A 71,532-nucleotide genomic window follows, 5' to 3' on the forward strand; every position below is an offset into this window, starting at 1 on the left:
GCATCACTTTACTAGCATGTGAGATGAGTGCAATTGTGCAGTAGTTTGAGCATTCTTTGGCATTGCCTTTCTTTGGGACTGAAATGAAAGCGGACCTTTTCCAGTCCTGTGGCCACTGCTGAGTTTTCCAAATTTGCTGGCATATTGAGTGCAGGACTTTCACAGCATCATCTTTCAGGATTTGAAATAGCTCAACTGGAATTCCATCACCTCCACTAGCAACAGTTAGCAACAGAAGCAACAGTTAGAATTGGACATGTAACAACAGACTGGTTCCAAATAGGAAAAGGAGTACGTCAAGGCTGTATATTGTCACCCTGCTTATTTAACATATGCAGAGTACATCATGAGAAACACTGGGCTGGAAGAAGCACAAGCTGGAATCAAGATTGCCAAGAGAAATATCAATAACCTCAGATATGCAGATGACACCACCCTTATGGCAGAAAGTGAAGAACTAAAGAGCCTCTTGATGAAAGTGAAAGAGGAGAGTGAAAAAGTTGGCTTAAAGCTCAACATTCAGAAAACTAAGATCATGGCACCTGGTCCCATCACTTCATGGGAAATAGATGGGGAAACAGTGGAAACAGTGTCAGACTTTATTTTTCTGGGCTCCAAAATCACTGCAGATGGTGATTGCAGCCATGAAATTAAAAGATGCTTACTCCTTGGAAGGAAAGTTATGACCAACCTAAACAGCATATTAAAAAGCAGAGACATTACTTTGCAACAAAGGTCCATCTAGTCAAAGCTATGGTTTTTCCAGTAGTCATATATGGATGTGAGAGTTGGACTATAAAGAAAGCTGAGCGCCAAAGAATTTATGCTTTTGAACTGTGGTACTGGAGAAGACTCTTGAGAGTACCTTGGACTGCAAGGAGATCCAACCAGTCCATCCTAAAGTAGATCAGTCCTGGGTGTTCATTGGAAGGAGTGATGTTGAAGCTCAAACTCCAATACTTTGGCTACCTGATGCGAAGAGCTGACTTATTTGAAAATACCCTGATGCTGAGAAAGATTGAGGGCAGGAGGAGAGGGGGACAACAGAGGATGAGATGGTTGGATGGCGTCACCGACTTGATGGACATGGGTTTGAGTAGACTCCGGGAGTTGGTGATGGACAGGGAGGCCTGGTGTGCTGCGATTCATGGGGTCCCAAAAAGTCGGACATGACTGAGTGACTGAACTGAACTGACTGTGTGCATTACATTTTGGGAGACATTCCTGGGCACAGAAAAGCAGGGACTACCATCTCTGACTCACCAAGAGGTTCACCATCTCTTTGGGAGAAAAGGCCGTACATGAAACATCTCTATGCTTCAAACACATTTACCTAATATATAACGAATGACTGACTCAACTGTGCAGCCAGGAGAGGTGGGGGGGGTCACTGTGTGAGGGCTTTTCTCGGGGAAGTCTTCCAAGAGGATGGAGAACTTGAGTTTCAAAAGATGGTAGCATCCCCTGACTGAGCAAGGCCAGAAAGGCAGGATGTTGTGTTAAAGTGCACATGACGTCTCAGAGTCTCCTTGGCTATAATAAAAGCCTGAATCTTGGGGTGGGGGAAGGAAGGGGATGTTATTATAGGAAAACAAGTGTCTTCTCAGGTCATGAAAAGCTGGGTTGTCCACTTGAAGTTACAGGACAAATGTTCCAGACCCTAGCTATTCAGCCATTCTCTAAGCATCTACTGAGCACTTACTGTTTACTGGGAGTTGTGCTGGGGGCTGGAGATTGACAGATGTCCAGGATTTGTGACTTGCCCTAATTCATGGTCTAGAGGGGAAGACACTTGGACATCAATGACAGATTTCCTTAAAGGAAGGTGCTAGCTTTCCCCACCCCACTCCCTGTTGTCAACAGAAGTGGCCACATCCTTTCCCTTTGCAGATCCATCATCAGGGTTGGGAGAGGAGAAACGAGGGAAGGACCCAGGGTCACAACAGCTGGAAGAGGTCTCTGCTTCCTGGCGGGCATGGCAGGGCACACTCCCTGATCAGTCCTGAGCTCTGCTTTATAGCTCGGCCCCAAACTCACCCCTCCAGGAAGCCTTCTCTTCTGTATCTGCTCCCCCTGCAACCCTCACAGGCTCTCCTGGTTGCACTGAGATGTGTGGACAGTTTGGCTCCCCTGGAAAAGCACAGGCCCTCCAGACCTTCTTCAAGTTTGCGACCCCCACACGGAGTCTGCACAGGTAGGTGTCTGTTGACTGAATCACGGGGCTTCTGAATCCGTCTCACTGTCAGTGGTGCTTCTCTTCTACCTGCCCAGGCCTGACTGTCTCCAGAGGGTCTTCCCGCCCTCTTCCCATCTCGCTTTGGCTCCTCTGCGAGGCCTCCCGGGAGGTTTCCGCACCTGTGGCCAGGTGTGATGCTCGTGCTGCTGTGGTGGTGGGCACAACGAGGGCCTGCGCCCCCGGGTGAGGCCCCACCCCCCACGCCCACAGGGAGTGACTTGTGCTGTCGCTGGCCTCCTAGACCACGTGTCACGGCCAGACCGGGCTGTGGGTGCTCACCGAAGAGAAGCGCCCACACAGGGCTGCCATCTCCTTAGGAGAGACGAAAGCCCTGAGGTAAAGAGCACAGGGTGCTGAGCCCCAGCCCCTCCTCTACTCACGGAAGCCGCGGGAGGGCAGGGAGCCAGCAGGCCTGTGGGAGTCTCTGGACTCGACCTGGCCTGCACATCTCAAGGGGGTCACTGCCCAGGCCTGTGGCCTGGAGCCCAGCCCCTGGGAGTGGGGTGGAGTGTCAGGGCTCCATCCTTCCTGCTGAGCAGAAGTTCGGCCCTGAGGGGCCCTGGTCCTGGCCGAGTTGTCACTGCCAATGGCCCCTTTTCACTCACAGCCTCCCCTAGCTTGTGGGGTTTGAAGCAAGAATAATTGTGTCATCTCACTGTCTGGGTGGAGAGGGTCCCGTCATTCATAGACACTGCTCCTCCCCCGTCTCCTCCATGCCTCAGGATAGGCATAGTTACGGGTGGGCTTTTTCCATAAACTGTAAATTCACCTCTTCATTTTCCCTCTTCCTGCTGGTTTTATAACAAAGAATTGCACTTCCCCCAACCAAAAAAAAAAGTCTTAGCCAGTACAAGTGTCTGAGAGAGAATCAAACATTCCCATACATCTTGGTCGGCAGTTTAAGTCTGATAACACCGTGCTCAGCAACTACAGAACAGGGACATATGCCCTGCTGAGCAAACAGTTGGGTTTCAAGGCAAATCCCTAATATCTATGAGCATCTTATGGAGTCAGAAACCCACTTGACCCAACATTCATGACAGAGTGGTTTTTCACAATTTAAAGGAATATTTATTTAAAGAGATTCCAAAGTTATTGAATCTGAGTGACTATGCATTTGCTTGTTCTCTTCCCCTGGGTTTTCAGATAGGTGTTTGTAGAAAGAAAGTGATTCATTCTATCCCATAGCTAATTTGTGGCTAAGCCTAGGACTTGGGCTCACTTTTTCTGAGTCCAGGACTCTTCATCTGAGCCTCCCTGGGATTTGGTCAGGGTTTGCTTCCAGGCTGAGGTTTAAACACTAAGTGGAATGGAAGGAAAACAAAATGTCTTGAAGCTCAGAGGTGTGAAGGCTTAGGACATTGACAACCAATGAAAACTCAGATAAAGTGCCTCTAAGAGGATTATATGCTGCAAAGCAGTCAATGGGGAAACAGTACTTGAGTTCCTCAAAGGGGATTTATACATAAAGATCTAGGGACTCGTCTAACAGCATATTTGGGAGGAGAGAACAGGAGATGTCAGGGTGGAAAGTCAGAGTCCTGATAAGATTCTTTTTGGCTCTGGGACCTCGTACAAATTATTTCACCTTCTTCAGCCTCTGCTGCTCATCTCAAATGAAGGAATGATGCTAATATCAGAGTTATTCCCAGTCAATTGAGGTCATCCCATCAGTCCCTACATCTGCTCCATGTTATCCTAAATGTCTTTTGAACCCCCCACTTCTCTCTGCCCTTGTGGTTCCTTCTTTAGTTCATCTTTCTACCTGGTCTGCCCCAGGCTGCATCCTTTACATTCTGCTCTACACACTGCAGCCAAAGAGATCTATCTTTCTAAAACTCAAAGCCAGTTACATGGTGAATCTGCTTAAAACCCTTCAATAGCTTCTTATTACTCTCAGGATAAGACCCAAATCCTGGCCCTGGTCTACAAGGCCCTTCATTTTTTGGCACCTGTCTCTCCAGGCTTATCTCACACTGCTCCTCTCTCTTAAGTTCCAGGCTCAAGCCACAATAAACTAGTAGCTGTTCCCCAATGAGGCAGCCTCTCTCACCTCCAGCTTTTGCATAGCTTTTGCTTCTAGCTAGAACACTCAGCCCGCTCCAGCACCCTGTCCTCCCCCTAACCCTGTAGTCCTGTGGAATCCAGTATCCATTCCACCCACCTGGGAAGTCCTCTCCCAGTCTGACCTGCTCCTCCTCTGTGCTCCCCAGCATCCCATGCTTCTGACTCCTTGGCACTCATGGCCCTGATTGAAATGACCTTTTGCCTTGCTTTCTCCGACTCAGCTCTGCAGGATTGTGACTTATCATCATTATGTTTCCAGCAAAGACAAGTTGAATGAACAATGTATGTTGAAATGATTCATAAACTGCAACTTGCTACACCAGTGTTAATAAGTATTATGTAATATTACAGTGGTCAGGTTTGTTATTTAATATTATTGGCCTACTCACCCATTTTATAATAACTAATATCAGATTTCAATTACATCATCCTGGTCCCTTACTATGCCCAATACTAATAAAGGTTACCATTTATTGAGCAGCTAATCTAGGCTAGATTCTGTGGTGAGATTTTAGATGTGATCACATTTATTCCTCATTATAGTAGGTTGGCCAGAAAGTTCATCCAGGTTTTTACAGAAAAACTCAAATGAACTTTCTGGCTAATCCAATAGCAAGCTAGGTGCTATTATAAACATTATTCCCATTTTTCAGATGAAAAAAGTAAGGCAAGCTCAAAGAGGTTAATTAGCTTTCCCAATATCAAATAGCCAGATTTTGAATCCAGAAACTTTGAGTTCATGATCCAAATCCTGGTTCTAATCATCGCTCAGTTCTGCCAAAGTTTCAGATAAGGACACTATCAACAGAGTGAGAAGCAGCCCATGGAATGGGAGAAAATATTTACAAATCACATATTTGAGAGGGGGTTAATATCCAGAATACACAGAAAACACTTAAAACTCAACAACAAAACAACAAACAACCCAGTTTTTTCCATTCTTTTTTTAAATTGAGATATAGTTGATATACATTATATGTTACAGATGTACAATACAGTGATTCACAATTTTTACAAATTATTCTTCATTTATAGTTATTATAAAATATTGGCTATATTCCCTATGTTGTATTATATATGTCCTTGTAGCTTATTTTATACCTAATAGTTTGTGCCCCTTAATCCCCTACTCCTATGTTGCCCTTCCTCCTTTCCCTTTCCCCACTGGTATCCACTGGTTTATATCTGTGAATCTGCTTTTTTTGGTTATATTCACTAGTTGGTATTTTTTAGATTCCACATATAAGTGAGATCATACAGTACTCATTTTTCTCTGTCTGACTTATTTCACTTATCACAATACCCTCTAATTCCATCCACATTGTTGCAAATGGCAAAATTTCATTCAGCCACATACAATCTTATTTTAAAATAGGAAAAAACTTAATAGACATGTCTTCTAAGAAGATATACAAATGGCCAATAAGCACATGGAAAGATGCTCAAATCACTAATCACTGCTACTGCTGCTGCTGCTAAGTCACTTCAGTCATGTCTGACTCTGTGCGACCCCTTAGACAGCTGCCCACCAGGCTTCCCCATCCCTGTGATTCTCCAGGCAAGAATACTGGAGTGGGTTGCTGTTTCCTTCTCTATGAAGTCGCTCAGTCGTGTCCGACTCTTAGCGGCCCCATGGACTGCAGCCTACCAGGCTCCTCCACCATGGGATTTTCCAGGCAAGAGTACTGGAGTGGGTTGCCATTGCCTTCTCCCACTAATCACTAGGTAAACGCAAATCAAAATTGCAATGCTATGCCACCTCACACCCCCTAGGGTGGCTATTATAAAAAAGAAAACAACAGAAAATAACAAATGTTGGCAAGGTATGGAGCAATTGGAACCCTTATGCATTGCTGGTAGGAGCCACTGTGGAAAATAGTATAGTGGATCCTCAAAAACATTAAAAATAGAATTACTGTACATACAGCAATTCCACTTCTAGGTATATATCCAAAGGAAGTAAAAGCAGGGTCTGGAAGAGATATTTGATACTTGTGTTCATAGCAGTATTATTTACAACAGTCAAAATGTGGAAATAATCCAAGTGTCCACTGATGGATAAATGAATATACATACAACAGATTATTTTTTGGCCTTTAAAAGAAAGAAAATTTTGACACATGCTACAACATGAATAAACAATGAGGTCATTATACTAAGTGAAATAAGCCAGTCCCAAAAGGACAAATACCACAGGATTCCGCTTATTTGAGATACTGAGAGTTGTCAAATTCACAGAAACAGAAAGTCAAATGGTGGTTGCCAGGGCTGGAGGGAGTGGGGAATGGGGTGGTTATTTAATGGGGACAGAGTTCTGGCTTTGCAAAATGAAAAAAATGTTCTGGAGATGGGTGGTGGCAATGGTTGCATAAGGATATGAATGAACTTAATACTGAACTGTATGCCTAAAAATAACTAAAATGGTCAATTTTGCATTTTGTATATTTTACCACAATGTATAAAAGAAGATCCAAGCCTTAATTTTAACCATTTCCCAGTCCTGCCCAAGGCTTCTGATATTTTCCTTCTGATGAATGCTTGCTGCTTTCCCTCCAGATAACCTCCCTTTTCTTTCTTTTTCCTCCTGACACTAGACTGCTCTCTACCAAGATCTCCAGAGCCTCACATTGGTCAGTGCCCCCAAAGAGGCAGAGTCCGGCTTCAGGCCTCTAGCCTTCTCTCTTTGGGGGAAGAAAATACCTCTACTCTGAAGGCAGCCAGCACATATTTTACTCACAACAGTCAGCAGATGGCTGTGGATCCCAGGAATCACATCAGGACAAAGCTCGCTGTGCATTTTCCATCACTGGTAGCTATCCCAACAGTGACGTGGGGCATCGTTATTAATAGGTGAAGGACAAAGAGAGAGGGGAAGTGGCTTGGGTTGAGTCACACAGCAAAGTTAGAACTCCCAACTCCCAGCAACTGGCCTCACCCTGGGCTCTATCCCGCACACCTGGCAGCTCCAGAGACTTTCTCCTTTTTGTACTCTGGGCCATGAACTCTCTGGTTAACTAAGAGGGTCCAACTTGTCTTGCAGAGAAATGAAGCAAAATCTTCCTTGGGACGGTATATTGTGGTCTTCCTGTTTCTATTGATTGTCAGGAAACTGAGTGCCCCCTACTTACTGAATGACCTTGAACACGTCATTGAAAGTCCCTGGACCCTCAGGTTTCCCTTCAGTAAAGTGTAGACAAGAGTTATTGGTGCCTACCCCAGAGAAGCTGTGGATGAGCTAGGGAGAGGATCGGTGTACCCTTATCCAATTTATTCTGCATTATCCTTTACACGGGTGAACTTCCCGGCTGAGCATAATCACATGGGTGGGCTTTAAAAATACAAATTCCTGGGCCTTGACCAACCTGGCTTACTTGGATTTCTTCTCTGTTCTCCTGGCCAAGTGGCCCCCAGTATGAAGGGAACCCCCCTGAGTTGAGCAGTGGGGTGGTCTTTAACCTTTCTGTTTAAATCCTCTCAACTCAGCTTAAATGAACCTTTGCTATGACATGGGAGACATTGCGTTCTGTTTCAAGCTCCCCCTTGGACTCCCTGTTCTCCCAATTTTGGCACTTCTCACATACTGCTTGTTATTTTTACTTAACTGTTTCAAATCTTTGCCTCTTATTTCCTCAGTTAGCTATCAGAGGATAAAAACAGTGTCCTGCCCTTCTCTTCTTGACCCCCCAAAATGCCAGCTCCGTTAGCACCTAGTACCTCTTCAATAAATATTTGTTGGATGGCAGATCTTGTAATTCGGAAATCTGAAATCATTTCTTATTTATTTGGGAGGTGTTCTGTGTCCTTTGGAAGCTTTCTGGTCACATGGAAAGAACTTTAAACAAAGAGGCAAGAGCCCTAGCTTCCAATCTTGGCACTGTCACAAACTCCCATTGTGACCTGCAACAAGTCGCCTGCCTTCTCTAGCCCTCAGTCCCTCACTTGAGAAACCAGGACTGATATATAAGTTTCTTTCAGCTCTGGATTTTTTTCACTACTGTGGTTAGCCAGGGGCAGCCTTTTTCGTGTCAATGTCTTTAATGTCCACCATGCCTTATTTTTTTTTTTCCTGTAAGAACTATGTCATTGATGGATCACTCCCAGTTTATAAAATGAGAAACTCAACTAAAGAACAAGTAAATGCTTTGGCCAAGCTTCCACCCCTAGTGTGTGTGTGGGGGGGGAGGGGGTGCAGGGCGGGGGTTGCTCATTCCTCACTGCAGCTCCCTGGCTAGGACTGGATTCTTCCCTTCCAGAGCTGTTACCAGTCCTTCCCAAGTGTAGGACTGTTAACCCCAAGTGTAGGACTGCCCACCCTCTCTGTGAACAATCCAGGGCAAAGGTGTGACATAGACCAGCTGGGTTTCCTCTTGTCCCTCTGCTCACTGCTATCTAGGACCAGAATGTCCACTGCAATGTTCAGTACAATCTGTTTCCATGTTGTTCCCTGAGGAGGAGATGAAGGACATGAGGCCAGTCCTTGCCCCCTAGCCAGCCTGGGGAAAGCTGTGCTACCATATGTAAGGGAAGACCTGGGAGCCAAGTGCCTGGTTCAGAGAAGATGCTCAACAAATTTGTTAAAAGAGGTGAAAATTGTCAACGTTTTAACTTTTTAATTTTAAGGAAGGGAAAGCCTTTCTTCAATGAAATCATCCCCGAAGCTCACTAGGTGAAACTGGTGAATGCCCAGTTGCCCCAGTTGAGGGGAGCTGGAGTCAAGCCCTGCCTGCTCTCTCCTCTAGGCCCCAGAGAGGATCCTCAGAGCTCAGGTGGGAAACTTGCTGTGAGTCAGCTGAAAAGAAGGGACAGATCAATTCGTGGGCTTTTTCCTAGTTAACCTTAGCTAGGAGGGGATCCTGGCAAAAAAAAAAAAAAAAAAATTGGAAGTTTGAAGGACCCAGCCCTCTAAAGAGAATATTTGCCTCTGAAAAAGAGTCATCCATTTCTCCTCTCTCCTTAGCTTCATCAAGTTCTAGGAACTTCAATTATTAAGGGCAGAGAAGAAGTTTTGAGTAGATTTGTTTAAGTTGGTTCACCAATGAATATCAATGGAATTGTTTAAACAAAGAAGGAAAGAGAAGCATTGTGGTAACGTTTTCCAGTGTTTAATAGAAACCCATTTGGTGTCATCCTGCAGGCAGTCTTGATTTGAAAATACAATGTAAAACTCTCATGGAGTCTGGTGAGTGGATGGTTCTGCCTTTTGCACCATTGCTCCCTGTAGTTTGAACAATCCTAACTTTATGGTTAGCCATGGGCACCCACAGCTGCCCAGAGGGGCTACCTAATGAGAGCATCTCTATTCCAAGTCTGCAGGCCTGCCTGACTTGGCCTTCTCCTTGTCTCTCCACCCATGACAGGTAAGGGAGGGAAGCCAACTCAGGGGATGCTGACTTGTCAAGGTGGTCCAGGGAACAAAGCACATCCCAAATCTGCATCTGGAAGACAATTTTGGATAACCAATATCTAGTTTTAAAACTTGTCAAAGGGATATAATTCTTGAATTAAGAGGTTTTCATTATTATCCATCTCATGGCCCTTTCATATGAATCTCTACCTGCCCCACCTCAGACTATCCCACCTCACAGGTGCCAGAAGAGGCAGGCAGATAATTAATACTGGGAATCCTGCTACAGACTGTGTCCTCCACCTGAATTCATATGTTGAAACATAATCCCCCATGTGATGGTATTTAGAGATGCAGCCTTTGAGAGGTGATTAGGTCATGAGGGTAGAGCCCTCATGAATGTGATTCGTGCACTTAGAAAAGACCTCACAGAGATCCTTGCCCTTTCCACCATGTGAAGTTAGCAAAAAGACAACTGGCTTGAGTCAGGACGATGATTCTTACCAGACAGTGGATCTGCCAGCACTTTGATCTTGGACTTCCCAGCCTCCAGAAATGAATTTCTCTATAAGAAATATCTTCTTTTGTTTGTAAACCACCCAGTCTATGACATTGTGTAATAGCAGCCTGAACAGACTAAGATGGACCCCATTGAATAACAGGGGAAACTGAAAGATAAAAGGAGCTCCCCTTAGACAGCAAGTCAAGAGGAGCCCCAGATTCTCCCCAATTGCCTGGCACAGCCCTCTCCTCTGCCTTCTGGCCAGTCCCCTGACTTCCCTAGCTTCAAAATCTGGCTCAAGCCTGACCTTGAAAAAGAGGACAGCCATCTAATCACCTGCCCTTCCACCAGTACTGCTGACTTCACCCCCTTGTCCAAGCCACCACCTCCTATAGCATCTGGACTAGTCTTTTGTACTTAATTAGTTGAGTTGGGTATCATGACATCTAGTCTTAGGATAGAAGGCACTCAAGGTTCAAGGGGAACTTGGTCATTAGGACCAAGATCTTGTCAAGGTAAGACCTTGTGGGAGGACTGGCCCAAAGTCTCACATCAAGTTATGACAAAGCCAGGGCTGCTAGCCAAGTTTTCCTATGTGTGCCTTCTTGGCTATATCCTGAGTTCCTCAGTTTCTTTTCTTGGTCCCCTCCTGCTATGTGCCCGTGTCCCTTCTCCCCTTTGACCCTCTCCCCCTGAACTGTCTCAGAGAGAGACTCTAAGGATTGCTGCACAGTACCTGTTCTCTGGGACCTTGGGGTTGACTCAAGGGGGATTAAAGAGTGGAAACAGACATAGCCTGGATGGATCCTGTGGTTCTCAGCTCCGCAACATAACCTGTCATTCTTGACATTGGTTCAGAAGCCAAAACGTTGCCTCTCAGAGTCTTAGATCACTTACCCAAGGTCATTCAGCTCAGAAACGGCCATAGCAGAAGCCCATTGTATGTCCTCAGGCCTATGGGACAGCACTCTTCCCCAGGCACCGCTCCAGGCAATATCCAGGGCACGATGACTCCCGAGGCCCATTGAGCCAGAGGCGAGCCCAGACCCCCACCTCCCTGCTCGGTGTAGCGGGACCCCAGGGGAAGTGCGTTATTGCTTTAAGTCTCTGAGCCTGTCTGCTTATTTGTGCTTTTGGCTCCCTTCCGAAGTGTGGGGGCGGGAGGGAGACACAGTGTGGGCGGTTCACTCTGGCCTTCTGCAAGTAAGCGGGGCACCCTCGACACAGTAAGCCAAGCACTTAGGCTGTGCGCAGCCCCCTGTCCCCCCACCCCCACCCCACCCCACTGTGACGTGCCAGTGTCAGAACTCTCCGTTCTGGAGCAGCGGACCTGGAGGCAGCTGAGCCGGCCGCTGGAGCGCGCCGGGACTCGCAGACTTTCTCCTGAGCCGCGCTCTGGGTTCCTGTCTTCCCCTCGCGGTTCTCCCACGCCCCCAGAATACCCACTGACCCAGCAGGCCTTGTGCTCGCTGCCGCGCCCATCCGGCCGGTGGCCCCCAGGGCCTGGGCGCCGGCCGCCGACCCAGGCTCAGGTTCCATCGCTGGAGGGGAGAGAGGTGAAGAAGCAGGGCGCGCGGGGGGCCTCCTCCCGGTCTGGGCCGGCTAGCGCATCTTCTCCGCTTGTTCTTTCCGCTCTGCGAGCGCAGCCAAAGTGCTGAGCCCGCAGGGCCCGCTGCTCGGAGTCACTCGCAGCACAGGAGACCAAGCGCCCTCGGATAACCACACTTACTACCTTTGGGGGATTCCCTGGGGAAGGTGGCCAGGGACCCCGCATGAGAGGAGCTGGGGCAGGGACCCAGGTGAAGGGCTGCCCCGAACACTCCCAAGGTGCTTCCCTTCGCAGACAGCCGCTGTCGCCCCTGGGAGCGCAAACCTCTTAAGAACCTAAAGACCTGGAGGACTGTGCTTCTCGAGGTACCGGCCTCTGGAGCGGGGAGGGGGCAGTTAGTGAGCGGCTGGCAGAGACCTGTTTGCTGACGGGTTTGGAGGTGGGATGGAGTAGGGTTTGGAGACGGAGAAGCCCAAGAGTAGACACTGGTGCTTTTTTTTGTTTGTTTCTTCTTCTTCTTCTTCTTCTTCTTCACTTTTCCAAAAAGGAACCACATCGCGAGGGGAGAAATAATACAGAGTGTAAACACAAACAACCGCAAAAAGCAGCCAAGAAAAGCGAAGCCAAAAGAAGCAAGCGCAACACTGTTACAAAACTGTCTGGTTTTGTAACAATCGCCCCGCCGCCGGCCAATGAGCGGCGAGGCGGCGCATCACGTGGTGCCGTTTTATATAACACTTTGCTGAGACAAGACAGTTATTAGGCGGCGCGGGGCGGCCGGCATGGAGCTCGCGGAGGCGCGGCAGGGACCGGCGCGCGGCAGAGCGGCGGCGGTGGCAGCCCCGATTCCCTCCAGCCGCCGCTCCCAGCTCTGCGTCCCCGGCCCCTAGACGCCTCTTCTCCACGCGTGTCCCTCTCCCTATGGATTCATTTCAGACTGGACAGATGCTGAGCTTGCCCGCCGAGCTCGGCAGCAACAACTTAGAGCTGGAGGAACCGGCGGCATCAGCGGCCCGCAGAGACATGGGCCCCCACCCGGAGGCGGCTGCAGAAGGCCCCGCACCTCTACCGACTCGGCCGCCAGAGCAGGAGCAGCCTCCGAGGGCCTCGACGCCGGAGTGCAAAGTCCTGCTCACGCAGGCCGACGCCCTGGCGTCTGGGGGGCGCCTCCGGGAAGCCCTCGAGGTGTACCGACAGCTCTCCGAGCGGCAGCAGTTGGTGGCCGAGCAGCTGGAGCAGCTGGTGCGCTGCCTGGCCGAGAACGTCCCGCAAGCCGAGGAGCCGGCGCCGGAGCCCCCAGACGAGAGCCGCGCTAGGAGCTGTGCTCTGGCGGCGGAAGAAGCAGGGGCGGTGACAGCCGCCGAGGCCACCGAGGTGTGGGACGGCTTCAAGTGCCGGAAGTGCCATGGATTTCTCTCAGACCCCGTGTCCTTGTCCTGCGGCCACACCTTTTGTAAACTGTGCCTGGAACGCGGGCGGGCAGCCGATCGGCGCTGTGCGCTCTGCGGCGTCAAACTCTCCGCGTTGATGGTGACCACCGGGCGGGCGCGCGGGACCCGGCGGGCTGGGCAGCAGGCGCCGCCGCCGCTGCGGGTCAACGTGGTGCTCAGTGGCCTCCTTGGCAAGTTGTTCCCGGGCCCAGCTCGGGCGTCGCAACTCCGGCACGAGGGCAACCGGCTGTACCGCGAGCGCCAGGTGGAGGCGGCCCTGCTGAAGTACAACGAGGCAGTTAGGCTGGGTGAGCCCACCGTACCGCCGGGGCCGGGGCGGGCGGGGGCTGGATCCGGGAGGGGAGCTGAGGGTGACTCCGGCGGAGGAGGGCGCGCAGACCGTGGGATGGACCGCGACTGGAGTGGGGGCAGGGAACTCTGGAGTTCCCTCTCCGACTTTTTCTCTGTGTCTGCCCTTTTTCTGGGTCTCTGTATGTCTCCCTGCTCTTTGTCTTATGTCTCCTGTTAGCTCGTGTGTTCCTGCGTGTCTCAGTCCCTGCTTCTCTTTGTGTCACTCTATTTCCTCTGTCTTTTCCTTTCTCTCCGCATCTTTGTCACTCTGGCTCTTGGTTGGTGTCACCGTCTCTGTTTCTCGGGCTCGCCTTCTCCTTCTCCCTCTGCGTGCCCCAGCCCCTCTTACACCTGCCCACACCTTGCAAACCGGGAGGTGAACTTCACACCCTTCCCACTGGCGCGCCGGGGCCCCTGCGCTCCAGACTGCCGGGGATGTTCTGTCGGCGCCTGTGTCTGCCGCTCCCTCCCGGTCCGGGGCCGCCCTGCCGGCCGGGAGTTGTCCCTTCCGGGGCCGCGGCTCCCGGTGGGGTGGGTCCGGCGTGGAATTAGGTCAGGAGAGCACTGGTTGCATAAGGGCCGCGAGCGGCCCGGGCCGGGCGGCCCCTCCTCCGCGCGGGCGGGCGGGATTGTGTAACGGCTGAGGTAACCGAAGTGGGCCACGCTCGCCTCGGAAACCATCCCGGGAGCGTGTGCGGGCGGCGGGGGGCGGGGGGGGGGGGGGCGGGCAGGAGCTCTCGCGCCCCGCTGCCCTGTGACTCATTGTCACCGCTTCCTATCACACGATCCTCGGCTGAAATAGATGCCCTCCCCGTCCCCCCTCCAGCGCCGCCTGCCCTCAGCCTGAGCCCTCGCTTCGAACCCTAGCCCTCCAACCCAGAGGGCGACGGGCCGGGCGACGGCTCAGGGATCCCTGAGGACACTGGACTGGCTGCCAAGGGGACCGCCTCTGCCCAGCTTTTTCGTGCCGCCTGAGGATGGGTGGGTGGGCTCTGCGGCCTCAAGGGCAAAGTGGGCAGCCCCACGCCGCTGGCCGCACTAGGGCGCCTGAGTTCCCTTAGGGAACGACTACCCCAACCCCCCACGTCTGGACCCAGGAAGTGGCCGCCCAGCGACGAGCGACGGGTATTGCCCAGCTCGGGCCGGCTGCCAGGAGCTCAGCGGTGGGGCGCGGTGTCTGGCGAGGCGTGCCAGGGAGAAGGCGACAGGGTTGGGCAGACAGGGTTCTGGGATCCGAGGGTGCCCTGAGCCCTGCTTGGACGGTGGAGGAGGGGTGGGCTGCAGTCTCCACGTGTTGAATCTTCACCCGAGCTTGCAACAGGTAATGGGGGAGGGGGAAGAATGAAGGTGGACTGGGGAACACTGACACCCCCCAACCCCCGACCCATGTGCCCAAGCAGAGCACCTTGTCAGCTGCCACCAGGCTGGCTTGTGCTGCAGGAAATGAACAGAGGAGGCTGTAAACTCTTAACTGATGTCTTAAGAGCAAGTAATGGGCACCCACGCAAACCCTCTGCACACTCCTGGGGGAAAACAACAACAAAGCCTGTTCCCACAGCAGAAGCTGGAGCCCAGTTTCTAGGGAAGAGCAGGGCAGTATGAAGGAGACAGGTAGAGCCTGCTGAAGCCCAGATCTCAAAGGAAGGTTCCATTCCTGATCGAACCCAGGTCTCCCGCATTGCTGGCCGATTCTTTACCAGCTGAGCCACAAGGAAAGCCCCAGCTGCCCCTTAAAAGCCAGGAAAGCCCTTCCTTTCCCTCTTCCTCCTCTGTCTTGGTTACTGTCATCACTTTTCCCTGGGGGTTCATCCTTGGACCCCCAGAGAATCCGGGGTGAAAATGTGAAGACCTCTTCACCCTTCAAAGAGGAAAGGGGCCTCCCCAACAAAGAGTATCATTGTGCTAGAAAGTGGCCAGTCTCTCTTTCTATTATTCTAAGTGCTATACTGTACTTCAGGAAAAAAGGAACCTGTCTCTTACCCCAGATTCAAAGTCTGTCAAGGTAGCAATGACTCTGACCAGCTAGCTAGGCTTTGAGCAGATGCCTTCACCTCTCAAACTTGATTTTCCTTGAAGATTGGGTTGCTTGAACCAGATGATCTCTAAATGCCTTTCCAGCCCTGGGTCTACCAATTTAGAGTATTGATGAGAGCCAACCTCACTTTATTCCCAGAAGCCTTGTTCCAGCCCATTCATATCTGCCCATCTGTAATGATATGATGGAGCCTTGCAAATGCATTTCTGTTTTCTTAAGAGAAACTTCATATGTGTTGGGGTTTGTAGACAAAGATGTTGCTGATAAGACTAACTTGGACTTGTCTTCCTGGTGGCAAGAATGGGGATCACATCCAGCCACCACCTTCTCCCTCTTCCCTGGCCTGTTTCCTTGTGGGCAATACCTCACTCAGAAGCTAGGCTGCCAGTTCCTAGCCACAGCCATGAAGCAGGGCGCCAGAACTTGCTCTGTGTCAGAACTGCTAATCACTACTGACCCCACAGGCCCTCTAAGGAACTGCTGAGAGAGGGGGGATAATGACTTCTTTACAGTTGGGAAAGCTCAGACCCAGAGTGACTGGGAGTATGGTAGGCAGGGCAATACTAGGGCTGGAGATTAAGTTTACACTTTTGGATCTTTACTAGAGAAGTCCTAGATAACTTGCCATTTTGCTCAAGGTTTTTTTTCCTCTCATTTTGGCAGCTCCAAATGACCATTTGCTTTACAGCAACCGGTCTCAAATTTATTTCACCTTGGAGTCTCATGAGGACGCATTGCATGATGCCGAAATAGCATGTAAGCTCCGCCCCATGGGGTTTAAGGTGAGTGTGGGATGAGAAGGATGGAAAGGAATTGTAGTGAGGACAGGAATTGGCAGGGAGGACTGCCACTGGGGGTGGGGGGGAAGCGGTGGGTAGGGGCACTAGAGCACACTCAGAGCAGGGGAAAGGCTCTTCATAGGAGCTGGTGGGGGGAGTCCCTTGACAAAGGGTGACTTAGGGGTCTGCAAGAGAGCTGAGTTCTGTCCCAATTTGATCTTAGACTGATGACTTGCAAAGCAGCCTGGAATTTGTGATTCTTTAGAACTAGAACTTGGGAGCCAGACTGCCCGAGTTTCTGTCCTAGCCCTGCTACTTTTACTAGCTGTGTGGCCTTGGCCAAATTAGCTTAACCTCCTTGTGCCTCATCTCCTCACCTATAAAATGAGGATATTCAAAGCATCTACTTAACATGGGGAGACTACCTGTTGTGAGGACTACATGAGCTAATGCAGGCAGATACTTAGAACAATGCCTGGCATATAGCATTGTATGTATTTGCCAACATCAGCATCATCACCATTATTTTCCCATGACACTAGAGAGAGGAGGGGAAGAGAAACATTGCAGTTTGGTTCTGCCATCTTAAGTCCTTAATGTAGTCAGTCAGCCTGCTGCTTTCCCTAAACATGTAGGTCACATGAGGATGAGGGGTGGGAGTGGGGAGGGGAGAAAGACAGGTTCAACCTCTCTCAAGATGCCAGGATGCACAATGTCACTTCCTGCATCTCTGTCCGGCCTCCCTCAGGACTAGCCTTCAGCCACATGTCTATAGTTGGTTTAGAAGATTAGATTTGAGCCTGGACTCTATACCTGCAAGCTGAGTGACCATGGGGAAGTCACTTCACTCTCAGAACCCTAGGTGTCCTTGTTTGCAAAACATAGATCTTGCTCTCTGCCCTAATCACCTTGCAGGGGGGCAGTGCTGGTTCCAGGTCAGCTTGACCAAGAGTCTGTTCTGTGAACCGCAACATTGGGTCTTAGTGTAGTGCTCTCTCTACGCAGCCCCAGGATGATGTCCCAGGATGATGTCCTCTGAAACCCACTTCATCCAAGGCCAAGTCCATAATCCCTTATCTGAATCCCATAGGGCTGGATATGTTCAGAATCCAGAATGTTTCCAATTTCACTAAGACCAGGTATCAGCTCTGGACAGTGCCCCATAGTCAAACACAATAATATTTCTGCAGCATATTACATGAAAATTCACACTAAGTGGGAAGAAGACTGTAACACATATCGTTTTAGATCAAGATTTGCCACCTAATGACATTTGATGTCAAGCTTATGAAAATGATGGATTATCAGCCTTTTTTTTGGATTTGGGGAACTTCACATAAAACACTGGGGAGCTGCATACTGGGGTCATTAATGTCAGAGTGAATCTCATACTCTTTCATGAGAAAGTTTTCATGAGTGATGATAGATTAGTATATCCTCTTTCCCAAGGAACACATTTACGGTTTATTCAAACTCACCAATGTCTTAACCCAGAGGAACTTCACTGGGAGTATTTCAGGCCTTGTAGCAGTGCAGGCCAGTGAGCTACCTGGGGGTAAGAGGACATCTCTTGTAACTGTTTTTGCTCCCATTCTAAACCATATCGGGGCAGGGACCTCAATAGTGCAGTGGGAAACAGGGCTAAGTAAGCAGTGGACCATTTAGGATGAAATGGGAAAAGTGACTTCCCCAGTGAAGAAAGAGTTGGTGAAAATATTAAACAGAAGTTCATTTTCCCTAAGTGCTGGGTTAAGCAGAGAGGCAGTGATGATAGAACTTTATGGACTTGGGAATTGAAGGAAGACTGGAACTGATGCTTCTGATTCAAAGCCACCTCACACCCCAGTTTATGGATTTCCCACCATTTCTGTATGCAACGCTCCTGTGAGAGGTGTTCACTTCATTCATCCCTATTCCAGCCACCCAGCCAGGGCTGGAACTCTCCTGCAAGTGCGACAACTGAGCGGCTGCCCTGAGCAGGTGGAGTATATGGGTTGCTACTTGGTGTGATTGGTCAGATCCCCAAAACTGCCAGTCTCCCAGCACTTAACACCCTCTAGCCACCTTGAAATGTCAGGCAGGCCTTTCTCCAGAGGGCCCTGGCAAGCACTGCTGGGAGCATCCAGCTCCAGAAGGAGGGGGAGGGCACAATTCGGGGAGAGGCCCCCAAGAGGCTGGGAGCAGGGACCACTGCTCAAGAAGGCAGATTCTGGCTGGCTCCTGTAAGCCAGGCCCAAACCAGGAGGCACCAGGGCCCACAGAGGCATGTCCGAAGGGGAGGTCCATGTATTAGAGTGCCCAGCAGCCACAACCTGGATTGTTGCCTTCCCTAAGGTAGACTCAGGGTCAGCGTGTAGGCAAAGGCCTGGGGAGCAGGCCACTGAGGGGCAGCCTCTAAGCCAAGCTGCCAGGCATGGAGAGAAGACAACCCTCTTCTCACTTCTCTTCTTTCTCCCCCATCTTCCCCAGGATGCTCCTCTCCTACCCTTTAAGGGTTCTCCCCCAGGGCAGTTTGACTTGGACTCCGAGAAACACTAAAATTTCTTATACGATTTCAAGATGTGGTGAGGGAGCAGACATGAGCTGAGTCCACTGGAGCAAAAGCATTTGTGCAGCCCCTGGTTAGCGTTCGGAAGGGCTTGGTGGGGAAGCTCCCAGTGCTAGTTCCAGCTTTGCCATGAGCTGCCTTCAAGGTCTTAGAGAGGTCACATGCCTTGGCTCACTTGGGCCTCTTCTAATAAGTGATCACTGAGTGTGGGTGGTCACTCAGCCAGTAACATGGACTAGGTCTCTGCTTGACAGACTGGTTAACAGGAAGGCCCATCCAGGCAGGTCCTGAAAGCTGGTTAGTGTGACCTCAGATAGGAGTTCTTGCTACATCTGATGCCTCCTCCAATACAATGGTGGGGCAAGGGGTCAGGGGTGGTGGTAGTATGGCACAGTGGTTGTGAATCTGGTCTTCTATATCAGTCATTCCCAAGCTGTCAATCTGATTCCACAATTTTCCAGCCAGGTTACTTCAGGCAAGTCACTTTTCTGGGTCTTAGTTTTATTTTCTTGAAAATGGGCTTCAGAACAATTGCCTACACCAGCAGTCCCCAACCTATTTGGCACCAGGGACTGGTTTCATGGAAGACAAATTTTCCACAGATGTTGGGGGGTGTGGGGGGAGATGGTTTGGGAATGGTTCAAGTGCACTACATTTATTATGCTGTCACTGATCTGACAGGAGAAGGAGCTCAGGCAGAAATGCAAGTGATGGGGAGCATCTGTAAATATGGATGAAGCTTTGCTTGCTCGCCTGCCACTTACCTCCTAATGTGTGGCCCAGTTCCTAACAGGCCACAGACTGGTACCAGTACAGTGGCCTAGGGGTTGGAGAGCCCTGGCTTACACAATAAGGCTGTGGATAACATAGTCCTTTTAAAGCCCTCACATGACAGTGAACACCCAGGAAGTAATTTAGCTGATGTTATGAATGATAGCAATGTCAAGAGGTGGAGAAGAATGGGACTGAATGTTCATGTTTTCTTCCAGGCACACTTCAGAAAAGCACAAGCCTTAGCCACCCTTGGCAAGGTGGAGGAAGCACTAAGAGAGTTTCTATATTGTGTATCCCTCGATGGAAGGAACAAAAGAGCAAGAGCTGAAGCCCAAAGGGTGAGTTGAGATGATGTCAGGTCCAGCTGCCCAATGGGCTTCCAGCCCTCTGTCCTCTCCAGGGAAGGGAGTGAGGGAACTGTCCTCCCTAGGGTTGGGGGTCCAGAGTGGATGGTTTCCTGGGTTAAGGGGACAGGAGCAAGACACAGGTGCCAGTTGATGACCCAGAAACACCATCCTTTTGGCATGTACAATCAGATTGAGCAGTTCCTACATTTCTGTAGGAGCCTATGAGGAATGTGCTTGCTTCTTTGACTCAGGGTCTGGGTGGTCAGTAAGAATACAAACAAAAAAAATAAAACCAAATAAGTTAACATGGAGATGGAGGCCCATGGAGGAGACTCCGGCTGTTGGCCAGAGATCCCGGGTGTGAGGCAGTTTTAGAACTTTCCTTGGGCTGAGTCACAGCTTCACCAGCCACACAGGGTGGCCAGCTCCTCACAAGGGGTGTTGGGTCCCATCTGCCTTGCCATATGCAGAACTCCAACCTTCAGCTTCTTTGCTAGAAATGAAACACATATGTGATATAAGTTGGGGACCATTACACTATAATCCAGTCATCCCAACTCTTGAGTCACTGGAGGATGTGGTTGTTATTTTTTTTTTAACTGCATGAGATACTAGGCACATTAGTGAATGCTCAAGCATCCTCAATTCGTAGACTTTGTTGCTTATTGTTCTGCAGTGTGCTTTCTCAGTGTCTGGCTCGTTGGCCTGGCAATGGGATGTTGATAGTGGGGACTTCTGCTATGCTTGTGCCCCACCCCCTGTTCACCACTGTGCCCTAGGTGCCTCTGTCCCAGGGTGCTTTGGCAGAGCAGTGGATGAAGAAAGGGAGCAAGAGACAGGACTGGTTTCTGAAGGCTCCAGAAAGGAATCTTCAGCAAAATCATTGAACTAGGGGCAGCTGAGCACTGGAGGTTCTGGGAAGTTACTTTGGGCTGGTTAGTGGGAGCTAAGCAGCTGTTGGCTGGTGGCAGAGAATTGCTCCAAGCTGTGGACCCTTCCCCAAATCTTAACTGTAGTCCACAGTGTGAGTAATAATAGTAATAATGGCTAGCATTTATTGAGCATTTCTTGTGCACCCGGCACTGTTCTGTGGACTTTATAGGGAAGCTATAATTAAATCCCCACAACGCCCCTATGAGAGTAGGTACTATCATTTATCCCCATGTTACAGATGAAACAGATGAGGAAGCTGAGGCTTGGTGCCTTTCCTGAGGTCATGAACCTAATGATCGGTGGAAGAGCAACCAAACCCGACTCCTCCTGCTTCCAGAGTCTGCCTTGTGAGCTGCTCCACTATCCTACTGGCCCGGGAGGCTGAGTCAGGAGTCTCAGCACCCACTGCTGAGACTGGGAGAGAGGAGCAGTGGGGTTATCCAGCTCTGGGACGTATGCACAAAGGTGGTTAGAAGAACAGAGTGTGCAAAGGCCAACAGAGGCAGGTGTGGAGCTGGGAGAGAGTGATTTCTTTACTCTCATTTGTCCATTTCCCAGTTGGCCTGAGAGGCTCTTGGTGTCATCGTTCGGGTTGATCCTCTTTCCCACCCACTTTATAGACCACCTAGTATCATTTGCCAGGTGGCTGAGTGGTAAAGAATCTGCCTGCCAATGCAGGAGATGCAGGTTCGATCCCTGGGTTGGGAAGATTCCCTGGAGGAGAAAATGGCAACCCACTCCAGTATTCTTGCCTGGGGAATCCTATGGACAGAGGAGCCTGACAGGCTACAGCCCATGGGATCAAGAAGAGTTGGACACGACTGAAACAACTTAGCATGTAAGCATGCATGCAGTGTCATTTCCACAGCTGCCTTAATGGGATGGGGCAAGAACTGTGCTAAGCTCTGGAGACCCAAAGAGGCATAAGCCACAGTCTCAGGCCTCTAGGACCTTACACTCTTGCACTGGTTCTATAATGTAATATAAATGCCAGATAATACAATCGAACATCTGCCTGTGATGAGTGTTCCAGAGTTCTGAAGCTAAGGTGAGAATTTAGAGGCGAATTTCGACGGAGTGAGGTGAGGACATGGCACTTAGTTAAGAACGCTGAGGACCTCTGTGCTTGTTTGCTGGATTGTCCCCCTTTCCAGGGATAAAGATGTGACAGAGACAGTCCAGGTTTACTTGGCATGAATTAGCTGCCCTTGTCACTTACAGGCCTGGGTTTCTTTTTAATGTTTGTCTTTACCTCAGATTCTTTTTGGACTTCTTGACCCACTTGGGCCTTTTCAAGGCTGACGCTGAAGTGAAGTTGACTTCCATTAGTATGTGGAATGCTCATTTTCACTGAGAGTTGACCCCAACTTTTGTTTTCCAAAGCCACTGGGAAGGCCTTCCATGAGGTCTTAGGTGGCGGAGGAGGAAGCTCAGTGCTGCTGTTCCTTTGCCTAGTTTCCTTCGAGCTTCCTTCTCTGCGTCTCTTCCCCTCCCACCACACTCTGCCCTTGTATCCTTGTACCTGGGGGTTTCCCTATGGCTTGCTAGTGCTCTCTGGGGGAGAATTCCAGGGGGAGTGCTTCAGAGGTGGTTCCTGGTGGGTCACTCAGAGGCCCCTGAGAGCCAAGATTGGCTCCAGTAAAGGAGGAGTCTCTGAAAGCTGGCATTTACAGCCCTGGTCAGTGTGAGAACCTCCCGTCTCATTCCTACACCAACTTAGAATTGGAAGGAAACAGAGACATCTGTCATCTGGGGACTTTGGGCCTGAACCCTAGGCATCTCTCTGGGCCCCAGGATGGCTAGTGTCTTAACTCAGTTCCATCTAGTGTGATGAGTATTTACTGGACATTAGTCGTGTGCCCTCCAGAAACAGAGCATCTGTAGAGAGCAAGACTTACATTTGTGATGCAATTTGAGGCTAATACCAGACTGGGGAGGGTAAGGCACTATCTTCTGGTGCAGTTGAGAACACGGAAGGATGGGAGAGATCAGGGAGACTGGAGGAAGAGAAGAAGGGAGACCTGGAGCTGAGGCTTGAAGGATGAGCAGGGCTTAGCCACGTGGAAAGTGCTGGCATCAGAAGAAACATCATGAGGAACTGCTGGGGCCCAGTAAGGAAAGAAATCAAACTGGAGAGACTTTGATCCTAGTTTCGGTCAGATTCCCTGTTACCTAGAGGAAGGGGTGGGGCACCCTTTAGTTGGTCTCAGCAGAAAACATGTGAATATATTTTAGAAGCAAGTGACCTGCCTTCCTGGGTTATGTGTTACATACAAAAATACCTATGTATACAGATAATTGGCACTTTCACAGGAGAGAACTGAAGCAAGGATGCGGGCAGTTGATGGGGCAGCCTCCACCAGATCACGCATCTTTGACTCCCACTCCCTTCTGGATCTTGTATCTTCCCCACCCCCATCCCCAGCTTATCCAGTTGCAAAGGAAGCCAACCATAGACTAGACCAGCCTGCCGCCCCCCACCTCCACCCCAGTCATTGAAGTGACTTGACATTCTCTGGAAAGTGAAGGCTAGAAAGTAGGAAGAGAGGCTGGGAGAAGAGGGAAGAAGACTTGGCTCTGCTTTTACTAACACATCACTGCTGAAGGGATTCAAGATCCAGGGCTGATGGTCGGGGAGGAGAGGCAGGACAGGCAGACAGGGAGGGAAGAAATACAGAGGAACCTTGGTGACATTTGTTGCCTTCTACCCAGGGGGGCATCTCGGACATGACGACTCCAGGTCCCCCAGCTGATGTTGGGCTCCTGCCTTCTCCCCGGCCTCTTTCCTCCTAGACAGGTTTTGAAATCCCCCTGCAGATCTTTCTGTGGAAGGGTAGCAGCGGAGTGGTGGTAACTGGCTAGGGAGACAAAGGCAGATCTGTAATGCCTTTTCAAAATTCAGATTCCTGGCCACACTTCAGACCCAGGGGAGCCAGGCATGGGGACTTCGAACCTGGAATTCTCATAAACTTCCCAGGTGATTCTGATGAGCCGAAGGAGGATCCCTGCCCCGCTGTGTTGGGGTCTTTGGTCCAAGGCTTCCTCCCTGGGGTTTGGCCCCACAAGCTGTACCCTTTGTCCCTTCCTGCCCTCCCACCCCTGCCCTTCACCCAAGCACCTGTAGAAACTTAAGTAGTGAAGTCTTCTGTTTTATGTCCCAGCTTCTCCTTAGTTTCTTTACACCATCATTCCCGGGGGCCTCTCAGCAACATTCTCCCGATATACTGAAGCTGTTGGCACCTCACCCTAGATTAAAGGAACACGTAGAGTCATTGGCTACTGAAGGCACCATCCATAATCTACCAAAGTTGTCACAGGTAAAACTCCACTCACCCAGCTCGCTCCTGACGCTTCGTTTGGCTGTTTTGTGGGCAAACATGGAGAGTGAGCCCTCACCCTCCTACTTTGTTTGGTTCCTGAGAAAGAAGAAATAGAGTTGCTAGTGGCTGTCTTCTTTGCTGAAAGGCTATTTAAAGATAAAACTGGATTTCAGGCAGGGGCCCAGGTTGATGATTTATTATGTTCAATTTTCAATTCTTTATCAGGTCCAGTTGAGAGAGGTGACAGAACTAGAAAGGCCCACTTCCCCAGGAGCCATTCAGTTGGGGTGAGCTTAGGGGCAGAGCCTGGGAAGAGGGCCTGACAGCCCCTCCTTTCCTGCTTTTTGTTTGTTCAAGCTGCTGGTCTTTGAGTACCAGCTGAGTTCCTTGTGCAAAGACATCTCCATTTGATCCCCAAGTGGAGGTCATTTCATATTCCTGCATTGTGTCTTACACATAAGTAGACTTCTAGCACATATGTGGAGCCGGGGAGAGGGAAGCAACTTAGGAAGTGTTAACTTTCTGGGATTTGAGTCTTTGAAAACCATGGTCTCCAGGCCCCAACTTTCTAAGCAGAGGGCAAGTGGGCAGAAGCTGGGGCTCAGAAGCACAGATGTGTAGACAGAGGTGGGCTCTGAAGATCTAGGCAGCTCGAAGCATCTGCCTGCCTGCTATCCATGCCCTGCGTTCCTCCCCTGTGTGAGCCCTAGGGTCTCCATGGCTTCTTGGTTCTCTGACAGGTGAAAATCTTATATTTCCCTGACCTCTTTCCCTGCTCTGGAGAATGAACAAAATGCAGGTGTGCCTGACTCAAAAAGGCTGGGTGGTGGCAGGGGGCGGGTGATGGGCAGAACTTAGAGTATATCCTGAAATCAAAGCAGTACTCCATGCTAAGTCACTTCAGTCGTGTCCAACTCTTTGCGACCCCATGGACTGTAGCCAGCCAGTCTCCTCTGTCCATGGGATCCCTCCTGGGGATCTTCCCCACCCAGGGATCAAACCTGCGTCTCTTATGTCTCCTGCATTGGCAGGCAGGTTCTTTACCACTAGCACCACCTGCATTTCAATACTTCTTTGAGATCATTTTTACTGGATTGAGAACCATAATACTGAACCCAAGTGCCTGGAGTGACTTCTAATTGCAGCCCAATCAGAAATGAAGAAAAAAAGCACCCCTGGCTTTCTTGTATGAGGAAGCTGAGGAGTAGGGACTGGGTTTCTACCCAAACTTTGCCTTGCAAAGCGCTGTTCTGTGTAGACTCTGCCAAGGGCTCATGGAAATCTGAGGATGCGGCAGTGCCATAGTGCTGATAAAACCCTGAACTCCCCAGGTTAGAGACTCAGAAAAGCCTTTTCCTCCTCACCTCATCATTTTCTCCCAGCTGTGCGCTCCCCATTTTTCATCTATCTACCAGGTTTTGTTTTTTTTTTTTTTTTTTTTTTTTTTTTTGGTTGGAGTTGGAGGGAACACAACAATCTGAGCATTTTGACCCATACACTTTGAATGTAGAGAGAGGGGTTCTCCAGGAAAACCTGCATAAACACTTTGTCATTGGATTTTTTTTTCTAGATCCTTCTCCTGGACAAAAATTCTTGAAAAGGCTAGAGATGTTATTGATCATTTTGCCAGATGATCTTGTCTCTTTTTCAGACTTTTTGCCCAAAATCTAGTGAGAGGATTCATTTGTTCCTAGTTCCTTTGACCAGTATAACATAGCTCTGGAGCATGAGGGCACTCGGTAGGCCTGTGAACACACCTGCACCAGAACCTTCCCGAAAGTTCTTTGGAAGCTGGATGTGGGACTGGAGGATGGCTGGGAATGGCAGTGAGGGTGAGAGGAAGGGCCGAGTGGCAGGATCTACCCTCACTGCACTGCATGCCTTGGTGTCCCTCAGGTGGTGACTGGGGACTGACTGGAGAGGAGCGGAGACCGGCACTGCACTTGGCATCTTGCCTTCACTGCTGCCCAAGGACTGTCTCCCTGCATGCCTTACTCTGCCCCATCTGGGCCTTCTGTGCCCTATGACTGCCGCCCAGTTAAGCTACCTGTCCTCTAGATGGTCAGGACTGGGCAGTGTTTTCTCCTCGTCCCTTCTGGAGACAATTATCAGAGGACAATGTTGGGCCCCAGTAGATTCTGATGTTTGGCTCTTTCTTCCTCCAGGAAACGCCCGAGCGCCCACATTGTTCCAGTCAGGAGGGGGCAGCAGCCAGGGGCCAGGGGGGCAGCCTGATGAACCTGGTCACAGTGACAGGGGATGGGCCGCAGGACCACACGGAAGACTCGGTTGGAGCAGAGGAGGAGAAGGGGGTCGCTGCCTCTTCCCAAGCTGCCTCCATTAAGACTGGCAAATGCCAGGAGAAGAAAAGGAAGCACTGCCAAATTGAACCCCAAGACCCAGAGAGGCCTAATAAAGCGTCTAAGCCAGGTGCAGACTCTACCCAGGGAGTTGGGGGCTTGGAGGGGAGCCTGGGCTCAGCAGTGTGTGGAGTCTTCTACCCTCCACATGATGGCTCCTCTGCTCTGCCACTTATAGGGTGGCTGTGGGGTTTCTGTGAGAGCAAGCAGTTCCTAGCATCCTGCCGGTGCCCCATATGAATTATAAGGGAAAGCCAGGGCTTATGGGCAAGCATAGTGTCAAGTAATGACATCTCACGCCCTTGATGGTGTCACTTCCTTCCAGGCCAGCCTCTCTGCACCCCCTTCCCCACTCTGGGGAAGTCGGACCCGGGCAGCTCCATCACACCTCGTCCTGCTCGTTCCCAGTAGTGTCCCCGTAGGTAGGCATCTGAGAAGCAGCAGCTGCAGCTTGGTATCTTTCCAAGAGTGGCTGCCAGTGCCAAGATTCAGTGTCAGCTATGAAGGCCTGGCTCAGCCCGTGGAGTCGTTGCAGCTGTTTGTCAAGAGTGAGGTGCCTGTTCCATTTAAATGAAGCCCCCCCAGGGCTCCCAGACAATCCCTGACCTACACATTTCTTTCTTTGGGGCTGCTGGAAGCCTCCACGTGCCTGTATCAGGGTACCCCATTCTCAGTGGCTCACTTGGCCACTAAATCAATTCTCGGGGAGGTGATGAGAGTGGCTGACTGAAAAAAATATTTGGGTTCTTTGGCCTTAGAAGTGCTGTCTTGTGACACCAAGGTTGGTTCCCCTCTGACTTCTGCTCTCTACATCACAGATCCCTCCACTGACCCCAGGGCCAGGCCTGCGCTCAGTGTCCCGCTGGCATCTTTTGACGCCTCTGACCTTGAATGCTCCCTCTGTATGAGGTATGTGAGGTGCCCTGTCGCTTACTGCCCGAGAGGTCTTCCCCTCTGGTGTCTGCACCTCTCTGCTAGTGACCTATGGCTTGGTTGGTTAGCACAGAAAAGCATGCTTCTAACAAAATGGAAGTCACGTTGACTGTCACACGGGCGAGCTTGTGTCCCTTGTTTACGGATCACATGCCCCGCACTCCTGCCTTGGAAATACCTAGAGAGCAGGAAGGAAACTGTCTACTCAGAGGTCAAACTGACAGTCCACAGGCTGGATGGCTTTTGTTCAGCCCTCATGGGATTTGGGAGGTTGTTGTTAAGGTGAATGTTTAGAGACAGGACACTCACTCCAGTTGGTCACGGCCCCCCTCCCTCGACCACTGCCTTCCTCTCACATTTGCATCACTTTCCTGGCCTCTATTTAAGTTTGGGACCCTGGAACTAATTTCTACCGGCTACTAGATCAAGATCTCAAAGCATGAGTGCCAGTGTCAGCCTCACAGGCCTATTCTCTGGAAGCCAAGGAGAGGGCTGGACTCATTTTTGGTCTATACCTGCCTGCGCAGTGGTCAGTAGTGGGCATGTACGACTTGGCTAAGAGTCTCCCCTCCACCTACTGCCACATTGTCTCTACTTTCTCAGATCTCTAGAGATACATGCCTCCCCCCCACCCCCACCCCGCAACATATACAAATAGGAAACTGCTGCAGGCGTGGTCTGCAAAAACAAATGACTTGCACTTGTTTCATTTCACAACCGTGGCTTTGTGGCTAAGAGGAGGTCTCCAAAAACAGATGGCCTGGGTTTCCACCCAGGCTGTGCCACTTACTGGCTGTTTGACCTGGAGCAAGTGACTTTCTCCACCACTGTTTTCTCATCAGTAAAATAGAGAACAGTGGTACCTGTTCTATGGTGTTGTTATGATTAATTGCGAAAATCTATTTGAGACACTTAGAAGAGTGCCTGACATATAGTCAGTACTCAGTAAATGTTAACTGTTTTTTCTAGACCAGAGGTTCTTTAGCTTTAGGTCCATTGACCCCTGAGGAGGTTCTGTGCATGGATTCTAGTAGATCTAGGAATTCCCTGATGTTATATGTAAAAGTATGTGTGTGTGTGAGAGAGAGAGAGAGTTTTCCAGGGCAAGGTCCACAGCTTTCAGTAGATTCTCAAATGTGCCTTCCCCTTGGCAAAAGAGCTTTAAAAGGAGGCTGAGATATTTGCACAAAAGTTGTTAAGATGACTGAACCAAGACAAGAGATGTCAAGAAAAATCTTTTGGTCCATCACACGGATGGATGCAGCCAACGGAGGCCCCTCAGATGTCTTCTTGCCCTTTACAAGTACATATGCCTTCCATGTCAATCCCAGGCATTTGTCACTACTCAAAGTGACTTTTCTTGTCCTCTGAATAAAAATGAGTAAGGCAGCTGTTACCTGAACACGTACTTTTTCTTTTTCTCTCTCTCTCTCTCTCAAAAAAAAAAAAAGAATTGTCAGATTTTCTTGTAAGCTCAGACAGACTTGATAAGGAATGTAGCAGCACTTGAAGCAAGCCCTGCATATATTGTCAGAGCTCTAGGTGGAGTGGGTTATACCAGCTGTATAACCTGGACCCTTGGGCCCCCTCCCCATCACAGTGATGTAGCAGGTGGGTCAAGCCAGAGCCAAGGTGTGAGACAGACACACTCTGCTTTCCAAGCTGAGGTGTGGGCCCCCACAGGTAATGCCATTATGGTGCTCAGCTAGCGATGAGAGCCAGGGTCTTTCAGATGTCAGACTTTGATAGACTTGATTCAGCTTATCCTCCTGGACACGCCTCCCAACATCCCGGGGATGCAAAATCAAACATGCAGACTCATCCTGTTTGTGTTTTCCCTGAGGGCTAAGAATTCTGAGGTTGAAGTTCTTTTGTTCCCTTTCGTCTGCTTTCTCCCTTTCATCTTGTTTGTCCCTGATCTCAACAGGGGGCTTTAGAGAAGGGTTAGAAATTTGGTCCAAGAAATAAACACCAAGAGGATAAGACCCCCTTCGAGTTTGCTCGCTCTGAGTTGAAAAGCCATTATTTCCCTTATCCTGCCCCTCTGTTCTAAATGAGACTTCAAAGCAAAAACCCATCTTTGCCTGGAGCAGCTATTGTATGGGCTGCTGAGTTACACGGGGGACACTCGGGAGCTGCTTGATGGTGAAAAGAAACCTGCCAAGTCTAGAGAGCATTTCTGATCTCAAGGCTCTTAAAACTGGAGCCCTAGTTCAGAAACATGTGGTTCCCCTTCCAGCAGGGCTTGTCTCCAAGTCAGAAATCACATGTTGACAGAGGCCATTTCAGATACATGCTTTCCTTTGAATTATTGCAGTCTTGAAAAAGTTCCTGTTTCCTGTAGTGTTTTTATTTTTCTAATCATGATTAGAATTATTCTTAGGTTCTGTCATGACTGTCCTGTGTCTTTGGTGGAGAGAGTTTATGGTGAGAGATATTTTCAAGCAATCTGCCGGGTCATGAAACTACACATGTGTACCTCCTGTGCAGGTTTCAAGAATAAAATCCAGTGCCGTGGTGCTGTCTTGGTTGAAGACGAGTTAGAGTAGGAATTGATCTGTTCTGAGTCTAGAGAGAAAATCAGGAGTTGCTTATATATTCCTCAGGGGAAAATGGTGGAAAGAGTGAATGGAACAACCATTGGAGGGTGAGCTAAAGAGAAACTTCCCAGTCTCCGAGTCCCCCTTGCTGGACGGAACAAGATCTGCTGGGGGAAGTTGCTCTCTGATTCCATCACCTCAGAACTCTCCTCCTCCGTCTTTAATGGCTGCCAATCCTCTCTTGAGATTTACCTGCTCCGGATACCCTTGCCCTGGGGTCATCTCTGGGCCCGCTGTGGAGCAGGAATGTTGGATATTTGAACCAGTTACCCAATGGCCCAGTGGCCCCTTTGTCCATTGAAATGAAAAGCTTTATATCTAACCTAGTTTGAGCTGCTCAAGTAGCTGGTGTTACGGAGTCAGTTCACTGCTCTCTCTCTCTCTCCCTCCACCCCCTCCCTCCTCCTTGTTCCCCCTTTGCTCTCATTTGATAGCCACACAAGAGCACAATACAAGGATGTAACTGGTGGGAAAAGATAGCTATTTCCAGACAAGCCAAACATTTTATCCAGGCTGACATCTAACTGAAAGCATTTATTATTACTATTGTTTACTCCATCACCCTGACAATGTAAAATGCTTTCTTGTGAGAAAATCTGGCCCTACACTGATTTATAAATCCCTCCCTGAAGTGTTTTCTGAAATCATTCTAAAGTGATAAATAAAAGGGAGAGGAATTTGAGTAGATATTTCTAACTCTATCTCTCTATATATAGAGTTTCTCTCTCGCTCTCTCTGGTGGTGGGGAAGGGAAGGGAGAGAGACAGAGAGAAAAGGATAAAAGGGTGTGTTTGTGTGTGAGTGTGTGTATCTACATGTACATGGATGGTGTTTGTTCCAAGATCTAGATTCACACACAGTCGTCTCTGTGTCATCTAGTGGAGAAGGAAGATGGGCTTGAGAATCCCATGTGACTTCACATCCCAAGTGCTGCTATTTACTAGCTAGCTGTGTGGCCTTGGGCAAGTTATTTAACTTGCCTGAGCCAATTTCCTCCATAGTAAAATAGAGCTAATCCAATTAACTACTGCCTATGACTATATAAAGCTAATTTATATGAAAAACAGCAATGCACACATTCCTGATAGCAAGAGAAATACATTCTATCTGTTCCCAGTCTCTTTACTCAGTCAGCCTGAATAGAAGTGGGTTGAGTATTGAAAGATGATACATTCTAAGCATCTGAACCTTGAATTATTTCAGAGCAATAATTATGCAGCATCTGTGGCAGCATTCTTGTTTGCGACCACTCGGATCAGGGGCATTTTAATCATAGCTCTTGCTAAGAGTTGCTGTATCCTTTTGTGTCTGCTACATTCATCTGCTCATTAAATGTCAGTAGTTATTGCAATTAATTGGCCAGCTATATCATTATTATTTGTATGTGGATTACATTCTTCAGTGAACAAAAGGCCCAATTTTGAAATTCTCAGGAAAAAATAGTTTTACAGATACAGGTTCATCAATCAGTCTTCATCATTAATGTCATCGAATAATGTATAAAAGGCATTCAGATTCACAGGTTTCAAATTACTGAGGAAATGAGATCATCTGTCTTGGCTGCTTCTAGTAGTTAGATCACAGCAGTGGTCCACAAAGTCAGCCTGCAAGTCACAATCTTGAGAAATACTTTAAATTGTGAAATAGATACACTGGGAAAGTACATAAAAATAGGAATGGATTCTCATAAAATACTGTAAAGAGGCTACTCATGCAATCCCTTTCAGCCCAAGAAAGAAAACATTAATTACCAGGACTCCAGAAGCTGCCCATATGTCACTTCTAAATCACCACCCCCTCCGCCACTGCCCCTAAAATCACTATCTTGAATTTTATCTCTTCTTTTTTTTAAAAAAAAAAAGTCTTACCACTCTTGTGTGTATCTCTAAACAGTGCAATTTCATTTTTTCCTGTTTAAAAATACTTCATGTAAGTTGAATTATCCAGAATGGATTCTTTTGTTGTAACTTCTTTTCCTCAGGATGAAGATTTATCCATGTTATTGCATGTTGGTGAAATTTGTTCATTTTCACTAGTGTATAGTGTGCCATTGTATGAATCTAACAAAATCAGTTATATTCTAGATGGATATTTGGGTTGTTTGTAGTTTAGGGCTATTATGGACAATGTTACTATGAACAATTTTTATGTCTACTAGTGTATATATGTGTGTGTTAGTTGCTCAGTCATGTCTGACTCTTTGTGAACCCATGGACTGCAGCCTGCTGGGCTCCTCTGTCCATGGCATTCTCCAGGCAAGAATATACTGGAGTGGGTAGGAGATTCCCTTCTCCAGGGAATCTTCCCAACCAGGGATCGAACCCGGATCTCCTGCATTGCAGCCATTGCCGCATTCTTTACTGTCTGAGCCACCAAGGAAGTGTATATATAACTCTCCCCATTTTCAGTGGGTTATCTCTCTTTTTCTTACTGACTTGTAGGAGCTCTATGTATGTTCTAAATGCAAATCCTTCATTAGTCACCTTGTTGCAAATATCTTCTCCCACTCTGTGACTTGCCTTTTTGCTCTCTTAATGGCACCTTTTTTTTTTTCCTGTTAATGGCCTTTAATTTTTAATTTGGTTTTTAAATTTTTATCAAAGTTGTACATGCATATAGTTTAAGGAAGAAAGCCATTCTATGAGGCTTATTAAATAAAGACATTTTTCAACATGAAAGGTCTCTTAATGGCATCTTTCAATACACTAACAAGTTCTTAAATTTCATATGGTAACAATGATCAATCTTTTCATTTATAGTTAGCATTTGTGTGTGTGTGTGTGTTGTTTAGGAAATCCTTTTTTCCCCTTGAGGTCATACAGATATTCTATCTTGTATTCTAAGAGCTTTACTCTTTGTCTTTCCCATTCACTTTTACAGCCCACATGGTGTTGCTTTTTGTGTATGGTATGAGAATCAGTCCAACTTCTTTGCCCCCTATTGATAGCCAACTATCCCAAATAGCACTTATTGAGGATTCTATTTATGTGTGGAAAATCTTCTCTCTGTTTTGAAGTGCCACATTTTTAAAAATCAAGAATCTGGGTCTGAATCTATTTCTGGGTTTTGTATTCTATTCTACAGATCTGTTTGTTCCTGTGCTAGTCTTACTGCTTTTCAATCAGTACTGTTTTATAATAAATTCTCATGTCTGGTAGAGCAAGTTCTCCCACGTTGCTGCTCTTCAAAAGTGTCTTGGCTCTTCTTGGCACTTTGCCTTGCCTTATGAAGTTTAGAAATCAACTTGCCAAGTTCCACAAAAACAAACAAGTGAAATAACCCATTGGGGTCTTTCATTGGGACTTAGTTAGGTCTTCTTTTACTTTCAATGAAATGTTTGCAGTTTCTTACAATAGAGATCTCATAAACTTTTGTTAGATTTATTCCTGGGCACTTGATTTTCTTTTTCGTTTTTTTGTTGTCTTTTTAAAAAGATTTTTATTGGAGCATAGTTGATTTACAACATTATGTTAATTTCAACAGCAAAGTGGATCAGTTATACATATACATATATCCACTCTTTTAAAAATTCTTTTCCCATATAGGCCATTCTAGAGTATTAAGTAGAGTTCCCTCTGCTATACAGTAGGTCCTTGAACGCTGTGTACTGAGTCACTTCAGTCGTGGTCCGACTCTTTGTGACCCTGTGGACTGTAGCCTGCCAGGCTCCTCTGTCCGTGGGATTCTCCAGGCAAAAATACTGGAGTGGGTTGCCACTCCTCCAGGGAATCTTGTGACCCAGGGATAGAACTCATGTCTCCTGCATCTTCTGCATTGGCAAGTGGGTTCTTTACCACTAGTGCCACCTGGGAAGCCCCCAGTAGGTCCTTGCTGCTGCTGCTGCTGCTAAGTCGCTTCAGTCATGTCCGACTCTGTGTGACCCCATAGACAGCAGCCCACCAGGCTCCCCCGTCCCCGGGATTCTCCAGGCAAGAACACTGGAGTGGGTTGCCATTTCCTTCTCCAAGGCATGAAAGTGAAAAGGGAAAGTGAGGTCACTCAGTCGTGTCCGACTCTTAGCGACCCCATGGACTGCAGCCTACCAGGCTCCTCCGTCCATGGGATTTTCCAGGCAAGAGTACTGGAGTGGGCTGCCATTGCCTTCTCTGCAGTCGGTCCTTATTAGTTATCAATTTTGTATATAGTAGTATGTATATGTCAATCTGAATCTCCCTCCCCACCTTACCCCCTGGTAACCATAATTTTGTTTTCTGTGTCTGTGATTATATTTCTATTTTTTGAATAAGTTCATTTCCACTTTTTTTTTTTAGATTCCACATTTAAGCGATACCATATTATATTTGTCTTTGTCTGACTTCACTCATGGGCACTTGATTTTCAAAAGCACTTGTAAGTGTCATCTTTAAAAAAATCTATTCTCTCATGCTTCGTGTTGGTATGTAGAACTACAGTTGTGTGTGTGTGTATTTGTCTAGCATTCTTGCTAATTATCTCAATTCCTATTAATTCTAATAATCATTCTAAGATTCTTTTAGATTTTCTAAGTTCATCATCATACCATTTATGAATAACAACAGCTTTTTTTCCTTTTCAGTCTTCAGACTTTTTTTATCCCTTGCCTTAGTACACTGGTTAGGACCTCCATTAAAGATCTTTTTTTGAAAATTAATTTTACTTTTTGGCCAATTTAGTAACTAAAATTTATTAGCTCAGTTAGATACATTAACTACTTTTTAAACACATTGATACTATTTAAAAAGTAGAAAACAGTAAATATATGAAAAACTTCTTCCCAGGTCCAGACCTTTCTTGGCTTGTTAAAAATAACAAATCTCTTGAATTGCAAACTTTATCAAGTGAGACTTTGCCATGTCTGTGTTTTTAAAGTTCCACAGGGGACTCTGATAATTAGGTTTAGAGACCAATGGAGATTTGTCCATGCAGAGGTTAGTAGGATTGTGTAATTCAGTGACTCCCAACTCTGGCTGCACATTAAAACCACCCAGGGAGCTTTAAAAATCCTGATGCCTGGCTCTTAACCTGGACCAACTGATCTGAATCTCTGTAGGTGAGGTCCAGCCTCTATAGTTTTTAAAAGTTCCCCAGGTGATGGGGGAGGGTGGTCTAGGGAGGAGCAAGAGGGAGGGTTTGCCCAGGGACACAAGGAGACATTTGGGAGTGACAAGCATGTTGATTATCTTGATCTTGGAGATGGTTTCATAGGTGTGTACATGTGTCAACACTTATCAAATTGTACACTTTAAGTATGTGCAATTTATTGCATGTCAATAATATATCTAAAAAGCTACTTAAAGAAAAAACAATCCACATGATTCTCGAACACAGCAACGGTTGAGAATTATTGTTCTAATAGAAAGGGCATACGCCTGGAAAGGGAAGTTGGAAAGACTTTCATCTGCCAACAGTTGGCTGTGTACTCTTAGATAAGTGACTTCATTCACTCTGGATCTGTTTCATTCTGGCTGGTGGGCTCGATGTTTTCTTAAGTACTTTCAGCTCTGATGTTTTGATTCTTTTGCTCGCCTGGCTGTGTGGCCAGGCTGCTGGTGCACCTCCTGGCCACACGAGGGGGCTGTGCAGCTTGCAGCCTCTTCCTCTCAACTGAACACTCTAGTGAGGTCAAAATAAGCTGTTCTGGCGTCTTTCCCTTCTTTCTGTCCTCTTGGAGAGTGCGAGCTCCACTTCTGAAGCATCATCTTCAGCTGCCTCCATCCAGTGGTCCTGCTGCAGGTGAGATTTTCATTAAGCAAAATAAATCCATGAATCTCTGAATGTACAGAACAGCTTTTTAAAAGAGGCTCAGATTGCTTTGAAAAAAATAGCCAGTTCCTGCAAAGCAATTAAAATAGGATCTAATTAGAGAATGTGTATGTATACACATGTATCTATGTATGTGTCTGTCTGTCTATTAATAAGCACAGTAATAATCTTACTCTACTGCCCCTGGGTAAACGATCCATCCATGTAAAAGGCAGTATGTTTGTTACAGGTGCAATTTAGAGATCCTTCAGACTGTAAACATTGTTTAGATGAAAAATGGAATCAAGGTTAGCAAATAAACCTAGTCTTTTCCCATTTAATATTATATAAAGTGCTTAAATATGAGAGTGTGTGTATTTATCTCTGTGTCTCTTTATCTATGTGTTTATGTATATCCAGGTGAACAGGTTGGCTAAGTATTTTAGAATGGAATCTAATCAGATACTCTGGGCATTCATCTTCATTTTTCTGGGACCTGACAGGGAAAAAATCTGGATGCTCTGCAAGAGACTTACTAGAACTAATGCTATAAAATGATCTAGCTGTGTCCTAAATTTTAATAAATGCATTATTTGATGCATTTAAATCCAGCTCAGAAATAAAAAGCAAATGGTTTTCTAAAGTGTAAGGGATTGTTTTTTAAAAAGGAAAAAGAACCCCCCTCTTACTCCCACGCATAGACTTTCTCAAATAATACTGTAAAAACCTTAACATTCAATAGCTCTGTCTTTTATGTTTGGTTTGATTGCAATTTTCTTCCATTTTGATTCCTAAATTTCAGATTATTCTACGAACCAGTCACAACACCCTGTGGGCACACCTTTTGCTTAAAATGCCTTGAAAGATGTCTAGATCACAATGCGAAGTGTCCACTGTGCAAAGACGGTCTTTCCCAGGTAAAACGTTGTTTCTTTCTTGATCGGGTTAGTTTATTTGGAATTGGGTATGAAGACAGTATCCTATTGGATCCCAAGCCACTGCACTGTGCTAGAGCAAAACACCCCTTCAGACCATCAATTTCTCCTGTCTTAGAGCCACCCCTCCTCTCTCCACAAAGTCCTCCAGAGAAATGAGGCAACAGCTAGCTTTTTATGAACTGCTAGCAGTGAGATCAATCTGTGTTGGAAACAAAAATATCAAAATGATAATAAACATGAATCAAAGTGGTGATAAACACGGATCAAATTGATGATAAACATGGATCTTGGTTCTAATCCCATCATGGCCCCTGATTCACTGGCCTTGGCTCATTCATCTATGAGCTCCAGTGTTCCTTTATCATCAGTGTTTATTCCATAGTTTGAAGAGATCACCCCCAGGTCCCCAGGAAAACCTCACAGCCCTTCATTGTGGTCCTTGTCCCTCTCCTCAGCTGTCTCCTTTATTATTAGCAGGTATTTGTCTGCTTGAAAATCTCTGGGGCTTCCAGGTCCTCTAAAATGAATCACACAAACAGGCACCTTTGCTTTTCAAGTGGATTTGCTGTAATTTTCTATAGCACAAGAAGATCTGGGAATCCATCTTGTCATCCCTCTCCCCCTGCCAGGGACTTGTTTGCCACATTTTACAATTAGTATTCATGTTCCTTGACCCCTGTCGTCCCTGAGGAGAGGCTGGAGATGATGCAAGACTCTCTCTTGGTGAATGTAGATCCAGAGAAGTCACATGTTGAGCTTTCCCAGCACCCGACCATTTAAACTAAGGGAAGGAAGTGAGATAATCACCCAGGATAGCCCTGAGGGTGTGTGTTGGGCTGGGGGGAGGGTCAGTGTCATGTCTGGCCTGGGTAAAGAGGGGGGATTGCTGTCCTGATTGTAGGTGAGAAGCCCATGGCTGTTATACTTAAATAATGCATTCGTATTGTGGGAACATTACCAACATTCAGAACAGCAGAAAGAAGGAAAATATACTGTTGACATTTTAATATGTGCCTTTCCTGGGTTTTTGTTTTAGCATCAGCAGAGGCTACCTTCTGAGCCATTGCTTTCTCCCAAAGACTGGGCAAGCCTTTGATTTTCCTTCAGCCAGGCAATGCCAGTGGCTAAGAAGGCATCCTGGAAGCAGAGGCTGTGGGATCCTGGACTTAGGGGCTAGAAGTTGTTTCCACCTGTCTCTGGGTATTCACCTGGGGTCATACTTGCACCATTTTCCAGAGAGAGAAATATCTTATTCTGATCATGTTCACTGCGGAATAGACAGACGTTGGCAAAGGGAAAAATGTCTGAAGCCTGCAGTGTTATACTCAGGAGCTCCCCCTGCTGGGTCTGTGTGGGTAGTTTCCATAACCAGCAATTCTCTGCAGATGTTGTCATCCCCATTGTCTGGTTCATGCTGTTAACACCCACTCCTTACAGCTCCTTGGATATGCATAGACTAGGGGTGTTTGGGATAAGAGTAATAGTGACAGTTGAGCCTGAGTTAGGTTCTGAAACCAGGGTTTATAATGTGAATTTAATGATACCTAGATGTTATAATAAAAAAATAAATGGGCAAATGAAATCACCAGTATTTAGTTTATTTTAAAAATACTTAAGTTAGAGGAGAAAAATAGTTATAATATATAGACTCAAAATATCCAGAAGCCAAGCACTGAGAGTGTGGCAGGGCAGGAAAGGATGAATGATTTTAAAATTGCTTTTTAGTTCCCTGAACCATTTGACCACGGACTTGCAGCATGTCTCAGGTGGAGAACATTCTGGGAGCTTATAAACACAATAATCAGAAAAAGGAAAGGAAAGGATTGTCTCCCTTAATTGACAAGAAACATGATCATAATCAATTTCAGTGTTTTAGGAAGGCTATGGCATTTTTAAAACTTCAAGGCAGGTGTTTTTCCTTGTTAAAATATTTTTTCTAATTATAAAAGTAATTCATTGCATGTGTGTTCTTTTTTTAAGGTAAACTCTAACCTCCAGAGATTATATACATTATGATCATATGAGCTGCCAATGTGTCTATCCACGTTACTCCAGTATGTTGGTCACTGAAATGTTCTACTGATTACATCAGCAGTGCTTTGTATTTCTCTGATGACTGCACAATATCTAACTGCCTTGTTCCCCATGTAGTGCTTGGCATCAAGAAAGTACAGCAAAAACGTCATAATGGAAGAGCTAATAGCTAAATTCCTTCCAGAAGAACTCAAGGAACGAAGGAGGCTTTATGAAGAGGAAATGGAAGAACTTTCTAAGTATGCACACTGCTGTTTTCAGTTTCATTCACGCCAGCTCATAGAACTGAAAGTGCACATATCTTCCCCATTTAATGATACCATGCTGATAGCTTGAAATTGGCCACAGTGAGAGTGTTGACACCGTGAAAATTGGCAAATGCAGTAACAAGGACTTCCCCTCCCCACCCCTAGAAAGCTGATTGTTGATTTACTAGCTCACCACTGAAGAAACTTAAGTCAAACCACTGACCAGGTTATTGGCACTAGTAGCTGGGTGTCATGGGCAGGATTAGATTGGAATAAGTTATCAGGGGAACTGAATGAAGTATAGTTGACCCTTAAACAACGTGGATTCGAATCATGCAGTTCTACTTATGTGTGGATTTTTTTCAGTAGTAAATACTGCAGTACTGCATGATCCAATGTGTGGTTGGTCAGATCCATGGATGCTGAACCGTGGATAAAGGTCAATGAAAGTGAAAGCCACTCAGTTGTGTCCAACTCTTTCTGACCCCATGGACTATACAGTCCGTGGAATTCTCCAGGCGCGAATACTGGAGTGGGTAGATGTTCCCTTCTCCAGGGGATCTTCCCAACCCAAGGATTGAACCCAGGTCTCCTGCATTGTGGGCAGATTCTTTACCAGCTGAGCCACCAGGGAAGCATGGATAAAGAGGACTGGCTCTAAGTTACATGCTGATTTTCAACTGTGCAGAGGGTCAGTCCCTGTAACCCCCGAGTTGTTCAAGGGTCAGCTATATTCTGAAGACAGTCTTCAGATACATAAGGAGGTTCTATGAGGTTAAGAACTTTGATGTCAGTCAGACCTGGGCTTGTGACACAGTTTTGCCACAAAGTGAGTAGACTTCATGACCTTAGACAAGTCACTTAATGTCTTTGGGCCTCAGTTTCCTCATCTGTAACTTGGGGATAATAGTAGTTCCTACCTCAAGGGCTCATTATGAAGATCAAATGAGCTGGTGCAGAATAAGCACTTAATAAAAGTAATGGTAAGAATGCTTCTGGTTATTATGATTCCTCTTCCATCACAGGTGTTGTGAGAGGTAGCGAGTAGGGTGAGATGGAAGTAGGGCTCCAAACTCTCTGCCTCAGATAGCAGAAAAAGCAGTGGGAAGTCACTAATTTCTGCCTCTCGTACTGCTGCCCACTCATCTCCCCATTCCCAGCGGAATTCTTACAGTGTTCTGAGGATGAAGTTCCCGAGGAGGCTGTTCTGGCTTTATGCCCACCCCATAGAAAACATGTTAAACTGAAACCAGTTTGTTTGCACCTCTCCCTTTGACTAACATGTTTTCCTGGGAAGCCAGAAGTGCAGTCCTTCTTTTCTCATTGACATATTAGATCTACTGCAGGAGTCTTTATCTTTCTTTCTGATATTAAGTTCACCTTGAATCTTTCTGAACCCTCTTCTCACGTATCATTTAATGTCTTATTAATAAAAACTGCAATTTACTGGGGATATTCCTTTAGGGGAATCAAATTTAATCCTTTTGAGATTTGGGCAGACAATCTTATATTTGTTGGCAGGTTTAGGTTCAGATGTCCCTGTGTTGGATTTACTGGACAAACAGAACTGTGATCGGGAGGAGCTGGCCTGGTTGGTGGTTCTCCATCAGGCTGTGTGTCTGAATCTTCATGGGCACAGATTGAGAGGCAGACTCGTAGGTCTTGATTTCAGAGCCACTGCACCAGTGTCTCTGGGAGGGCGAGGTGCAGTGGCCAGGTTGTCTGTGTTTAAGGGCCTCCAGTGACTCCAATGCACAGGAGCATTTGAGCATCACTGGGCTATATTACTCTTGCCTCTCTACTGCTCCCTCCTCCCAGCTGGACCTGCCATGCACATCCTCTGGGAGCTTTGCAAATGGGAGATGCTCACAGGGATCTTGCAGAGATTTTCCCACCATCCCTCTGGAGAGCTGGGTTCACTTTTACCACCAGTGCCCTTCCCCATACTGCCAGCAAGACACCTGGAGAGATTGTTTGGAGTGGAGAGTATGAAAGAAAGAAAAATATGAGGTATAACTATCATCGACAATGTTAAGGTACTAGACAACTTCATTACCCAAATTAGAATGTATAGAATATCCATTTTAATCACAGCCCTTAGGCTAACCTGTGCATCAGCTAATGGGACTCAGCCTACAGCATCAGATGCATTTTACTATTTTTTATCAGCTGTCCACACTTTATGCCTCCTTGTCTTCCTGTGGGGGATCCACATGGTGAAATTCGACCAGCCTTTCTCTGTTCTGTTCCCATGCTGTGAGATCCATGTCATTTGCTCTTCCTGACAGCTTAAATAAGAACGTGCCTATTTTCGTGTGCACCATGGCCTACCCCACGGTTCCTTGTCCCCTGCACATCTTTGAGCCTTGCTACCGTCTGATGATCCGTAGATGCATTGAGACAGGCACACGACAGTTTGGCATGTGCCTTGGAGATCCTGTCAAAGGGTAAGCGAGGAGTTAGGTGCATCAAGGGAGGTTGGGTGGAAAGGATTTGTGGTCTTACTTCGGGGCCCTTCCAGGTGCGTTTGTAAGGATCAGGGTCCCTTTGGCCCCTAGTTTTATCATGTGAGAGGCTGCCTGTTTAAAGGCACCCCAGGATCAACCTTTTGTTAAATGGCTGATACATATTCTAAAACTTGTTTTATAAGAGTATGGGCCCTGGAATTAAACTGCCTGGGTTCATATTCTGGCTCCAGCCTTGGAGGAAGTTTGACTTCAAGCAAATAACTCAACCTTTCTGTGACTCAGTTTCCTTATCTGTAGGATGGGTACAATAATAGTGCCTACTTCTCTGGTTTGTTGGAAGGATTGGGGGGTTAATAATGCACATAAAGTACTGCTGCTGCTGCTAAGTCGCTTCAGTTGTGTCCGACTCTGTGCGACCCCGTAGACGGCAGCCCACCAGGCTCCCCCGTCCCTGGAATTCTCCAGGCAAGAACACTGGAGTGGGTTGCCATTTCCTTCTCCAGTGCATGAAAGTGAAAGTGAAGTCGTGTCCAACTCTTAGTGACCCCATAGACTGTAGCCTACCAGGCTCCTCCGTCCATGGGATGTCCCAGGCAGCAGTACTGAAGTGGGTTGCCAGTGCCTTCTCCGATAAAGTACTGAGTACAGTACAATAAACGGTGACAGTTACACATTAAGATCAGTTTTCACACAAGCATTTCCTGTGGTGTTATTGCAGCCATAGACCCTGGGACAGACAAGAAGGCAGAAGTCCCTCAAGACACAACATGGGGTATAGAGATGGAGTGGGGATAGCGGGCAAGGGAAACAGCTTATCAAGAATTTACTTTCTTAACTCCATTCCCTCTAAACAGGTTTGCAGAATATGGCTGCATCCTAGAGATCAGAAATGTTCAGTTCTTTGCTGATGGCCGCTCAGTGGTCGACAGCATAGGCAAGAGGCGCTTCAAGGTCCTCCATCAGGGCCAGCGGGATGGTTACAACACAGCTGACATCGAATATATTGAAGACCAAAAGGTGAGGGTGGCCGGTGCCAAGAATTCTGAAGCCAGGCTCGCCATGTAGCTTGGCAGATCAAGATGATTGCAGGAGGATTTCTCGGCACTGATGGGAGCCTGGGGATTTCTTCCCCATGTGCTGCAGCCACACTGAATGCTGCCGGGCTGCAGGTGGATTGTGGAACAGCAGTGCGCAGCTGTGTCCAGCCTTCCCCTGTTTAGTTGCTGAGTCGTATCTGTGCATGAAAGCTTCCGAGCCAGATCAACCCTGCAGCCCACTCGCACTGGAACTGGGTCTCTGCCAGGGATACCAAGATCTGGAGCTGGATCTACATATATCTATCTATTTATTTATTTATTTATCTTTTACAACTTTTTCTTTTGAGACAATTGTAGATTCACGTGCACATTTCTATTTTTAAACGTGCAACGTGGCCAAGAGCCCTTCCCGATAATCCATCATTCCATAAGGGAGAAAGAGGACATGTCCAGTTAATCCTGGGTTTTCTGAATTAATGGGTAAATTATCCCATAATCATTGATATTTACATTCACTACATAGTACAAGAGTAATAAACATTTGCTCAGTGAATAAATGTATTTGCCTTGGAAGATAGAGTTACATGCTGAGACACAGACACAGTCATGTCCCTCTTCCTAGGGAACAATGGGAAAGCAGATGTCAAAAATGAAAAGGAGAGAGGTGTGAACCAGCACAACCTAGTTGAACAGCACGCATCCACTCAGGCCAGTTTGCATCGCTAGTTTTCTATATGCCTGGCTGTTTCAGCTCATTTACCCAGCTGAACCTTTCTCCAATCCACCACCCTCAGCAGTATTTCCACACAGTCCATCATCCAGTTGAAGAGCCTTTCACACATCACACAGCAGACAACCAGAAGGGTGAGCCTTCCCAGACGGTGGCAGGAGGGATGCTCAAAGAGCCACGTGTCAAAACGGGTTCTAGGTGTGATGGAGAAGGTACAGAACACTTCATTCTACTTTGGTACTTTCAGGTTCAAGGAGAGGATTGTGCTGAGCTCATGGGATTACATAGCTGTGTTTATGAGCAAGCGTCATCATGGTTCCATTCCCTCAAATCATCTCTGAAGAACCGGATACTCAATCATTTTGGTCCAATGCCAGAGAAAGATGCTGATCCCCAGGTATATGAAAATGTCTTTTTGTAATCAGTCATTCCCACCAGATAAGAGAGCCTGGGTTTTGTGATTAGATGGGTGTGTGGTTTCCATCCAGCAAATTTAGTGTAGAGGGGAAGATGGATCCAAATTGGTCTCATTTGGCTAGGCAATGGGCATCATGGTTAAGAACAAAAGGACCCCAAGTCAGACTTGGGATAACTAAAGTAAAGCAGTAGGAATTTGGATCCAAGACAGGTTTTGAGAGATTAGTTAGGTGAGAGGATGGGAACACAGGCACCATCAACAGAAGAGTCTTTCATGGGAGTCCAGATGCCCACTGTGGTGATGTGTTAGGATGACAGGATTCACAGAAGGCCAGGCCTAAGAGAAGGGGATCTAGGGGAACTGAGACCAAAGGCTGCCATGTCTCAGGGGCTTCAGAACTCTCTTCCTGGTTGCTCTCTTCCCCATTGCTCAGGGCCAGCCACCTTACAGGGCTCCAGCTGCAGGACCACAGAAACTTTTCATACCCAGCTCCCTCGAAGCTTAGCCCTGGAGGTCTAGACCCTTATCATTGTCCTCGTTATGGATGAGCAAGTTTCCTAATAAAACTGACCCAATCCTTAAATCTACCCTTTTCTCTACTAGAAAAGAGCTCACTAGATTCTAACAGATCAGTCTATTTCCTGGAGGGATAGGTCCGTGTGAGAGATCCAGCTACAGATCAGAAAGAGCTCCCCAGGAAAGTGACGGTAGCTAATTTTCCTTAAGCTTTCCGTGCCTAGTATAAATCAGGGAATACTGTCTCTCTAGGACAAGATTGGAGGTGTTGTAGTCAAATATTAATATTTTCACACCATCACCTTTCCACATTCTGAGCTAGCTTCTGCAATATCATCCCCATAACTTCCTTGACTCTTGACTTATACTCATTGTTGACTCTGTCACAATAGTAAAATAGAGTATGTAGGTTCTGACATACATGCTAAAAGATTGATCCTCCTTACCTCTAGCTATGTGACCTTGGGCAAGTCCTTTCCCTTTTGTCAACTTTCCCCCCATTTCTGAAATGAGGGAGGTAGACGACGAGGTCTCTAAAGTTCCTTCTTCCTCTTGCCTTCTGAGGCTGTAAAACACCAATCTCTTCCCTAATGGGCTGAAGTGTCTTGTTTTCTCCAGACCACGAATGTGGCTCCTTCCCCGTATTCAGAGGCATCATGAATGTTGGAGGGAGAAGGGCAGTTAATGCTTCCCAGTGATCAGGCTCCTGGCTCTGGGCCAGTGTGACTCATGATTATGACAGAGCTCTGAGAAAGCTCACGATCAAGTTGAATATTCCCCTTCATCTTCTGGAAAGCATTCTCCCCCAGTCAGGCAGAAGATAGAGATCAGTAATGGTGACAGCATCTTCCATAAAAGAAAACACAGATGCCACAGAGTGATTCATAAGGGCTCAGTGACACAGAAAGCTGAAATCTTGGGTTCTGTTTCATTTCTTATGAGGACTGTTATCATGTTGCTTTGGCAGCAGCAGCAGCAAAAAAAAAAAAAAAAATCACATCTAGTTCGAGCAATTCCATTCTATAAGCCCCAGTGGTGCCATTAATAAGAATGTTCTAAGGCTCCAGAGGGGGTTTCTTAGAAACTGCCACATGTATTAACATCAGCTTAAATATCTTTCTTAATGATCTTGGGAAATACAGTTCAGGATATGTCGATCTAACATTCAGAACTTATCAGAGGAGGGAGGAAATGTTACAGACTGCAGCGAGGGACAAAAAGAATCCAAATGAATCTAGAGGCATAGAGAAGCAAAGAGGAAGCAAGGGTTGGGAGAAAATGAGGTGACCAATTTGGAGGCAAATAATCCCATATGTAGATGGTTTGACCAGAATGTGGTTCTCTGCAATCCTAAAGCCAACCTTCCGAAGGATGTGGGCAGGAAGCTCATTTGGGGCTTAGTAGGAAATAAGTTGGGTTTCCCTGGTGGCTCAGTGGTAAAGAATCCACCTGCAATGCAGGAGACATGAGTTTGATCCCTGTGTGGGGAAGAATCACTGGTGAAGGAAATGGCAACCCACTCCAGTATTCTTGCCTGGAAAATTCTATGGACACTGGAGCCTGGAGGGCTCAGTCCACGGGGTTGCAAAAGAGTCGGACATGACTGAGCAACTAAACAACAACAAACGAGAAAATAAGTCATCAATGCCTACAATGTGTGCCTGGGCCACTGCTGACAGAATTTTGGTGCAGGATTTCTGTGGGGTAGGAAAGCTCTTTATTCGAGGAAACCTGGGGTGGAATATATTTCCATGTGACTGTGTTTTGCAATTGGAATTTTTGCAAAGTTTTCCTTTGGGACTGTGAACCATTGGCTGTGGTTTTGGGGGAGAAGCTAAGTGTGGCCCATATAGTGATCTGGCATATGTAGACTCTTGCCTTCAGCCAGAAACAGGGAAAGGAAGGGAGGTAAGAGACACACAAAGCCTAAGAGGCCATAAGAACTGAAGGCTCACATGCTTTGCACACCAGGCCAAAGGGTCTAAACAGAATCTAAGAGGTGGAAGAGGCTGAATAGTCATCTCACAGTCTCCACAGGGGATTGGTTCCAGGAGGCCCCTTCTATAACGTGATGCAGAGCAATGAGTACAACCAGCCCTCTGCATCTACAGGTTTCACGTCTGCAGATCCAGCCAACCAATTTCAATCCATAGTTGGTTGAGTCTGTGGATATGGAGGGCTGACTGCAGTAGCTAGTTCAGCTCATGAAATCACACTGGCTAGAAGGTATGGGGTATTTGTTAAGATATCAATGTGTCTGCTTTAACCACTACCAAAAATAACTGTAGTGTAAACTAGATAGAGAGCAAAAGTCATAGAGATGGGGAGCTAGGGCAGCCGTATTCTGTGAGATCTTCAGACACCCAGGCTCATTCCTGACAAAGCTCTACCCTCCTGTAACTACTGCCCTCATCCTCCTGAGTGAAGAAAGTGATCATCACTATGTCCACATTCTGGCCAGGGGAAAGGGAGAAAAAGATGAAGGCGAGGGCACATGCCCCTTTCCCAGAGAATGACCCAGAAGTTATATGCATCAATGCCTCTTACATCTCATTAGCCAGGACTTTGTCTTATGGCTGCAAGGGAGACTGAGCAGTGTAGCTTCCCCCCCTCAGCCCCAGTGGCTGTATGCCCAGCTAAGATAAAGGGAAATAGATATTGGGGATGGGATGTAATTAGCAGTCTCTGCCACACACAGAAGCAGTTCCACCTGGATTGTTTCCTGGCAGCTTTGGAAGCCTGCAGACTGGGATTGCTTCTGTGGGAATAGGATGAACCCATACCATTTCTCTGTTGCAGATCAACCCGAATGGCCCGGCCTGGTGCTGGTGGACGTTAGCGGTACTTCCACTGGAAAGCCGAGCTCAGCTCCCGTTCCTAGCAATGAGGTCCCTGAAGGATCGGCTGAATGGTATTCGGCGAGTCCTGGCCTTTATATCCCGAAACCAGAACTAGTGAGTGGATTGCTGAAAAGGAGCCCCCACGCTCCCCCACCACTGCGGGGGAGTCATCTTGTAAATATATCTAATTGCAATAACATCTTAGAAGGAAGTATCAAACAGAATCACTCTCCTGCTATTGATCAGAGAGAAATTAAGTGAAAAGACCAGAAAAATGTGATCTGTTTGCAACTTTCTTTCTGAAGATGCTTCTTGACATGCTGCACAACTACATGCACAGCAGAGGTTGTTTAAGAGCCCAGAAGAAAAAAAAATTTTTTGATTTTGACATAAAATTTTCTCAAAGTTTAAAGTGGTTTTGCTTTAATTTTCTGTCTTTCATAGAGGAATGACTGTGTGGTTGAAATGTGATACCCAGTTCCTAATCATGTTGTTACATTATCTTACTGACTTTTGAGATCTCATTCCAAATGTTTTAAGATTTTATATAGCATTGTGTAAAATAATGTTCATAGTTATTTCTGTTTTAATAATTTATTTTTTGCACTACAATATCTTTTTTTCCCCTACATGTGTGTTTGCAACTATTTAAGTGTGCATTACTGAAAAATACTACTTTATTTATTGCTGTGGTTTACCATGTACCTAGGGGGAAGTAACAATACTAGAAATGTGTGATTTTTGCTTTAACGGTTTGTGCTACATGTGACCCCAGTTCTTGAACCATTTCAGTATCTATCCAATTGGATGCTTAAAGGAAGTTCAGCATCATGCTAAGATCATCTATCTTTACAGATTCTATTTTGCTTTCAATTTGAATGCAACAGTAGAAAACACTTATGGGATTCGGCATAGGTTATGGAATAAGCCAGGGTGCAATAAAAATAATCCATTTGCTATGGAGGTAGGATGAAGGAATTATTTTTCTGGACTCAAGAGATGAATTAGAGGAGTATATTTTATTACAATCTCCCATAGGCATTTATTTCAGCAATCTAATTATATCTTAATTTCTCTCCAATTCAGTTAGAATGGGAAGGCAGGAGAATATGTAACTCTTCAGAGGTGATGGTTTTCAGTCTGGCATGTCACAGCCATGCCCAGTTAGCCTCCATACCCTGCCTCTTGTCAGTCAGGGTTGTGAGGATCATGGCCTGGCTAGCATGTGTGGAAACACTTGATGAGGATGGTTAATTATTAAAAGTGTAAAGAAACCAGGAAAAAAAAGATGTAGAACCCTTTTAAAAAAACACTCTCAAACTACCTTTTTGGTTTTTAAGTCTTTTCAAAGGAAGCAGGCAGTTAATCCATTATTTTATATAAACATGATCTTCCCTCCTTGTTGTGATGGGCTAAAGATTTCAACACAGGGGAGGAACAGTGATAAGAGGGTAAGAGTGAGGTCTTGTTTAGCTTGCTTAGTGCAGTTTGGTTTCTTTAGTGCCAGGACAACCTGAAAACAGGAGTGTTATAACAACCAAGTGAAAAGATTAGGGCAGGGAAGAAATGAATTGTGTTATTCCTACCTTCACGTAAATAATCCCCCGTGTGACTCTGGACAGCTGTGATGCGTGACTCATGTGAAGCCCATCCACTCTGTTCCCATGAGAGGTTATTGCCGCAAGTAATCAGCCTGACTTCTTCCATCACCACCTGTGGCCAGAAACAGAAAAGGGAGAATGAGTTGATCCAGGCAACAGAAAAGAGATTCATGTAAGCAGAAACCAAATAACCTCTTCTGCACTTTCTTAACGAACACCGTGTTGTCAGAACATTGTGGTCCCAGGTTGGGTGTTTGGAGCCCAACTGGGCCAGTAAAAAATGGAAGTATAGGAGTGATTACTGCCCAAGCAAACTCTCCCAGGCTCAGGGAGGAGGAAATGAAAGGCTCCCGTTCCCACCTGGTGCCCAACCAGATGGTCAGAATACAGTCCTAGGACAATAGTTTCCTATTATCTAGCATAAATGCAGCAAAGAGGGTCATAAGTGTCTCTGATGCTAGATGTGTTACTTTTGTGATTTCAGTTTTTCTGAGAACCAGTTTGTCATCTAGCAAATGGTGATGATAAATACTGCATGTAGGGTTGTTATTAATACAACATTAAGTGAGATAATATACATACATCACTTAGCATAGTGCCTAGCACATAGGAGTCATTCAACAAGTGACTGCTATGATTAGATTATTCATAGTTGCAGAATATCATCAGGGGCTACATTTCCATAAAACCCTGCCTTTACATACAATACCCATTTCCAACCCCTTTACAATTGGTTGAGGGAATTCACACCTCTGATTTTCAGGCCATAACTTGATGATTTCCATGTAATTCTTTTGGGGGTCAAGTCTGTTTGGGAAAGTGAAAAGACTGGAAAACAAGTGAGAGTTAGAAATAAGGGGGAAATCCCATGCCAGCAAATTTTCCCTCTTTCAAGAGGACTAAAAAGTAGTGTTGTTTGGAGGTCTAGAATTTCTGGTATAATGGAATCCTTAAATTCTAACTCCATAGAATAACCAACTCATCACTTCTTGCCCTCCAAAATGTATAAAATTCCACATCATAGGATATTTCACATTGATGAGTGAGGACCTAACTGTAGCAATAGATCTTGGCTAGGCAGACATGCAACTTGCTTCCCAGTACCCTTGATACACATTTGGATTGTTTTATAGCAAGCTTTTATTTCAGTAGTGGTGGGAGGCAAGGTGCAAAGCTAAGCCTTGACTTTCTTTGATATGTATTTGAATGGGGTAATCAATTGGACATGACTATTTTGCTGCTTGTGAATTGATTTTGCTGCAAAGCTTAAGAATAAAGAGTATACACAGTAAAAACATAAAATTAAATCTAGGCCAGAAGGACAAGACTTCCCCCTTGGTAGTCAGTGCCATTTATTCAGCTAGTTTATTGTGATTGACCTAGTCTTTTCCTAGTAGGTTATTTTCCCTGTGTGTGTGTGTGTGTGTGTGTGTATAAAGATGTATATAGGTGTATATAGATGTGCATATATATATATATGTGTGTGTGTATTTGTGTGTGTGTGTACTTGTGTATATATATATTAGGTACCAAGCAGACATTATGCCTTTCTGCTTTGTACTGTACTATTATTGCTGCTAGCTAATAACCAGCAAAATGTAGAAAATGAAAAATGATAAAAACTAATTTTCTGTAGATAACTTGGAGAAAAGAGTGCTTGCCCCTTATGTAGTGGGGTAGAGAACTGACTATGTCAACAATTTGCCTTTTCTGAAGGACGACTGCACCTAGTCCACTGCTGCCATAGCACTCTGGGGCCAGCCAAATCACTGCGCATGTGGCGCTTCCAGTTCTGCTTGTGGAGCTGGACTGGGTTCACATAGTCCCCTGTGACTGGGTGTTGGAGCGGTGGAGCTCTGAGGCTGGTTCACAGCACCCAGAGGTCTCTCACTGCCAATAGATCACATGCTGTTGATGGACTGGAACCCGTTGGGGACTATGTTTCCCTTCACCAACTCCTTTTCCAAGATGGGAGTGTTATTCAGGGACTCATTCCTTGAGTTCCCAACATGTTGACTTTGCATCCATTTCTGTTTCCCAAGGCAGAATCATAGCAGAGATGTGCAATCGAGATGCAAATAGAAGGCATCCCAAATAAGAGAAAAGGACAGATTTTCAGCCCATTCTTGGGCATGAGGAATGAGGTTTTGATTTGATCGAAGACAGTTCTGAGAAGCAGCCAGCTGCATGGCCTGCGATTTGTGGCCTTTTCTGAGTGCAAGAAAGAAGGAAAAGGAGCCAAGTCAAATGTATGCATTTGGTTCCTCTTAGAATGATAGCTCCCACTGTTCAACTATTTAATAATCTGGATTATGCACAACCAGAGGTGAAATGAAGACATTTCCCCTTACAAATGGGTGTTTTCAAATGCGCTAAGTTAACCTTGAGAGAGAAGTGCCTGTAATCTGTGTTCCTGGTGTCATTTTAAAGCTTTTGCTTCGTGATTGTGTAGCCGTTTAAAACCTTGTCGCAGCAAACGTGATTAACAAGTTTACAAAGCAACACTGTAGCTTATGCTTCATTTTAAAAGTTGCTTGACATTTATCTATAGTCAAAGCAATGATAATAAACAACAACAAAATCAAAGGAGAGCAAATAGTTCAGTGTGGCTTCATAGGCTTTACCTTAGATAAACTAGTTCCATCATTTTATGCAGTTCTTGGTAATGCCAGGATTAAAATATCAAGCAAGCCATTTAAACAGTGGCAAATGTGTCTTTGTGTTTGTAATTCCCATTGTTTGTTAAGCAGCCATTTTACTCTTGCATTGTAATGACCCAAACGGGGAATAGATATAATGCTTCTTTTTTTTCTTCCCCTATTGCTATTCAACTACCTCTATATGCTTGTTGTCTCTTTAGGGTCTTCTTTCCTCTAAATCTATACAAATGAAGTTTCAGCTCATCTATGTTGTAATAACAATGTGATAGAGACAGTCTCTGTGAAAGCTTGTTGTTCATTTAAAAATGTTTCCTATTGTCTCACTTTGTACCTAACACAACTCTACCCATACTGTAGGGCAAGAATTGCCCCAATGACTTCAGTATTTTTTTGTCAGAAGCTGAATTGAAAGCGATAAGAACATCGATTTTGTTCTTGTTCCTATTGGTTGTAATACATTTGACTGGAAGATGTTTCAAGGAAATAGACCTTATGTATGTGACAGCGAGGCAGGTGTGAACTGATTAAACTAATTGTTTTAAAATGCACCAGAAAAGCTTGTTGTTACTAATTATGTTGAAACTTTTTGCTAATAACCTGCCACTACTTTGTCAATCCGTTCATATATTGGGTTTGTTTAAAGCAGAGCACAATACCTAGTATATTTTCTTTGGCATGATAAAATGTTCATGAAAGCAAATTACATGTTTTTATTTCGATTCAATGGTGTCTCAACAATAGGCTGAAGCTAAGGCCCACAGCATGAGCCGTTTGACAGGAAAACTGGTAAAATTGGCTAGGACAGTGAGTGATGTTGACTGAGCTGACACTCACAAGAGCTTCGGTAACATCTCACCTCCTTTAGCATATGGGTGTTAGTCTCATGCCATTGAGGACTTTACACAGGTTCCATTTTACTGCTGAAGAAAAAAAAAACATAGGAGTAGAACAATTAAAAAAATGATAGAAAACTCCACTTGGGCCTGACCTTGTTCTTTGTAACAGAATCGCTCTGGTAATTGAGAAAAATCTGAACTCCTACCAGCCAGGTCCCAGAGGGAATGCTTGGTTCTGTTGGACATGGCCCTTCTATGCCTCATTTGCTGCTGTCTGGTTCTCATGAGATAGAGCACACACAGGCCAAAGGCACAGTCTTCCCTTCAAGGCAGGGCTTCTGCCCAGAATGCCACCTAATTCTCTCTGGAGAACTGGATTGAATCATCTAAAAAGAAGGTCTTGTTTGATCAAAGCCAAAGCCAACACTTTCTGCTTTCTGTCTTCTGGGATCCACCCTTTGAGTTCTCCACGGCCAAAGATGCCTCCCTAGAAGGAACTCCCGGTCTCAAAACAAAACAGGAGCCAGAGAAGGGATGGACAAATGCCCTCAACCCACAGGCTCCCAGATGTTTAAACTTTCCTGTCCCCTCTTATGTTCTATGATTTCTTCACTCCTAGGAGGGACTGGGGTGGGAAGGGAAGGAGCTGATGTCAATACTCTCCATATTGCCTTCCAGGCAATGCAGAAACTTCCCAGCAAGACTTGTCCATGGTCAGCCCACTGCAGAGCCATGCCCTGGTCAAGGCAGAGGAGGGGGAGGCCCCAAGGAGCCCTGCTCTAGATCTCAGAGTTCACCTCTCCCACCCTTTCCAGTTTTCTGCAACTGATCTCCCCGTTTCAATTGATCCTCACATTGACTGGTCAGCCATGTTTACTGTCCAGACATGTATGACCCAATGTCATCGTTGCATTACAAAGTCCTAAAAAACCCTTTCCTCCACTTAGTGAAGTGCTTCCCACTAGCCCCCCTGCAGACCACCTGCCTCTCAATAAGTCAATATCAACAATTTATGGATACCACAAGTGCAACAAAATTAAGTCCCCAAATAGCTTACCTAACAGAAGTCAAGTTTTGCTATAAAATCTTGCTTCTCTTGGCTTTTAGAGGTGCTTTATGGGACCATCCAACACAGTCACAGGAAAAGGGGAGATCACTGACCCTTTGGACCATGTGCTTCTCCTACAAGCCCCAGTGAGCACTTTCATAAGAGGACCAGGGCTGAGGGTTGGGAGAGCAGGAAGTCTACAAATGGAGTTAAGCACTTTGGTTTCAGCAGTCTACAAGGATGAGTTCCAACTGGAGGGAGGGAAAGAGGAAGTGGTTAATCATGACAACTCACGTAACTTCCTTTTACTGCCTTCTGAGAAGAACTTCATGCATTCTCTTCTCATGGTGACTGGATTTGATCTTCCATCCTGGTTGGGGATGCCACTTATGCCCAAACCAAGACTGAAGTCATGTCTTCAGGAAGCACAAGTCATGTTCTTACACCCTTAGATGTTCAAAGGCCCAACTAACATACACTGAGTGTTCCCAGCATGCCAGGCTCTTTTCTAGGTTTTCAAATATTTAGCTTCTCATGAGATCTTCACTCTAATCTGTGAAGTAGATCTCTAGCCCCATGTTATAGGTAGTAAACTGTAGCACAGCCTGGTTACAGTACTTGCCTAGGGTCATACAGATGAAAACCTGGGCAATCTGATTCCAGAGCCTTCGACCTTCACCGCTTTTGTGAGCTCCCCCCACAGGGTGCCACAGACTCACCTGGTGGACACTTGGTTGGGGAAGCTGCAGAAAGGGTGATAGCAACATTTTCTGTGCGAGCAGCGCCCCTTGACCGATAATGAATGACATGCGGGGTGTTGTGCTCCACATTATCATGTTTAGTCCTGAGGTGGGTCCTGTTATCATCCCTGTTCTACAGAGGAGGAGGATGCGCTTCAGAAAAAGAATGCAACTTGTTGAAGGCCATGCAGCTGACCTTGGGATCCAGGCTGTCTGACTCCACAGTCCTTAAACTGCTTTTCATGAACTCCACCACTCTCATTTCTCAGGCCTCACATTTCCTATATTCTGACAGCTGCCCCCCACCCCCCACCAAAAGACATCTATCTAATAGGAAGACGAGAAGCAAGAGATTTCAGGTTGGTTCTTAGGTCCAATAATCCCATCAAGTGCCTGGTCTGTTTCCATCTTTCCCGAATGTTTTTGTTTTGTTTTGTTTTGTTTTGTTTGTCTTTTGTGTTGGTTTTTGGCTGCACTGGGTGTTCATTGCTGTGCATGGGCTACTCTCGTTGCAGTGCCTGGGCTACTCATTGCATTTGCTTCTTGTTGCAGAGCACTGGCTCCAGAGCACGGGTCAGTAGTTATGGCTGGCTAATAGGCTTAATTGCTCCATGGCATGTGGAATCTTTCTGGACAAGGGATCGAACCCATGTCCCCTGCATTGGCAAGTGGATTCTTAACCACTGGACCACCAGGGAAGTCCATCCTGAATGTTTTTAAAGCCTCATCATTAATGAAACAACTTCACAAAGAAGGCTGTCTACCTCATCCTTCCCACTGGGAGCCAGGTGCCAAAAGGGGTGGGGTTTTGTCGGCCATCCATAATACAGGACTATAAATCCACAGATGAAAGGATTTTTTTAAGTTGAAAAAGGTGTTTTGCATTCTCCTTAGAATAGCCTGTGACATCTTACCAGTTCCCTCATTAATTGTAAGTTAAACACAATCTTTGTGTTTGAAAAATAGATAAGTGAAAAGGGAATGGATCTTCTGATGCTCACATCTCCTTCAAAGTTCAGATGGAAGGGTATTCACCAGAGGCCTTTCCACCTATAGGAACTGGCAGCAAAACAGAGGCTCAGCTACAGTGGTAATTCTTAGTCCAGGTCCTGCAAGGGCAGGACAAGTATTTACAGGACACATTATATGCCAGGCACTGGGCTACAGAGAAGAACATAGCATATCTGTGCCCTTGAGAGGCTCACAGCCTAGAGAAGAAAATGCAGGGTATTACATAGATACACAGAGCATTACTTTCTTCAAAGGAAAAGCACCTAATTTTGCTTGGGGAGGTATTCAGGGAAGGCTTCTTGGAGGAGGTGATATAGAAGCTGAATCCTAAAGAATGAGAAGTTTTCCAGATGAAAGTATGGAAAGGGATTGAAGAACATTCCAGGCAGAAGAAACACATGAAAAAAATCTATTAAGTTCATAAAGAGAGCATCAGCCAATGGTGTGTAATATTGTGAGCAGTTCAGTCCAACAGAGCACAGGATCCAAGGCCTGGCAATTCCTGATAGGGAAGCAGGCCCCAGTGTCTCACACTTTTGTTTTATCCTGATTGAAAGCACCAGCCACTGTCTGGGGAGACCTGTGCAGTGAACTTCTGGGATAAGGAGGTGGGCTAGCATGGGAGAGCCCAGCCTACCGGCCAAGTCAGGGTTCATGGGGTAACTGCCATGGGAGCCGCTTCAGCACAGCCTGACTCCCGCTGTTGAGCCCAGGAGCCCTGTTATGATCCAGACGAGAGAAAGAGAAGCTGGGATGGTCGTGGGAGGGACATGCTTTGGGGAGTGATTGAAACCTTCAGAAGTGGGGAGGCCATGGTAGAGTAGGGAAAGAAAAGAGTTGGCTGGGCTGGAGTGAAGGGTTGTGCTTTATAAGATCCGGAGGCTTTAGCACAATGGACCCAGATGAATCTTCTCACCTTGATCAACCAGACATAAACGGGGCCCCTATAGTGGGGCACTAGAGCTGGCTTATTGACCTCATGAAAGACAACTGTTAAGATTTCAGAAATTTTACAAGCTGGTTGTTAAACATGGCCATTATTTTTAAATGAGTTGTATAAACTTACAATTAAATAAATTATGTTAAAAACAAAGTAATGGATACTCCAAGTTTATCACTTCCTAATTGTTGTACTACTTTTCACTCTCATTCATGCTGTTGAAGTTATTGAGCCCTCCCGCACCTGTAGGTGGAAATGCTATATCACAGTACGCCACTCACTGAGCACCTCTCGTTCAGTGACATCAGGTTGGTCGCTGAAATCAGCCATGGTGGGAGATGTACAGCACACTAGAAATTAGGGCTTCTCTTCCACAGAACAGGTTGCTACACTTTTACCAGCACAGCACCAACTCTGGGTCATTTTCCTTTGTCCATCTCTCAACTTACCCCCAATGCCAATAGCTATTTTCCGGAAACAGTAATCCTGAAAATTAGTGTGTGTGGACATGCAAAGTGTTAGGAGTCCAGATTTCTGGTGGACTCAGATAATTTATTCGTGTTTTAAGAGCGGTCTTGGGGGGACGCCAAGATGGTGTGATTGACAAGACATTTTCAGACCAACCTTTTCAACCACTGTTGAGATGGACATAATAGACAACAATCCCTTCTATGCTTTTCTTTAAGATCATCCCTCAACATCCACCCCCTTCAAACCACAAGGCTGAAACTATTCTCCTGGCCTAGGATTTCAGTGGAATTAAACAGTTGATTCTTCATCATTCATCTCACTAAGATGGATTGACAAGTCCTTAGCCCAGGTGTTCCCAGCTGGAGAGGTTCATAATAATAACAATACCAGTAGCAGGTAATATATATTGAGTGCTTACTATGTACCAGGCAGTGCTCTTTAGTGCTCACAACAATCCTGGAAGGCAAATACCATTACCATACTCATGTTATAGAAGAGGAAACTGAGGCTCAGAGAGGTTAAGGAACCTGTTTAGAGGCACAGAGCACTCAAGCCATGGAGGGAGCTAGGGATCCAAGCAGTCGGCTTCCAGATTGCTCCTCTCTCATCATGGAGGGGAGCTTGGTCCCATCAAAGCTGTCTTCATGGTTCTTCCCTTGGCTTGGCCGGGACTCATCCACTCCTCTCTCTGACCAGACTGTACTCTCTCCCTGTTCATTGAGGGATGGCACACCTAGGGGCTTATATGTGTGGCTGAATTTGACCATTAAGTGAGAAAATCACAGAAGCTGAGAAAGTCCCAGACTGTTTGCATTTTATGATTCTTCCAGTGTATTACAACAAACAAAAATATGAGGAAATACCAAAGATAAGGTTACAAAATTTGTAGTAACACATTCACGTATTTAATACAGAGAAACGTAATGCAATATAATTTTGTGAGTCATAAGACAAGTGGGGCATTTGTCCAATGAGGATAGTTTAAAGATTAAAAAGTTCTAAGAATCTGTTGCACAGCAATATGAACATAGTTAACACAACTGAACTTTACACTTAAAGTTGATTAAGATGGTATATTTTATGTTAAGTGCTTTTTACTGCAATTAAAAAAATTATAGCAAGTATATGAAAAAAATGAGTAAAAGTCAAAGATAAGGTTATAAAATTTGTGTTAACACATTCATATATTTAATTACAGAGCAGTTTAATACAGTATGACTTTGCTATTCACAGGCTAAATCCAGTATTTATATAGAAATTTATTTGTATTGCACTGTATGTAGTGTCGAGTGAATTCACTTTCCCTTTTCACTTTCATGCATTGGAGAAGGAAATAGCAACCCACTCCAGTGTTCTTGTGTGGAGAATCCCAGGGACAGGGGAGCCTGATGGGTTGCGGTCTACGGGGTCGCACAGAGTCGGACATGAGTGAAGTGACTTAGCAGTATGTAGTGTCATCTGAAAATGGGACACAAGCTTTAAGCTATATGGCGAATATTGTGCTTATCCAGACCTATCAATGAAACTCTGTGAATGTATGAAAAATAGCATAGTTGTGAGATAACCCCAAACACTGAGGTTGGTCGTGAATGTAAGACCTTGATCAAATGGCTTTCCTAGTTGCCCCGGCCATGTTTTGCCCTGATCTGACATAAGGCTTCTGGCAGCAGAGGACCTCTCACAAGTGCTGTCAATTTCACACTCAGTTTCATAGCTCTGACCTATACTGTAGCTTCCAGAGGGACCCCACAAGCTTGAAAGTCCTTCCAGGCCAAGACAACCTCTTCTTAACTTTTTTGATCTTCAAACACAAAATTTAACCTGATTTCATCATTCTTTTTTTAAAACAAAGTTTAAAAATTGAACTATAGTTGATTTATTGACACAATTTTGTGTTAGCTTCTGGCATACAGTAAAGTTATCCAGCTTGAATAACTGGATATATATTCATTTTCAGATACTTTCCCATTATACTTTATTATAAAATGTTGAATATAATTTCCTGTGCTATACAGAAGGACCTTGTTGTTTCATCATTCTTTATATTTCTGTATGTCACAGGTCATCACCTTTATTGTGTTGCAAGTGCAGAACATTATGTGTCTGCTCTCTAGAAAAAGGCACACACACTATTTTGAATACACTTTGCATATATGCAGTCTACAGACCTCCTCCAGATCAGTGAAGCCCATTCATGTGCTCTCTGTGGAAGAACTTTCTACACACTAAAGTCCACACTAATAGTATTTGTTTGGGGTCACCAAAAAGTTAACATGAAAGCCCCATAATATTTCAGGGATGTGATGCTGGTTCAGCATATCAGGACAACATGCTAAATTTGAACTTGAGCTAAACTCCCAACTTTCACAGTCTGACCAGTTTAGAGACTGCCCCCAACACCCTCCTCTGACTTAGTCTCCCCAGCATGCTGATTATTTGGCTACAGCCTAGAATTGACCCAGAAAACAAGCAAGCATAAATACTCATGGGCTCTCTCTGGGGCCATTCTGTGTAAATAGAAAATGTATATAAGTCATTCTGCCTTTGAGAATCTGCTGAAAGCCATATACATAGGCACATATATTTGCAGACTCTTAGACCCCCTTGACATGCACTTATGGACCTTCCTGCTCTATATATTCTCTGGCTCCTGATCTGGGCCCTTCTTGAAATAGTTTTTCTCCGATTCTAGAGTCTAAGCTAAAGACAACTGGACATTCAGTTCCTGGTTTCCCCTCTGTTTTATTCATCTGGTAGTTTTTGTCCTTGCCCGCTTCCCTACCTCCACACACCCAAGTGCTCCCATCTTGGATCCATAGTTATGTTTCCATTCAGTTTCCCTCCTTTACACTTTTGGCCATTATTTTCTGGGGCTCACACCATGCTGTTCTGGCCTTTTGGTCTCAGTGCCTCTTTTCCCCAATAGCCTCTGAACACTGCATGCCTGGCTCAGCTCAAGGTTCCCAGCATCTCACACAAATGGACTTTGCCTTATTCTCCTGAAGAGTTTCATTATGGCTTCTCAATATATATTTGCATTTTGATTATAATTCTCATCAATTTTGGCTTTGCCAAAATAAAAACAAGACCCACACCTCAGGAAGCCATGTTGATATATTTTTTTAAGAGTCTTGTTTTGGCTCCCCTTCTTTCCTTCACTGGCTTCCACCATTCAAAAACCCACATTTGCCAGGAGTGGCTTTACACTTTCCACTTTCCACATGTCTTCCATCCCTTAGCTGTGAGGTTAAAGCCTGGACCATTCTGCCTATTTGGCTAAAGAAAAGAGGCCCTAAGATTGAGCCCAGAGATGTATATGTGGGGAGTTCACAAATAAAACGACCTCATTTTACTCTCTTGAAATATAATTTTAGCTAGATTACTTATATTAATAGCCATCCATTGGGGAAAATTAATGACTATCAATTTACAAAACAGGATTATGAAATTTTGCAAAATAAGCATTAGATAGACAAACTCTTGCCTTAACATGCCTCCTTGACCTCGAAGAACCTTGCACAAAGAAAATAGTGTATTTCTGATAATGAAAACATGGTCTCTTTACCTAAACTTTTTTAGCTTTGAGTGGTACATACATGGGGCTTCCCAGAATCACCTGCCAATGCAGGAGATGTGGGTTCGATCCCTGAGTCCAGAAGATCCCCTGGAGTAGGACATGGCAACCCACTCCAGGGTTCTTGCCTGGTGAATCCCATAGACAGAGGACCCTGGTGGGCTACAGTCCATGGAGTCACAGAGAGTCGGACACGACTGAGCGACTGAGCACACATGGTGCATATACACTGTGATCCCTTCAAGGGCAGCAGGACCACACTCTAAATCGTCTTCTTTAGAACTTATGTTGAGGAACATGATAGTCAAATCTTCCTAGATATCTCCACCCCTCTGGTCCTTGGGACATGCACTGATACTCACAGAAGAACTAGCTGCCATTAGAGGATGGAATTTAAAGTGCAATAGTTTATCTAAAACAATATCAGATCAGGAGATTTAAGAACTCCAGATCTTTTCATCTGAGTAAGTGCCCCACAAAGCTTGTGGGGACCTCAATAGAAGACTAGTAGAGAAAGATATGTAGCTGGCATTAGACAAGATTGTGAGAGGGGAAGACAACCTGGTTTGGCCCTAGAAGGGTCAAGGGGATGGAGTAACGAGCCATTCCAAACTAATAGTGCCCAAGGCAGGGTGGCAAATTCAGGGAAATAAGCACTTGTTTATTTGGGATTGGGGTCCACATTAATGGCCTCATTTTTACTGTGTCTGACTCTATGCGATCCCATGGACTATAGCCCACCAGGCTCCTCTGTCCTTGGAATTCTCCAAGCCAGAATACTGGAGTGGGGTAGCTGTTCCCTCCTCCAGGGGATCTTTCCAATCAGGGACCGAACCCGGGTTTTTCACATTACAAGCAGATTCTACCCATCTGAGCCACCAGGGAAGCACTTAATTATCTACTTAAAGGTAATTTCTTTAATAATAAGCATTTGTTCCAGATGATTTCCCTGGCAGTCCAGTGATGAGGACTCCATGCCTCCACTGCTGGGGTCACAGGTTCGATCTCTGGTCAGGGAACTAAGATCCCATAAGTTGCATGACCCAATCAAATTAAAAAAAAAAAAAGATCTAAAAACAGAACAAATATCTGTCCCTGTTGCAAGCTGAACTGTGTCCCCTGCAAAATTCATAAGCTGAAGAAGCCCTAACCCACCACCCCGTACCTCAGAATGTGACTGTATTTGGGGAGAGTGCCTTTAAAGAAGTAATGAAGTAAAAATGAGGCCACTAGGGTAGACCCCAATCCCATCTGACCAGCGTTTCTATAAGAAAAGGAAGAGACACACCAGGACACATTGAGAAGGCAGTCATCTGAAAAAGCTAAGGAGAGAAGCCTCAGGAGAGCCAGACCTGCTGACACCTTGATCTTGGACTCTGAGCCTCCAGAACAGTGAGAATAAATTTCTGTTGTTTAAGCCACCCATATATGTTATTTTGTTCTGATAGCCCTAGCAAATGAATACCCTACCCCCCCTCCTTTTTTTAACTTTCTAGACTCTAAAGCTCCTTCTAATATTTGGGGGAAGTCCTCATTGATGAGGGCTTCCCTGCTAGCTCAGCTGGTCTACCTGCAATGCAGGAGACCCTGGTTCAATTCCTGGGTTGGAAAGATCCCCTAGAGAAGGGATAGGCTACCCACTCCAGTATTCTGGCCTGGAGAATTCCATGGATAGGGCGGGCTACAGTCCATGGGGTTGCAAAGAGTCGGACTCGACTGAGTGACTTTCACTTTCACTCACTGATGAGTACTGGGGAAGGCAGAGCCTCTCTAGCAGCAGCAATAGTTGGAGTTCAATGTTGAGAGCATTAAGGGGCCAGGCTGCTGTGTCTAGTACCCATGGAAGATGACTGTAGGAATGTCCTGGGCTGGCTAGCTCTCCCCCAGGGATTCTGTGAGCTACCAAGAACCTATAAATAAGTACTGAATACATTTTCTCCCTTAAATCAGAGGCGGTTTCTGTGGCTTATAATTAAGACCACTGACCACTACGATTCAGGTCTACATCTATATCCTGAGAGTAAATCAACCACAAGTGTTCCTAGATGTCAGGGACATTCAAAGTTGGATCGGTGATGGCCTCAGTGTTCCCAGGATTGAGGAAATTTCTTTTTTTTTTGGTTGCATTGCTCCACATGCAGGACCCTAGTTCCTTGACCAGAAATCAAACCCGTGTACCCTAGAGTGGAAGCTCAGAGTCTGAACCACTGGACTGCCAGGGAAGTCCCCCAGGATTGAGGCAATTTTGAGCAGTGCTCCAACCATCAGAGACACTTGCAAGAGGGACACTTTTCTCTTTTCTCTTTCCTACTTCCTTTGGTCCTTGTTTGTATTACTACTCATCCTTAGCCCAATGCTTTGGCTAGGTCACTAGACTCCACAGACATTGTTCAGCCCTAGGGCCCTTGGGAGTAAGGAAGCTGTGAGCCCTGCTCAATCTGGGCTGTCTTGGGAGTGAAAGTTGCCTTAGAATGCATCCCCTTCCGCCCCATCTCAGCCCTGCTTGGACTCAGACATGAAGACTAGTAAATAAAGATAATACAACATTATTTCTGTGTAAACTTTGATTCTCTATTACTTTGGAACCAAACATTAGCCTGAGACAGCATGGCAGCTCTAGAATCTGTATAAAGGAAGAATATCTGGCTTCCCTGGTGGCTCAGACAGTAAAGAGTCTGCCTGCAATGCAGGAGATGCAGGTTTGATCCCTGGGTTGGGAAGATTCCCCTAGAGAAGGGATGGCAGCCCACTCCAGTATTTTTGCCTGGGAAATCCCATGAACAGAGGAACCTGGTGGGCTACAGTCCCTGGGGTCGCTTAGAGTTGGACACAACTGAATGATTAACACACATTAAGGCCACAAATAGTGGGAGATGGTGAGGTGGGCCAAGACAGAGGGACACTCTGTGTGGCCCTAAGTTTGCTAAGTTTATATAGCAAACGCACAGTTTCTATTAAGGTGGTATATGGTAGTGGAGCAAAAATACCAAAAGTCTCCAAATATGGTCTTATTCATACTTTGTGTGTACGTGCTAAGTTTCTACAGTTGTGTCTGACTCTGTTCGACCCCATAAACTGTAGCCTGCCAGGCTCCTCTGTCCATCGAATTCTCCAGTCAAGAATACTGGAGTGGGTTGCCACGCCCTCCTCCAGGGGACCCTCTCGACCCAGGGATCGAACTCCTATCTCTTATGTCTCCTGCATTTGGCATGCGGGTTCTTTACCACTGAGCCACCAGGGAAGCCCTTTTAATACTTTACCAAATATTTAAAAATATAGGTTGTCCTTATGAAAGAAGGCTTTTCATATTTTTATTTGAGAGTAACTTTGAGAGACAGATGGATTTAAGGGGGTCTATATAGCTCTCCCAAGCTACTCATTGGTGGCCCCACTGCTGGACAGGAGGCACCTATGGCCCCCAACCTTATGTCAGAGGGCAGTTATTCAGTCCCAAGTTCAATTTTTGCTCTAAGGACTTATGCTATTCCTCAGCCACCTGCCTGGGGCATGACTTCTGGTCTGGCCCCTTACCTCTGCTCATTGGTCTCCCAGGCACAGGATTCAGGGGTTTCATGGCCTAATGCCTTGGGCCTAGAACATACTCTCAGCTGATCATTTTTCAGTGTGACCTCAGGCTTGCCAGACTTCCATACCTCCAACTCTCTTTTCCATATCTTATCAATTCCCTGGCTTTTCCTCTTCCACTCCAGCCTGTGGAGTCTGGACATGACAATGAAGTCAGTCTTTTGGCAAGAGCATGCACAATTAGGGGTAATTTTCAGCTTGTTATTTCTCCCTTGGGGGAACTCAATAGGATTATTTGATTGAAAATGTAAAAATACAAAACAAAACCCAAACCCAAGAGACAAATTGAATTTGTCTGAGGTAGAAGGCTTTCGAGCATTCACCAGTGTGAAAGAACACATTATGCTTAAAATATACCCAATCCCTCATTGGATAGTTGATTTAACTTTGTTTTAACATTTTATTAGGGGGAGAAAAGGTCAGTGGAGCAAAAGTTTCTATAGCAACCTGACAGCCGCACCTCTTGTAACCTATGAAATCATTAAATTATGAGGTGCAACTAGGTCAGAGAAGGGCCTTATGGGAATTGGCTGACCAATGGTTACATAACTGGAATAAGTGAAGGTTACAGCCCACTCAACAAGGAGGAGACAAGTAGGTATTTACAAATGTCTGAGGCTGTGTCATATGGCCCTATTGTCAGGAAGGCCTTCAATTCTGAGTGGGGAGTGGAGGTTGGGAGTATATATATTGTGTACATGTCTTCAGGATGAGGTGGGGTTGGGGAGAGTGCCTTAAAGAGTGGGAGGACAAAGAACAAAAAGCAGAAAGCCTAAAGCTTAATTCTGAAAAGCCTGGTGCTACTCAGACTAGGTAATCCCTGCTAGTCTGGTTCCTTGGCAAGAACGGGCAGGCCTCCTTTTTTTTTTTTTTTTTTTTTTTTTTTTTTGCAGGGGTGAGGTGGGGGTAGAGATGACTACAAGCCAGATGTATTGGGTTGGCCAAAAAGTTCATTGTGGTTTGTCCAGACATACCCGAACAAACTTTTTGGCCAGCCCAATACTTGCCTGTAAAGTGATGTGTGGGCAAGAAAACACAGGAAGATCAGGATGGTAGGTACCAAAAAAACCAAGAAACAACAACAACAACAAAAGACCTAGCCTTGGGAACTTGAGAGTTTTCCAAGTTTAAAAGGGCTAAGCTGCCCAGTAGACACGTTCCCTGCAGCCCTCATTCTCCCCATTCCACGATCTATGACAACAACTGGAAATTTCCATTTATACTTGCTCGTGTCAGGTAGAAAATTGATGATTAATACAGAGACTGCTGGAAGTGAATACCCACCATTAGTGGCTTTGATCTCAGCGACACCTCTGCAAACCAGATCAACCCACTGTCATTTAATGTGGGGGAACTGCAGAGCCTTATATAAGGCAGCTATTTTATTTTTGCACCTGAGGATGAGAACGGGGTTTCGCTTAGAGAAATTTGTGTCCAGTCTGGTCAGATGATGAAGGAGAGAGAGAGATACATTCTATTTCCTCAGCATCCCGTGGGAGGAATGTCTGTCACCTGATCAACCAGAGGGGCCGGGGTCTCACCTACCACGTAAATGCTGAGAGATGAATCTGGGTGGGTGGGGGGCGCTGCTCAGTTCCTGGAACCTGGAAATTTATTCTTTGTCAACTTCTCTTGTGTCTCAGAACCCACCTTTACCCGCCCCATCCCCCAAACAGCACACCCAGGCATCTTATTTGTGTCTTTGATCACATTTGTCTGAGAGAAGGTGGGTGTGGGAAGCAGAAGAATGTTTAAGTCCGTGGGAGTGGCGGAAAGGCAGGTCAGTTTAGGATAACAGCCAGCATCACAGCACTCATGTGTTGGCTCCAATACTAAAGTCCAGGGCCATTTCCAAGTTGCTGAGTGACCTTCAGTCTTCTATGAGTCACAGCTGCAGCTGAGTCATAGGCAGGAGAGAGACTGTGCTTTCTGATGATAAGCCTTGTCCTTATCCCCTCCCTATATTCTTCCTTGTTACCCGAGGAAGGGGCTGTGTCTTCTATTATCATTATGACAAATGTCATGATGGCTTTGGAGTCACAGAGACCTGTCATTTACCACATATAGAAGACTTCCTCTGTCTGAGGCTTAATTTCCCGAGGATGATTGTGATGTTTAAATGAGATCAATCATCCAAAGAAATGTTCAGAGTCCTTGTCACACATAAGTACCGAATGAGTGTGAGTCATTATTAAGTCATTCCGCCAAATTATTTTGGAAATATTTTTGGAAATTCCTCTATTATGAACTTGCTTACTGAGAATCCTTTCCTCAGAGCCTCATCACCCTGGAGGAAGAGGTAGGGATACAATCTAACTTCTCACTCCTGAAAGTGAAGGACCAACCCTAAACATGTGTTGACCACACCAAAGGGCATATACCCCACAAAACTGTGCATGAAACAACATATAGGCTTGTCTTTGTGCCTTCCTTGTACATGATAAGGAGTCGATTATGCATTAACTACCTTCCACTACTTAGATTTCTGTGAGGGGAGTGGTGCCCCAGATTTCCCCACATTTATGCTGATGGAATGGTTTGTCCAGTTCATATGGAAACATGATGCTGTTTCTCACTGTCAGTAAAACTTGTCCTTTGGCCACCTGGGTGCCCCCTGGGTTCTATGGATACTTGACATCCCTTGTAGGTGTCCCTTGGATGCCCTGACAACACACTCAACCAATGGAACTGACCAGCACTCAGATTGAAAGTATCAATATTTTGCTAGTTTCTTTCTCTGGAAACAGCACATTCATCGAGATATTTCCTTCTAAACTTCTTTATCTTTTTATTGTTTTTTCTTTATGTTTTGCCCCCAGAGAAAAGGAAGTCTACAAGTGAGCTTCTATAAAATGTTGCTTAGTCTTTTCTACAACAGGTGCAGAAACACAATTTCAGGACTGGATGTGCTTTTAATATCCCCCCAGTAAAAAAAAATCAGTACGGACCAATTTCCCACATAGCCTTTCAATCCCAGATGATAACCATGAGAAATCTACATGCTTCCAGACTCTGGAGAGAGCTTTTTTTTTTTTTTCAGGAACAAATTTGCAGTAATGATTCATCCACACAAAGCCAAAGGCATGTTCAGTGCGATGTTTTCATTGTTCCAGACAGTCATCAAAGAACTACTGTATGGGTGCGTCTGAAGCACTCCCATTTGTTCCAAATGTAAAAGGTAGAGGCACATAAATGTCAATGACCAGGCGTGGGCTCCACAACCTCGTTTGGCAGGCTCATGACACATTCCTGGCCTGTGCCACCTTCTCCTGTAGGTTTCTGCACGGCTTGCACTGTCATCCCCTCATCATGACAGACTACAGCCATGGGCAGAAAAGTGCTGCAGTACAGCTGAGAAGCCTGTACGGATTTTCCTCTAATCATCTCGTGAATACTTCTTTTGAATCTAGTAATTTACACCTGTTAGTTCTCCTTATTTTGGGGCTAGTAGGAGACAGAGAGAGTGGACTTTTTGTCATAGGGGAGTTATAGAATTATCGTGAAATGATATTTACAATTGGACAGGCCCTTAGAAATCATCTAGCCTAATGTCTTTATTTTTCACAAGTGAACCAACTAAGGTCCAGAGAGATTTCTGTCATTTTCCCAAGGCCATTACAGCAATTTAATGGCAGAATTAGAACTAGAATCCAGGACTCTTGCCATCCAGTTCAGTGCTCTTTCTGGAACAGCATGTACTTTCCACTGTAATGGCATTTGTTTTACCTTAGACAATAACAGCTAATACTTTTTGACCATTTCCTACGTGCCAGGAATTATGCTAAGTACTTGAGTACATTATTGTATTCAATCCACAAAATAACACTAAGAGGTCGGAATTTATATTTTCCTAACTTTATAAGACAAAGAGATGGAAGCTTTGAAATGTGAAGTAATTGAGCCAAGGTTACACATCATTCCATAAAACTCTTAATATTTAGTTTACTAAACTAACTAATCTAATCCAAGAAGAAAAGTACTTAGACTACAGGGGATATTTACATTGACCATACTCTACAAGGCAGAATGTCAGAAGTTATTTGTACATTTGTTTGGTTGTATCCTGAGTCTGTAATTTTCTCCATTAATACTTACAAAACTATTTCTAGGAGGTTCTTCTCCCTTCTGAATGCTCTCACTGATATTCACCATTATGATGAGCCTTTGCAAATGTGCACACATTGGAATGAAAAGGGGAAGGTAAAATGGAAGAATTAAAATATTGATTGAATTGGTATGCTGAAATGTTTGCAAAGAATACATCCATTTATTCCATTTGTTTTTTCCAATTATTCATAAATCTCACATTGAATTTTGTTAGAATAAAGCCAAGTGAATAAAAGTCACTTGAGGTAATGGATCTATCCTCTCTGTACCTATCAGGCTTTTCCCCAACAAAATATCTTCATACACACATCCTACCCTCCTCCTCTGCAACTGAGCACTAGGTACCCTCTGTATCACCCAGATAAACCATAAAGAACACTTTGAAGCAACTCATTTAATCTCTTATATGAGCAAAAGTCCGCAAGGGAAACCATGCTGGAATGTACAGTCTATGAGGCCCTGTTTTACTATTTATTGAATACCTCCTTCAGTTTCCATTCAAATCACCATGACACTGTCCAGACATTCTACTGTTTCTTGGAAGTAGAGTTTGAGCTAGTGGATGGAGTTGGTAATCTGTAGAGTTGGACTTTAGTCTCAGTTATCCTTTCAGAGGCCTTCCCAGGTGGTGCTAGTGGTAAAGAATCTGCCTGCCTATGCAGGAGGTGTAAGTGACCTGAATTCGATTCCTGGGTTGGGAAGATCCCCTGGAGGAGGGCATGGCAACCCACTCCAGTATTCTTGCCTGAAAAGTCCCATGGACAGAGGAGCCTGGTGGGCTATAGTCTATGGAGTCGCAAAGAGTCAGACACAATTGAGCGACTGAACTGAAGCGAACTTAATATTATGTTAGTTTCAGGTGTACAACATGAGGAGTCAATATTTTTTATATTTTTTAAAGTTATTATCAAATAGTGGCTATATTTACCTGTGCTGTGCAATCTATCCTTATCTTTTATTTATTTTATACATAGTAGTTAATCCCCTACCTTTATCTTGCTGCTCCTCCCTTCCTTCTCCCCACTGGTAACCACTAGTTTTTTCTCTGTACATCTAAGTCTATTTCTGTTATGAGGAAATAAAATTATTTTTAAAACAAGAAAAATTTTAAACATAAAATTATCTCTCTGTCCTTTTGGGCCACACTACTCCTTCCTCTTTGGCTTCCCAGGTGGCTCAGTGGTAAAGAATCTACCTGCAATGCAGGTGATGTGGGTTAGATTCCTGGGTCGGGAAGATCTCCTAGAGAAGGAAATGGCAACCCACTCCAGTATTCTTGCCTGGGAAATCCCATGGACAGAGGAGCCTGGCAGTCTACAATCTATGGGGTCACAAAAGAGTTGGACAAGACTTAGTGACTAAACAACAGCAAATCTGTATTATACATTAATTAGAATGGCACCCCACTCCAGTACTCTTGCCTGGGAAATCCTATGGACGGAGGAACCTGGTAGGCTACAGTCCATGGGGTCTCGAGGAGTCGGACACAACTGAACGACTTCACTTTCACTTTTCACTTTCATGCATTGGAGAAGGAAATGGCAACCCACTCCAGTGTTCTTGCCTGGAGAATCCCAGGGACGGGGGAGCCTGGTGGGCTGCCATCTATGGGGTCACATACAGTCAGACACGACTGACACGACTTAGCAGCAGCAGCAGCAGCAGATCCTCACTGAGGACACTGGAAGACCTGCTCACCAGGAAAGAAAAAAGCAAAGTAATTCTTTGGGAGATAACATTTCCTGTAAGGGGTCACGATGACCCACTACCCACTCACTGGACAGTTTACACCATCAAGATGCTACTTTGAGGTAAAACCTTTTGATGCATTATCCTTTGTCCCCCAAAGTTACATAACTGTGCTTTGACCTCAGAGCTTTCTGAAAGACTGTCTCCTGGGTTATAATCCTCGGGTTGGCTTGGATAAAATTTTCCATTTCTTTATTAGATTGACTATTGATTAATTTTTTCCAATGAGAGTTATATTCATCTGTTTTTTATTTTTTAGATTCCACATATAAGTGCTAACATAGAGTATTGTCTTTCTCTGTCCAACTTATGTCACTTAACATAATGAGATTATTATCTGTAAAAAGATTAAGTAAAAATTTAGCTATTTTTCCAGAGAATTTTTAATAGTTAGATTAAAGAAAAAAATTTGACAATGTGTTATATAAGCATGTTTTTTCAATGTAGAGTAGGCACATAAAATAAAACTAAGATATTTCTATGCAGGAACACCTTGCCAATAAACAATTATTCTGGATGCACTTTTGATTTTCTGGTCTAGATATTATTTTGATACTGGTGACACTGTTGAAAAGTGACTATGCTAAACACAAGGGAAAAACAAATGGGACAATATTAAAAACTGAAAATCAACCCAAAACTTTACTAGTTTACACTGAAATAAATCACACAAAATTAATTTAAATTACTTAAAGTTAAAAAGCCATAGAGTCATTATCCATAAAAGATAAATTAACACTTATTTTATAACAAACAAAATTAAAATCTATATAATATGCAAAATATTTTCTATTTTAGACTCAATAAACTTTAGTTTTTACTGTGTGATATTCTTTTTCTATGGGTTTACCTTAATATTTTTATGATTTTAAAATATTTATGATTTTGAAGGTAGCATATACTCATCATTGATCACACTGATTACTGAGGAAGGCTTCCTTATCTCTCCTTGATGCTGACTCTGAAACTCCAGTACTTTGGCCACCTCATGCGAAGAGTTGACTCATTGGAAAAGACCCTGATGCTGGGAGGGATTGGGGGCAGGAGGAGAAGGGGACGACAGAGGATGAGATGGCTGGATGGCATCACCGACTCAATGGACGTGAGTTTGGGTAAACTCTGGGAATTGGTGATGGACAGGGAGGCCTGGCGTGCTGTGATTCATGGGGTCACAAACAGTCGGACATGACTGAGCAACTGAAGTGAACTGATACTCATCATAGAAAATACACTACTATATATAAAATAGATAACTAATGAGAACCTACAGGGAACTCTGCTTGGTGCTCTGTGGTGACTTAAATGGGAAGAAAATCCAAAAAAGAGGGAATATATGTATACTTATGGCTGATTCACTTTGCTCTACATCAGAAACTGACACAGTGTAAAGCCACTATACTCCAATAAAAATAAAAAGTAAAAAAAAAAAAAAACCACACAAAATAAAAAGAATAAACAAGGAAAGTTATAAAAAAATAAAGGAGTTTCTGCAATATATGATAACACTGATGAACCTTGAAGATGTTGTTGTTCAGTCACTGAGTCGTGTCCCACTCTTTGCGACCCCATGGACTGCCGCACACGAGGCTCCTGTGTCCTTCACTATCTCCTTGAGTTTGTTTAAACTCATGTCCATTGAGTCAGTGATGCCATTCAACCATCTTGTCCTCTGTTGTCCCCTTCTCCTCCTGACTTCAATCTTTCCCAGCATCAGGGTCTTTTCCAATGAGTCAGCTGTTTGCATCAGGTAGCCAAAGTATTGGAGCTTAAGCTTTGGCATCAGTCTTTCCAATGAATAGTCAGGATTGATTTCCTTTAGAATTGACTGGTTTCATCTCTTTGCAGTCCAAGTGACTCTCAAGAGTCTTCTCCAACATCACAGTTCAAAAGTAGCAATTCTTCAGTGCTCAGCCTTCTTTAAGGTTCAACTGTCACATCCATACATGACGACTAGAAAAACCATAGCTTTGACTATACAGACCTTCAAAGGTCTGTGCTTTTTAATATGCTATCTAGGTAGGTCATAGCTTTTCTTCCAAGGAGTAAGCATCTTTTAATTGCATGGCTGCAGTCACCATCTGCAGTGATTTTGAAGCCCAAGAAAATAAAGTCTTTGTCGCTGTTTTCATTGTTTCCCCATCTATTTGCCATG

General features: G+C 45.5%; 1 protein-coding gene across 4 annotated transcripts; it reads left to right on the forward strand.

The window, feature by feature from the left end:
* The first annotated feature begins 12,397 nt into the window (after positions 1–12,397).
* Positions 12,398–52,019, forward strand: LONRF3 (LON peptidase N-terminal domain and ring finger 3). Of its 4 annotated transcripts, none has more exons than XR_006548781.2 (12): positions 12,398–13,436; positions 16,178–16,296; positions 19,831–19,953; positions 24,057–24,212; positions 26,381–26,645; positions 27,394–27,484; positions 36,632–36,746; positions 38,919–39,040; positions 41,338–41,496; positions 42,372–42,534; positions 43,177–43,418; positions 43,532–43,661. XR_006548781.2 is itself a non-coding variant. In XM_006067678.4 (12 exons), the coding sequence occupies exons 1-12, from the start codon at positions 12,620–12,622 to the stop codon at positions 47,171–47,173; spliced, it is 2,436 nt and encodes an 811-aa protein (XP_006067740.3). In that variant the 5' UTR covers positions 12,409–12,619; the 3' UTR covers positions 47,174–52,019. The 4 variants fall into 4 exon arrangements, 3 of the variants coding, with proteins under 3 accessions (XP_006067740.3, XP_006067741.3, XP_025132691.2); XM_006067678.4 differs by lacking the exon at positions 43,177–43,418 and adding an exon at positions 47,018–52,019 and having other exon boundaries at positions 12,409–13,436; positions 43,532–43,681; XM_025276906.3 differs by lacking the exons at positions 12,398–13,436; positions 43,177–43,418 and adding exons at positions 14,249–14,800; positions 47,018–52,019 and having other exon boundaries at positions 43,532–43,681.
* Positions 52,020–71,532: the final 19,513 nt, after the last annotated feature.

Source organism: Bubalus bubalis, chromosome X (genome assembly GCF_019923935.1).
Source record: "Bubalus bubalis isolate 160015118507 breed Murrah chromosome X, NDDB_SH_1, whole genome shotgun sequence".
Lineage (NCBI taxonomy): Eukaryota > Metazoa > Chordata > Mammalia > Artiodactyla > Bovidae > Bubalus > Bubalus bubalis.

What these genes read in the sequence shown, in the direction of transcription:
- LONRF3 (XM_006067678.4), top strand. Translation starts at nt 12,620, where the DNA reads ATGGATTCATTTCAGACTGGACAGATGCTGAGCTTGCCCGCCGAGCTC. An exon ending in GAATGCTCCCTCTGTATGAG is followed by an intron (nt 27,485 to 36,631) that starts GTATGTGAGGTG and finishes CCTAAATTTCAG; the next exon opens with ATTATTCTACGAACCAGTCA. An exon ending in CTTGGAGATCCTGTCAAAGG is followed by an intron (nt 41,497 to 42,371) that starts GTAAGCGAGGAG and finishes CCCTCTAAACAG; the next exon opens with GTTTGCAGAATATGGCTGCA.